The sequence below is a fragment of the Dermacentor albipictus genome, chromosome 4 (genome assembly GCF_038994185.2).
Source record: "Dermacentor albipictus isolate Rhodes 1998 colony chromosome 4, USDA_Dalb.pri_finalv2, whole genome shotgun sequence".
Taxonomy (NCBI): domain Eukaryota; kingdom Metazoa; phylum Arthropoda; class Arachnida; order Ixodida; family Ixodidae; genus Dermacentor; species Dermacentor albipictus.
Window position 1 is genome coordinate 126466931 of NC_091824.1, and position 72089 is coordinate 126539019.

The 72089-nt window shown below is 46.1% G+C and overlaps 1 protein-coding gene and 1 long non-coding RNA gene across 3 annotated transcripts; one reads left to right on the top strand and one right to left on the bottom strand.

The window, feature by feature from the left end:
- The first annotated feature begins 10337 nt into the window (after positions 1 to 10337).
- On the top strand, positions 10338 to 35588 carry LOC135899533 (acetylcholinesterase-like). Of its 2 annotated transcripts, none has more exons than XM_065428814.1 (6): positions 10338 to 10525; positions 12513 to 12700; positions 14815 to 15120; positions 20717 to 21765; positions 32575 to 32815; positions 35241 to 35588. In XM_065428814.1, the coding sequence occupies exons 1-6, from the start codon at positions 10447 to 10449 to the stop codon at positions 35448 to 35450; spliced, it is 2073 nt and encodes a 690-aa protein (XP_065284886.1). In that variant the 5' UTR covers positions 10338 to 10446; the 3' UTR covers positions 35451 to 35588. The 2 variants fall into 2 exon arrangements, with proteins under 2 accessions (XP_065284886.1, XP_065284887.1); XM_065428815.1 differs by having other exon boundaries at positions 35245 to 35588.
- Positions 13971 to 54039, bottom strand: LOC135899535 (uncharacterized). Its single transcript, XR_010563641.2, has 3 exons — positions 53549 to 54039; positions 32644 to 32800; positions 13971 to 14658 (listed from the first exon to the last, which is right to left on the bottom strand). It is a non-coding gene; the product is annotated as an uncharacterized lncRNA (long non-coding RNA).
- Between the last annotated feature and the right edge of the window lie 18050 nt (positions 54040 to 72089).

Consider the following 72089-nt stretch of genomic DNA (forward strand, 5'->3'; position numbering starts at 1 on the left):
TAACTCTGCAGAAGTTCTCGGTTTTGCTATTGTTGGCGCGGCTCAGTGGCTTGCCCGGCAGTTCTTTGTTGATGCGCGCCTTTCCTCGCAAAATTCAAGCCATGATAGCTGACGCACTATTAATTTGCCCTCTGTCACCTTTAGGAAGACCGGTTAGTGGTGGTGCCTTCTGCACCACCAATTGAGGGCAAAGCTGGCAGCGCATAGCCGAGCGGAGACAAAGGCCACGAAACAGGCCCACTCCGCGAAGAGGCAAGCGCCCCGGACATCCCTCCGTCGCGCGCGCAGAAGGGGACGCTCCCCCGCTACCCCGCGGCGATGACGGGGAGGACAGCCGGGGTGGAAAGCCAGCCGGGGGAACGAAACCCGCCACCCCCACCAAAGGGTGTCGGAATCGTCTTTTCCTATTTTTTTTAAACGGCCCGAAGAGCGCCGAAGGGACCGCAGAGTGACCCGTTGTAAATAATTGTAAATAGTTCTTCGACGGCCTCAGGGAGGCGGAGCGCCGGAACGTGGCTGGTATTGCACGGGCGCGGGCGCCGTAGCGTTGCTGGTATTGCAACGGGCGCGCGGGGCCGGATACAGCGTGTGTCGCTGTTGCCCCGGTTGGGTTCACTCTGCGGGGTCACAACGAGCTCGGCCGATGAAGATCGCGTGCCACCCGCTGAAACTGCAATGTAAAAGCTGTGTTCAAGGTGGTAACCCCCGGAGCCGGAGAAACGCGAATTAGCGCCACTCCGGCAAGTATCGCACGGTCATCACAGCGCCAAGGTTTTCGATAAAATCGATTCGCGCTGTGACTTGGCCCGGCGTGGAGCGACTCTTCGTCTATCGCCGAACCTTCCACGTCTGTTCATCACATAGACATCGCGTATTCGAAGTCAATCTTGATTGGTGTCGCGGATGAACAGTGTGCGTCCGTGGAAGGAATTTCCGCTAGCGTCGAGGTCGTATGTCATCGCGCTAGTGAAGACCACGTTTACTGTGTCCGGCTGAACTCAGACGGAGTAACCACCTATACTGAGATGAGGCATGCCTATGCGGATCCACAACTTTGGATCAGCCACCCTTTCCTCTTCAAAAAGCTCTCACCTATCCACTTCGCTGCAATCAGGCAGGTTGCTATCCTCCTTTTTCTGTCCTTTTTTTCCCTTTGTTCAGTGTTTCTTCGTTAGGCTACTTGTTTCTCTGCGTCTTACCTAGCCGTCTTCGTTTTGCTTTTGTGTATGTGTTTCCTTAGGTATGGTTCGTGTTGCTTTTATGTTAGTCATTTATTTGTATCTATGTGTTTTGCGTTTCGGGAATGTTTCGCGTCTGTTTTCGCTGGCGTGTTGCGTCAACGGGTGATGTCGACCTCCATCGAAGCCTGGCGACGGCGGGGCTGTGGATCGGGCTGTGCGGTCACGAAGATTGGCGCGGATCATGGCCGTACCATGGAGAGGACACCGCCACAAGCACCGGCACCAGAGGCCGTTGCCGGACGCTGTCAAAGGGGCTTGGTGTTTGGACTCCCCGGCTATTTATCGCGTAGACATTCTTTGTACGCCACTTGAACCCTTTATGTTATTCTCTTTTGCTTTTATTGATTGTTTAGGTCAACGTTTTGTCATTTTCCTTTGTCCGCGTTTGTGTCGGAATGTCATTATGTCTCTGAGAGTTTGTCTTTTGTTGTTGCTCTTGCCTTTTCTTCAGTGGATGCTTTTGTTTTGCATGTTCGCGTTAAAGCGTGGTTTCGTGTGGACTTTCTTTTGTGTTGGTGTTGTGTAGCTCAGCCGTACCTATTTGATTTGTTCTAGTAGCTTGCTTTTCTTCCTTTGATGTCTTTTTGTTTATGTTTTGGGGGGGCTGGTGATTTTGGGTTCGGAATGCCAATGGGTGGCTCCGGTGTTGGCAATGTAATTACTATTTCTTTGTTCTTTGTTTTCTTTTCTTCTTTGGCTGACATCGGAACCACCAGCCTTGCATTGGTAGGGAGCATTTAAGGAGGGAGGGATGTGGGGTTTCTTCTCTCGCGGCGTTTCTCAGGCTCTCGCGATGGTTGTGTGGAGGCCATCGCGTTGTGTTGCCGGGGGCTCCGTGTCCCTCTCCTCCTTGCCTGGACGGGGTGGCAGCGGGTCATAAAACACTGTCACTCTGCTGTCATCCCGCCCACGGGAAGGTCAACAGGCCTTCCCCATTGGCCAAGATTTTGGCGGGATTCGGGCCCGGCTTGCGTGCACTCCGGGTAAGCGCGCGCAAGACGGGTCCCGGGGAGACCACATCGGGGCGTCGGAAGGTGCGTACGTGTTTCCTCTCTGCCGGCGGCGGCCCCCTTTGTCCGCCGCCGGCCGATGGTTACTCCGGCTCGTCGGGGTCCCGGCCTCGGCGGGCGTGCGCGCACTCTTCCGTCGTCTCGATGTCCTGAGGCAGCGTCTGCCGATCGTGCCCCCATCTGTTCGTCTGTCGTTTCTCTCTGTTTCCCTTTTCTCTGCTTTGGGGTGCACGATGGCAGGCGCTGACCGAAGGATAGGCAAATTCTTACTGCTCGGGTTCTTTGTTCTCTCTCTCTGTCGCGGCGCGCCATTAGCGGCCACCGGCGACCATTCGGCCATGTTTTGTGTGATTCAGATTTATATTCGGACGTAATGCTAAAACATGTGTTTGTATTGAATCCCAGGTTAATAAATGTTCTTTGTTGTTTCCTGAGAGCTTTGCCTAGGGTCTCCCTTGCTGCGCGCGCGCGGTCTCGCCTTCCCCTAAGCTGTGGGGCCGGCGGGGCGCGTACGCGCGCAGCTGCGCGTCGGCACACGGAGCGGGCCGGAGCAGGCGCGGGCGCGCGGTGCCCTGCACGCATGGCGGCTCGGACTGCTCGAACCCGCGGTGGTGGTCCGGCGCGAGCGGAATCGGAGCGTGCGCGCCGTGAGCGTCGCGGACGAGAACACCACAATATATATATTGCAATAAAATTTGGGTAATAGCTCCGGAGATACGGGCATAGCTGACTGTAACTCTTAACAGTATGTAGGCCCGAATGTATCAAAATCCGCCTCAACTAAATTACAAGAATGTGCGCGTCTGAACGTTGGCAATAATTTTTTTGAAATGTAGGAGAAATTTTGGCTCTTACTTCTTTGATTGAGTGAACTAATCAATATATAGAAGGAACCTTATAATTATCATCCCTAAAAAACGAGAGCTACAATTTTAGAACATTGCACTGTCATTACTATCGGGAATATGTAAAGCTAATAATGCAAATAATGGCCCAAACGAGAAAATAATATCCCGTGGGACACACCACGGAATGGGCTGCACCTATATGGTCAATACTGCCATATCTGGAAGGTTATACAAGTATAAAAGGTTATAATAAACGTACCTAATAAGGCGTAATGTTCTGTCGTATTCCGAACCTTAGAAGTCATATGAAAAGCAAGAGATATAAGGAACGTAAAACATAGGGCGTCCGTCATATGTGGTTATATATGGTTAGATCTGGAACCTTGTGAATCCTATGAGGAGTGTGGAATAGAAGGAACACATTTTATAAGTGGTACATATGGCCATATATGGTGGAACAAGTTTAACGTGCTTGCTATATCTGGTCTTATATGCACCTTGATATCGTGATATATTACACTATGTATGGACTGATATGTTTATGTAAAGCGTTATATAAAACTGATATGGGCTACATATGACCCGTTTTAAAGGTTTCTATAAAGGAAAGAAAGTCGCTAAATTTTCACAAAACTTTCAAGCTTATTCAAATTGGGGATGATACCACCCAGTAAAGATTTAGTCACGTGAGGGGCTTGGAGCGAAATGGTACAAAAGCCAACATGAAGCAAGGGATCCACCGATATGTTACACATTTTTCGAAGGTCCACTTACAAGCAGGGAAAAAGCAGTCCATACACAAGCAGAGAAGGGAGAGATTTCATTTTACACTTATATATTCCCGAAGCAACGAATGCTTACCAGTAAAAATTAAATCCCAGTAATTGGAAAAATGCCTAGTTCTCCAATTCCTTGTGTGCGGCTCCTCCGTGTAGACTTGGGGGCATCTTCGACCACGGAGGTGGTGTTGCAGCTCATAATATACGCGACTGCATATGTTGCTGTCCCTTTTGGGAGTCATTTCAGGACACCGGTATTTTTATAGCAAAGAGCTTCTTTTTGCGTGCAAACAAATGACTGGCTAGTTTTCATGCAAAAGTAAGTATGTGTAATAAGGTGGGAGATTTTCGGAATATTCAATAATAATAATGGCTAATCTTAACCAGATACTCCCGAAGAATTTCAAATGCCTGTTTCTTTGTCCCAGCTTTAGAGCGTCACGGCACAACCACAACTGTAGAAACAGTTGTGGTTTATCGCAACAGCTCGCTTCTTCGTCGTGTTCATGGTAATACCAACATTTTTTAGTTTGGTGATTCTCAGAGTTTCATCTAATGCTGCAGCAAAAGCGTTCTCAAGGAAAAAAAAAAAACTTCTTTAAATGTGAAGAGCAGAAATATAAGTTATGCAGACAATGCTGTTTACTGGGGACGAAAATTAGGATCACATTCCGATGCATCTGTCCAAAGCTTTCATTTTTGTGAGTCGACCCTAGGCGATAAACATAGCGAAGTTTTCTGCACTTATAGTCGTCTGAAATGTGGTCGCTAGGGTTTGCTCCCCGTCTATAATATGTTTTATATTATTTCATTCTCTGGCACTGCGACAGCACTGGCGCCGTAAAGAACCGCTATCTGGTGAAAAAAAAAAGAAGAAAGGCCAAATGTTTTCCGTAATGCGCTCGAATGTTTCTGATAACCGATCGATTCTTTGGCAAGAATGCATGTGAGCAAAACTTAATTGCGTTGACTGTTTTACCAATAAGTGTAGTGCTGAAGGTCTCTTAGCATATGAATTATGTGTTAGAGTTTATGCCTGATCTTAACAAAGCAAGTGAACTCACGTACCGTAAATCCGGAATATTAGTCGAACTCTTTAAAAAAAAAACGGGGTAAAAAATTAACCACCATGTTATATACCGGTCTTTTTTACCGGTTTATGCCGGTTGCTTTGATACCTTTTGAATTAAAGTTGGGGACAGGGGGGGTGTCGACCTACATTCCTGTTCGACCTGTATATTCATTTTTTTTTTGCGGTGTTCGCTTCCTGCTAATTTATAGAGCTTGTTTACGGATGCTGTATTTCTCTTTATTTTATTTTTCGTGACCGAACGCGGAGGATAATTTGCTACGTGGCATACTGCAGCGCAAATCCTCTCTTGCCCTCCCTTTATGGAGAAACCCATAGCCATATGTGAACTCTGCAAATTACGAGTATAGTGACAACGTTTTGCTGCAACTGTGAGCTTTTTCAGGCTTCGCATCTGATGAGGAAGCAAAATAGAAGGTCTAATGAACAATATTAACAATGACAGGGAAATCGGTGAGCAATATGAGCATTTTTCCTCTGATATTCGATGTAGTGCTATATGCCGCAGGCAGCGGCACCCATGTGACCGCAAATACAAGCCGTTCAATGCGTAATATGGCTGTGACTACTGCGAACATTATTAGGCAAGGCTTTTTGAATAGCAATTGGTGAACGACCAACAGTAAGCTAGTATATGTGGACGCTATTACCAAAGTTCCTCAAATTGATTCAATGATCAACCAAACGGAAGCAGCTTGCTAGGTTCATACGTTAGAACCTGTTCTTTATGAAGGAGCTACGGGATATTCATATGCTGGCTTCATCTGCAGGACTTACGGTCGAATGCATTTTACGGTATCGCCTTGAAGCCAATGGTTCAAGCTATGGAAGCAAAAGAAATAATTTCCTTGTACAGCCATTGTGATGGCCTTTGCTCACAACATTCGCTTGAAGGTTTAAATTTGGCGCCACTCGATGCCACACTCTCGGAGCGCCATACTGTGGCGGTAATGCCAAACAGGGCTACGTACGAAAGGCATACGGCAAGCCTTCGAAACAACCAAACACCGAGCGCCAACATCCGGATTGTGGCGGCACCTCTCTGCGAAAATAGCAACCAGGCGTCAATCTTGTTTTCCGTATATCCGGTAGGATTCTCTGGGAAAAAGCATGATATGCTCCCCCTAAATAAAGCGAACGTGGTCTAGGGAGCTTTCATTCAACTAACGCGGTCTGATGAATTTCGAGTGGTCTTGAAATTATTGACAAAGGCGAGAGAGAAAGAGGATTTTATTTTAAAAAATGCGGAGAGGTTGGCCTCAGTTTCGCGTTTTAACCTGCTACTCTGCGCTTGGGAAGCGAAAAAGGGTGACTAAAGGGTAAAAGGGACTAAAGGGATAAGAAAAGAGCAGATTGGGTGAGGGAACAAACGCGAGTTAATGACATCTTAGTTGAAATCAAGAAAAAGAAATGGACATGGGCAGGACATGTAATGAGGAGGCAAGATAACCGATGGTCATTAAGGGTTACGGACTGGATCCCAAGGGAAGGGAAGCGTAGCAGGGGGCGGCAGAAAGTTAGGTGGGCGGATGAGATCAAGAAGTTTGCAGGGACGGCATGGCCACAATTAGTACATGACCGGGGTGGTTGGAGAAGCATGGGAGAGGCCTTTGCCCTGCAGTGGGCGCAACCAGGCTGATGATGATGATGATGATGATGATGAAAGGGTAATGAAGGTTGAAGATGACAGGAATAAAGTGTTGCGATGAAAGGTCATCGTCAACAGAGCAGCATAATTGACTTGCGGTCAGAATATTGGTAAAATATTTTTAATGTGTCCGGGAATTGATAATGTAACATAGGCTCAGATACACTATGTTATAAATCAAGGGCTCAGGGATGTATATTGACGAGGTGGAAAGGGTGGATGCTAGAGGTCTTATCACCCCTGGCATTAGTCAGGTAAAACGTTTTTTTGCTGCGCGTACGACGCTGAAGGCTGTAGGAGATTGTTCACACATTTAGCCACCTCTAGAGGACATTGCGGAAGCTATTTGTGCTAGTTTCCTTTTTTTATAAGAGATGGCGCCTCATGTCCAAAGGATAGAGATGGGGGCCCTGCAATCCTTTTAACATTGTTTTCGTCTGATCATACAAGTGCGGAGTGGACAAAACGAAATTTACTGGAATTCCTTCGTGCCACGGGACTGGGCTTATGGTTTTTGGAGGGCCGCTGTGCGGTGCACTACATACGCACCCTCTCCTTTCCATCTTCTCAAAATCATTTATCACTGCTCTTGATGTTCTTCCTTCTTCCTCCGTGCAATTTAGATGGCTAGAGCGCGCTTGCTCAGGCGGACCTCTCTTCCTTTCATATGAATAAAGTCGCTATCTCGGCCTCTGTCTTGTTTAGATAGTGTTTATATATTCTAATACGGCGCTTAGATCATGGACTATTAGAGCGAGAGTTGTGAGTCTAATTGTTGTGCAAGGAACACGAATTTCGAAAAGCACAAACAAGAAAAAAAGCAGAGAGGTTTATCATACGTCAGTGCTGCAGTGCAATGCACGTGCTAAAGAAAGACGCGAAGTAGTTGCTGCGGCACGTCAAACCATAAAATAAGTTCATAAGCAGCCAAGAAAAGCTTTGTATATGAAGCCACATAAAAACAACACCCAGATCCAATGCACATTTTGAAGCTATGTGAAGCGAAGTTTTCGTGAAGCGCTTAATTAAAAGCTATAAACCTGTGAAACCTTCGCAATGGGTTTTGTAGCACAGTGACCTTGTGCCTGCTCCGCAAATCAGAAAGAAGTGAAAACCCGCACCACGCGACCTGCGCGACCTACGCGACCCACGTGACCACATTCAGCAGTGTCCCGGATAGGCCCACATTTTATTGCGGTAGCAATTATATAGACACTCCCGGTGCATTTTTGCTGTCGTCGTCTCCGTCGGCGTCGCCGTGATGTTCCATATAAAGTTCAAGGGCGATAACATCGTTGCAGCTCGCCTTATGCCGTCTGTGCAGGTGAAAGCGTGCGAGCGTGGGCCGACGATGTTGGCTCAATCTCGCGCAAATGAGGGGCGCAGGAATGAGGGAAGGAAGCGTGCTGTCTTCGCCGCGCACAAGGCACCGGGGGATGAGGGGGGGGGGGGGCGGTCTACACCGGCAGCGTGGGCGCTATGGGCACATTCACACCGGCGACTTGAGGAGGTCGCGCGACCGTTTGCGACTCGCACTCAAAAAGCGACCGAAGGCGACTGATGTTCACACCGGCAAGCCCGGCTGAGCGCGACCCGCAAGTCGCAATCCCGGAGATTATCGTTCTCAGCGAGAACTCTCGGAATCTACGCGGAATTTGAATGCGACGCCGGAGGAGGCCGGATGTAGACACACGAAAGATCACTTCCGGTGCGCCGCTGATTGGTTTATCAGTTTTGCGACCACGGTCGCGCGACTGAAAAATCGCGCAGAGAGCGACTCGCCCAAAATGGTCGCTTTTCGAGAAAGGCGACCGTTTGCGACCATTTGCGACTGGTCGCAAAGCGACCAACTTGGTCGCGCGACCTCCTCAAGTCGCCGGTGTGAATGTGCCCTATCTTGAACACAATTCGCGACGGAGAGAGGATGTGTCGAGTGCTGATAGCTACGTGTGCGCTGTGTTCTCGCGGCTTAGTTCGCGTTGAAGCTACAGGCAACACGAAGGTCAATTCGCTCTCTGCTGCTGCCGCGCTTTCACACTCCAGCGATCTGACAGCGAGTGCGTGCAATCATGAAGTGGGATGTGTTCATGTTTGCCTGTGCGCGCCAGACATCATGCCTTTTAATTTAGTTGGTAAGCGAATGCTTAGAAATTTATACGGTCGATAAATATAGGATCCTCACTTCGTATACCTGTCCACTAATTTGCTATCGCAATCGATGCTTCACCTTTCGGATTAAACTGCGTCAGGCCATATCCGGGATGAGCCCTAATTGCTACTACAATATCCCAAGGACATGCCCCTTTACTCACCAAGAAGCCGACCTAGCAGACGCCGCATACCCCGGTAAAGAAGGCGTAGAAAAGTTCGCTTTCCCTAAGAAATTATGCACTTGAAGGTGCATATTCGTTCACTAAATTTAGTTAGATGAACTGGTGGAGGCGCTTCATTATTCATGTTGAGGGGATCACCGTCAGCCATGAGAAAAATCCGAAGTGGCAAGACAGTATCAAAATCACCTGGGATCATTGAACATGTTCAGACTACGATGATCGGCCCCGGAGAACGGACCCCTACAGTTGCCAGGACTTGGTTTGAGAATTGCGAGTTCCCTTTACCAGTATGGGACCTGCTTCGCAGAAGATCTTGAAAGAAAATAACAAGTGTTGTCCGCATAAATGTGACCTAGGTTCTACTGGAAGCTCGAGTGCATTTACCTGACGAAAACATCGCGGTCTCTTTACGGAACAAACGTCGAGCTCTATATGCCTGAGGAGAAGAAAGTTCATTCCCTCATGCAGGAACTATTCGCCGAAGTGATGTGCAATTCACTCAAGACGGTAGCACAATTTTTGTCATACACTCTTAGACAAAGGTACATCCTTTGGGGTGTATATCTGCCACACAACAATAATCGTCGTCTGCCTTGCTTGCGCTTCCTTTCTTGAAACCACCGCGCACACTACTTTCCTGTCGGGAATGCTATTTCATGCTAATAACGCGCATGACGTTCATTACTGGGAAGTACCGATCTCGCAGCGTTAAAGAAATGCGGACAAGACAGATGACTATTATTGTTGTGTGGCGAGATACAAACCAAAGGGTATACATTTGTTTAAGAGTGTAGGTGACGATTGTGGAGAAGACGCTGCAAGCGCGCGCGAACCATACGATCGACGTTTGATGCTTGACTGCCCAAAAGTTCGAACCCTCTGCTCCAACGATATGCGAAGGGAGATTCTAAGACCAGTTGCGCACTAGGAACTACGAAAGATGTTCTCAGCCTCGCAGAAACCGGATTCCTTGATTTCGGACGTCATCGGCCGAAAACTCCAGCAGCCTGCAGAAGTTTCAGATCTGTAGCCTGTGCAACGCGTTATTCCAATAAGAGGTCGGTGTACTTTAGAGGTAGCTACGGTCCGACATTATATGGTATGGTTTTACGTAAAAATTTATTTGCAATGTGGAGAAAAAAGGTGTGCTTAAGCGGACTGCTTTGGTGGCCAGCATACTTAATTTATGTAAGCCCGTTGAGTGGTATTTGCATTGGGAAGAAGTACCAGCTTCGCTGTATTAAAATATAGCCCTTATGGAGGGAAAGGAACTTAAAGTGTAGGTGATGTTTTGTGAACATTGATCTTTTTTTCATGTTTCCTTTTGCACTTTTGTGGTGAACCACCACTGTCGGTATATGCACGCAACGCGTGATGAAGAAGGACGAAGTGTGTACGCTTCAGCACGCCCTGCCGAACGCATTCGCATTTTGTTCTCGTCATTCTTACCAGCTTAGTTTCATTCGTGGCATCTTGGGCTGAGCTTTCCAAGAGGCAATGGAGAGCTCTAGCGATTCCGACCACCGGGCAATCATCACTTCCGGTGCAGCTCCTCGCAAGACCTACAACATTGTCGGTGAGTACAGAGATGTGGTCCTATGGATCCGTTCGCAGTCTCATTTGAAAACAGATACACCCGATGTCTTAGTGAAAATGGAAGGCTTGCGCGCTTTCGATTATGCAGAATGCATTGTCTGCGTGGCATAAAATGCTATAGAAATTACGTCTGCCCTCGTTGTAGTCAGCGTCGGCCGCTTTTTAAATCTGACAACTGAATTCGACCTGCTAGGTATACGGATTCCTGATGGAACGATAAAACTTCACCTAGGCGACAAAGGAGAACGTGTTTCGCAGTACGAGACTTCAATGTTGAGACACCTATGTATAAGCACGAAAGATTCCCAATCTTTAAACATTGCATATAGTTATACCGTAACAGCTTGTACATACATAGCACAATTTCGTGCAGCCAAAAACATGCAGTGAAACAGTGGCAGTACATGAGTCAAGAGAATGCGTTACTTCATGAGCTATGATTTGTATACACGAAACTGAAGAAATCGCTTTTCTCGGCGTCCACTACACTGGTGTTGAGGTTTAGTTGTCGCATATAAAAGAAATGGCCCTATACCGATGCCTCTAGAGAGTATAATTTTCTTTGAAGGCCATCATTGTTTGACAGAATTTATGAAAATCTCAAAATTTCACATTCTCGAAGAATCAAGTTTAGAGCTGTATCTGAGAGAAAAGAAAATAATTCGCGCAGAACCTCTTCTGGGAAGTGTTCAAGCATGTGTAAGTATTCTGCCACTGGCTGATCTCCACGTCGCCCGGTGTCATTATCATTGTTGTGAAACATGACCCGCCCAGTATAAACTACAGCGCTTCTGCGACATGAACTGCTGCGGACGGCGGCGCAAGGTAAATTTGAAGCAAGCAAACTATTGCCGGGGGTGGCGCCATGTGCGCTGATGACGTTCCGATCACTATAAGCCGTAATCGCTCCTTGGCGCCTTATCCAACCGCGTCGAACCATTACCAACTAGGATCAAACGTACTCCGGCGGCAGCTGCGTATATATGACGCGGCCGCTCGGGTCCCATCTTGAAAGCGGTCTGCGATGGGTATAGGGGGCTCCGAGTACTGATAGCTTCGTGTGCGCTGTGTTCTCGCCGCTCAGTTCGCGTTGAAACAAGAAGCAACACGACGGTTATTCGCTCGCCGCTGCGGGCCCTAATTTGAAAGCGATCGTCTTACGTGACGGACGGATGGAAGTGCTTCCTCATTTGGTTGGCATTTTATTGCTTGCGCATTTAAATATGAATACAATTACGTAAGCTGCACCAGCTGGCACTTGTAAAAGAGATAAAGTTACACTTAAGGAGGCAATTTCACCTAAGTTGCAAACATATATCTCATTAGTACTCTTTGGATGCTCTAAGCAGAATCAGCTATGCGGGACAGGTGCTATCTACTTTGGGTGTATAGTTACGCAGTTTAAGCCGGGTGCCTCAGTTTTTAAAGCTTTACCGGTTTATGACATTTTTTTTACATTCGAGGCAATGAATGTATAGTCTGGTTTTTACATTTGGTTGAATCAAGATTTCTCGTCTAAATGCAACACATTTGCTGAACGGTTCGACGGTTGTGTATTGAGAGCGTTGCTGCGTTTGACATGTTTACTCACGTACGAAATAGCTTGGCTGCCGCTAGCGAGTGTGTTTTTGCAAGGCACTTGCTGTTCGGGTGTCGCGATGTTATTGTAATAGCGTTTGTTCTATTTCCTTACAGCGGACATTTTGCATATGAACAATCTTTCTTTTTTTTACTGTCTCCGTCTCGTTGGTGAAAGTAGAGGGTTGTTCACGCCACGACCGTCCAAGAACACGTGAAATCTAGTGCCTTGTCCTGACCTATAGCTATTGGCAAGGGCTACTGTAACTATAAACAATGCTACTGCGTTTCACATTGACTGTTTTTGTCTTGATGCGCGCATACTTTGCTAATACAGGGGGCAAGGACTACATTTTAGTAATCAAACGTGATCCGAATCTACATTGCAGCAGCAACGACGGCTCTGGTTGTCTTCGGCTTCCTTGCGTACGCACTCACTCAAATCATGGTGAAGCTGAGCGCGAACAAGCACAGAAACCTGAACATCTACTACGCGTCTGGGCTTGTGCACGGCGGCACGCTCCTCAGCGTCATGGACCGGGGCGTGGTGCAGTACCTAAACCTGCGCTATGCCCAGGTAACGTGCGTGTAAGCGCCGCTCGCTAAGCGTGGGCTGCACTCCTCAGCCACACTTTGTTGCGCAGCGAGCATCAATTAAAGAAGTCGTGCAGAATGACACGTTGGTACGGAACGTGCGCGAACGTACAGAATATCGATTGCTATGTGTTGACAGCTTGTCGCCAATAACCACAAACGGTAAATTATCCCTCTAATCGTTAGCTAAACGAGCGCTTTTAGATTTTGCCTCCATCAGAATGCGATCGCTACGATGAGGTACCTAACACACGGCCTCGTGTCCATCACGAGAATGCCATCGTCACTGCATCACAGTGCGAGTCCTTCAGGAAAACAATCTAAAAGGTGTGTTCAGACCACCGGTATACTATTTAAGTTTCGTTCATTTGAGTTCCCTTCAATACCAGCAGTCTTCAAGGGCACTGCGTTTATTGCATGAGCTCTGACGTGCCACAAGAACTTATTTGTAACAATACTTGTATAAAGGCCAGTTTTATCTGGTCGCAAAAGAAGGTGAGCTTCCTTATGGGGAAAATTCGACACTTTTAGGGTATCCAGGCACAAAGTTCTCTAGCTTAAGAGCAACTTTAGAACAATGTCTCTATACCTTGTGTTCCATTATACAAGAGGTGCAATTATGAATATTATGAGGGAAGTACTCGTACGGACCATCAAAAGATTATTTTGTGCATCAAAACGCCAAGGCTACTGAATTACGCTGTACCACGCTTCCTAATTAAAGTTATCGCTGTGAAACGAAAGAAACAGATAATCACTATAGTAAGAAATACTGCAAGAAAATAAAAGCTTACACAAGCGCTAGGGATTGTCAACTGTATCAAACTGTATCGACGTAACGTGATCCAAAGAACATTAGCGCAGCGAAAAGTTGGCCGAGTTTCTTCCGCGATTAACTGCAGCTTTTATTATTTGATTATTGTAGCTTGGTAGGTCTGTTGGTGCATGTGGAGTGTCACTGGATTCAGCGAAAAACAAATTGAAAGAGTGAGGTGAGGCAGGCAGTACGGGAGCAGTTTACTGATAAATGTTCGCACTTGCGACTTCTTTCGTTTCGCACTTTTTCGTATCCATGACTGTTCTGCGCTCTTTTCTTGGATCAAAGTCACACTCTTGTAGGAGGACGATGGTGACAGTCGCAATCAGGCGGCCAGGCTTGTGCAGTCTGCCTGGAAATTGGGCTTTACACGCTTGCTGTAACTGGTATGAGCTGCGCGGATTGTTGCACGGGTGTACCGATTCTACAAGTCACATACTGGTTAATAAGCGCTATTTTAATAGTACGTATAGGGTCACTGCAATATTAATCACGCAGTAATCACAGGCTCCCTCACAAAATCTAAGAAAACGGAACATGGAAGATGCTGATGACATCGAAGCGCAGGCAGACAAATTAGACCTATAGACAGAACTGCTTGCATTGTCTTGTATTCCACATCCGTCCTTTAGCTATACTATAACATGAGTTGTGGCCTAAACAGCAAACATTACTAGCGTAATGAACGACAGCTTACAGCTATATCTGAAAAGTGTACAGCCATGGCGTTTTACCGGCACTAACATACTGGTCAGAAACTTTGAGTTTTTCAAAGGAACTCAGAAGTTAAAGACCATACAACGGGCGATTGAACGAAACATCAGAGGCGTAACGTTGAAAGCCAGGAAGACAGAGGTTGGGATCAGAGAGCAAACCGGAATGGGGTAGCTGATATCCTAGTGGGCAATGAGAGAAAGAGATCGAGCTTGGCCGGTCATATAGGGCGTAGGGAAGATAACCGGCGGTCGGTTAGAGATGCACAGTGCGTACCAAGGGAAAGCAAGCGTAGTCAATGAAGGCAGACAATACGGTGGTGTAATGAAATTAGGAAATCTGCAGGCACAAGTTGGGGTCAGCTGGAGCAAGATGGCTGCAATTGGAGAACGCTGGGAGGGCACATCATCCTGCAATAGACGTAATAATAACAATAATAAGAAGAATAACGATAGCAATGATCACGATGACGAGGGAACACTCTGATTGTACCGCGCAGTCACACAAGAGAGCTGTTTGTTTTTCGCTGCATCCCACTTAGTTCGCAGTGGTATTGCTCATCGTAGGTACCGCAGCGCTTCGGCCTGGCTGAGCCGTACGAGGCCAAAGTGACCGGTGACGAGATGCAGGACCACCCGCAGCCCTGCGCCCGTGGCGCGTACAATGCGTTCCCGTCGCACCCGTTTCCTTTGTCGGAGCAGTTCGAGGACTGCCTCTTCCTCAACGTTTGGACTCCGCTCAGGGGAAAAGGCGAAGAGGACACCTCGCCGAAGCCCGTTGTGGTCGTTCTCGTGGGCGGCAACTTTATGTCCGGCGGAAGCGGCGACTACGATTTGTTCGACGGATCGGTCATGGCCTCCCTTTGGAATCAGGTAGAGGCCTCATTTGCTTTATACCAATGAGCAGAATTATGTGCCCCTCTATGACCGCCTATCGGAACTCCTCCATCGTCGCTCGTGCCTCGGGAGAGGTCATTTCTTCTTTTTTTGGTATTGTACTCACCTCGCTCTGTTTACTAAAGTGCAGACGTAAACGAGCGTCGTGATAAAAGAGCTTAAGGGATATTGTCATAAGATCCCTTCCACTTTTATTGTGCCCAGGTACTTGCTGAAAGTTGCACAGAGCTCCCAGAATATTTTCTCGAAATATAGAAACATCGGATATGACAGCATAAGCATGTAACGTGGCCGAGCCTGTTTTCTGGCGCATATATATATATATATATATATATATATATATATATATATATATATATATATATATATATATATATATATATATATATATATATATATATGTATATATTTATGTGTGTGTGTGTGTGTGTGTGTGTGTGTGTGTGTGTGTGTGCTTGAGTGCGTGCGTGTGAATGCCCTATGTTTGCTTGCTAGCATTGTATATCAACACTATTATTTAAAGACACCTTATTCAGCGTATGAAATGGTTCTTGGTATTTTAAGCGTGACGCATATACCATATCCCAATCCTAATAAGAAGTCATAAGGAAACAGCGATAACAAAATCCCTGTGCTCCTTACGAACACAATTGCCCAGCCCGATGTATTTATTGAGGAATGTTGAAAATATAACAGATGTGGCAGCATACATCGTTGTTGGTGCCAAAAAGAAAAAAACAGGTGTGGTGTGCATTTCAAATACTTTCTTGATGCATGTCTCCGATGCTATCATCTCAGATTTTGAGTATGTAAAAAAGTCGCATGTATATACTGGAAGGACTGCGAAAATTCGGTGGGTGTACCCTCAGGATGCGAAGCGTTACAATACCTACAATTTTTATTTCTTACAAAATTAGCGCTGTGGGCCTTATTTACCAACCCTTATTTATCTATTTTAACTTGACTTGCACCTGTTGCTTCGGTTCAACAGGAATGTGTTTTTCCCTCGCTATTATTTCATCTTCCTTCTGCTCAGTATAGAGGAAATCAGAATCTGAGATTGGGGCCTATCCACCTGTCAATGCAATCGGTATACCCCTATGAAAATGGCCATTGCCTTTATGTTTCCTTTATGTTTCCTTCTTGTGTCCTATGTGACCTTTATGTTTCCTTGTCCTTTGTGTGACCTCCAGGATGTGAACTTTGTGTGTACTACGTGTTTACTCATCCTAACGTATACCTCGAGGAAGTTACCTTTATTATGCCTCTAGGATGTGTCCTTTATGTTTACGGCAGGATGTTAACTGGATGTGCACTATGTGTTACCTGAGTGTACACTTGAGTGCACATGTAGGTAACATAGAGTGCACATAACAACTGTCTTTACATATAATATAGGCAGATCTATCTGTACTGTGTGACAGGCATTGATATACTCAGCAGAGTCATTGTAAGTACTAAATCTTGACTTATGCTTTCATTTGGTCCAAGAAAACAACCCTTATTATAATTCTTGTAGGATGTGTCCTTTGTGTTTACGGCAGGATGTTACCTAGGTGTGCACTTCAGTACACACGTAGGTAACATAGAGCATATAGTGGGCGAGTTGGTTACGATTCATCGTACCTTTAGCAACAGCGCAAAAGCAACGCGGAAACAAGGAACACTCCGAAGAAACAGCGCCGTCTTGTTGTGTTTCTTTCTTTTGTCCGTGTCGCTTTCGCGCTGACCACAAGTACGAGTAACTGCTGTGTCGATATTAGCACGCGTAGAAGCAGGGCAGCGCGGATCCCGTAAATGCTTGCTTGGGCGTACAACTGAACAATTTATAATTGTGAGTTGGCTAAGTATGAAAGTTGTGTGCGGAGTATGGCCGTATTTGATTACGCGAGCATGCAAGCAGTACGCCTGTTTCACTTTGGCCGAAGTTCCGCTGCCGCTGCAAGCCAGCTATCGCCACATTTTGTCGCCTTCATTCCTTACGCTACGAGCAAATATGGTGCCACCTATGCAAGATAAAGCCTGACATTCTCAAAAACACGCCACTGGGCACCATAAGAAGCGTGTATATGTGTGGCAATTCCGAATTTCTGATCGGTAGGCGTCACAGCTCTCGCGGCTGCCCGCACACCGTGCGCCATCCCAAGCGACGGAACAGCACATGATGCGCGCTGATTGGCTCGTGTCCGCCGACAAACCACAGGACAAGCGTTCGCGCATAGTTCGTCTAAAATCTCTGCATATACTTTAAAAAAACAAGGCAGCGCACCAAGACACTTTAAAATCAATAATTTGTGTTTAAATACCAGCCTTCCTTCCAGCAACGACGTTTTTAAATCTCGAAGGCCGTGCTTTTCCAAAATGCACGCCCTAAAGAAAAATGTAGATCTCGGAGGCAAAATTCACATTTTAACCGCAGTGCGGCGCTGCCGCAGTGTAACGGTTGACGGTGAGCTGGGTCACGTTGTTTTGCTGTGAGCGGTGAGAGTGTTCGTTACACAGTAATTTAATCATATTTTCGAAGTGCCTAAACAAACTGTGATCCGTACCGTGTGCATTAACCATCAGGAAACCTCTGGACTCGTGTAACGCCATTAGTTCGCCTTATGTTTCGTGTGATACGCCAGTGTCTTGTGTAGCGCCCGTCCGAGCGGCCTTTGTTCTCGCCTCTCCGCGTTCGCTCGTCGAATACCTGATACTGTGGCTTCGAATTATGGTGCGTGAAAGAATTTGTTGACAGTTGTGCTTTCGTGCTCTGGTGTTCATCGGCGATTCAACAGTGTTCGCGCTGGAAAGAGTGTCGTCGCGTGGTGCCTGCGAGACGAAGAAGCCGTTTGCTGACCACATTGAAGGTAAGCAGATCTGACGCTTGCGCGCATTCTCGCAGCTTTTGGTTCATGTAGTAAGCTTTGTGGAACGACAACAGAACACTTTCTGAGCGTACGTTGACCATGTTGCTGTGCACATTTAGCAAAGCGTTTCACGAGGGGAGTTTCCGTGAAATGTATCATTTCTTACCGCTTACTTGCTTTATGGAGTGATGTGCTACCACCGCCGATTGTTGGGACTTATTGGGCAAATATTTACGTAAACGCTGAAAGTTACTGTTTTCTCGGTAGTTTACCGGCAAGAAATTCTTCCGTAGATATGAATTTCCGCAAGTTACGTTTGTAATGCATGTCGATGTGTCACGGGCATCGCGAGTTGGCACGCGACTGCGATGTTTGACACTTGAACAGGTATTAGCTTGTGTGAAGATTACTTTATTGATAGTGTTCAGATTGAAGTCCAGCTTCGCGAGAACTTGTCTGCATTGTTTGTGTTCTTCGACGTGCTCGTGTATTTGTCTTCTATATTGTAGGGCAAATGTAGACCGACATTACAACAGCGAAATTTCTTTTTAATCGAGGCATCTCAATCAGACGCTCGTTTTCATTAATATTTTCATCCGAAGAACGGGATGTGAGTTCCTGCGATTGTTAAAGACAGTGGTTTGTAGCACTGCCTAATAAGGGATGCGATTTTCTTGCGATGCTTTGCGCTCGATGTTTGCCACTCTTATAACCCACCTTTCACGGCTGGCTGTTATAGTTAATAACGATAGCGGAATGTCGGTCAGATCAATGAGCAAAGGAGTAGCATCGGAAAAGGGATCGCTACAAAATCGCGGTCTAGGTTTTAGACCCTTCGTAATCGATTGTTCATTTGATTTACTAGATCTTTAAGTTTTGGTGATAATTTCCCATGTAGTCTGATGTTTGCGGCTGGTTTTATTCCCGCCTGAATTCTACCATATAACAGTGTAACCACTTGAGATATAACTACGAGACATCTGTACAAGCAGGCACACAAAGATTTGTTGGCCAGTTGCCTACTCCTATAGGTCATGTACTTCTTAGCAGCTGCTGCAGAAATGTTTAAAAAAATTTGTGAGCAATTTAATACCTGAGTGGACTGGCAGCTCATTCTCTTTCATACAATTAGTTAAAAGCTTCTGTGTTGCCCTGATGTTTTTATGATCTGTTTTTGACTTCTCCACGTTTCTTCGCTGTGTGCATACAGGCCAGGCTGTTCTTGCTTAAATGAATATTTTTGAATAAGTGAAAAAGATTGGCTTTTGTTTTGTTTTTCAGGTGCCTTGTGAGCTCTCACCCAAGCAACACATTCCAGAGGTCTGCTGTGAGCAGACGTGGCAAACTGAAGTAACATTCAGATAGTCCAATAAACTGTTCGTAGTTTCAGACAAACTTTTGCAAAGTATAGTGAAAACTTTCTTTTAAAAGTGCAAGCACTGATCCAACCTGATCTTTCCATCCAAACATTACATATTATATTAGTCACAAAGACATAACTAGAACAGCAGCACTGCAGTGAGGAACGTACAGTGGTTCTCCAAGTGTTATACTGAAATAATCTATGAAGGCTAATTAGTTTGCAATTTTAGAACAAATTGTCATGAATTTCTGTGCCATAACAGAGTTTCAATCCATGCGCTGCATCATGTAGGGAACAGTAACCTTACAATAAAAACCAATGCAAAACTTTTTAACTCAGAAAAAATTTATAAATATAAAATGTGTACACGGAACTCTTCATCTATGCATGTCTACGTAAAATACAGGATTTAGTCACTGCGGCCACATAAAGGATGCATAAAGGTAGGACACACGAAGGAAACATAAAAGCAGTGGCCAAATTTCAACATGGAGGAAACATAAAGTACGGTAACATAAGGGATACATAAAGGGAGGACACACGAAGGAAACATAAAAGCAGTGGCCAAATTTCAACATGGAGGAAACATAAAGTACGGTAACATAAGGGATACATAAAGGGAGGACACACGAAGGAAACATAAAAGCAGTGGCCAAATTTCAACATGGAGGAAACATAAAGGATATTTCCTCATGTGAACTGCGGGAAACATACAGTAAACATAAAGGACATAACCATTTTCATAAGGGTAGGTAATCCACGTCAGAGCAATGTTGCTGTCAGACAGACGCTCGTCGTCTCATGACCAAGAATCATCCCTTTTAATGTGCCGTCGGGAGATATATACACAGCCAGAATGGTCACATGACTTGTGTGAGAACAGGTTAAAGGAAATGAAAGCATAGCGCTTATCTCAGCGCGTGTCTGTGGCTCAGGCACACACAGTGCGTATCAGGATGACGACACAGTTGTCATGATATCTGTTTCTATTGATAAAAGCACGATTTGTTTCTGCTGATGAAAGCACGAATTTGTTCTAGCATACGCGCATTCGCATAAAGACGATCTGCAGCAGCATCGCCAATACTGTTACCCCTTTCTGGCAATGGCATCTTATCAACCCTTTGGTTATAAGAGTGTGAATGAGGGAACAAAACTAGAGGCGTAGAGAAATCAGGTGAATTTGATGAAACAGATAAATCGGATAAATGATCTTATTGCGCTTTAGATAGCGTGGCAGTACGGAGGCATCGAGCACTGGTTGAATTACAGCATCCTATTACAACGAAGCAAACAAGAGATTGCCGCTATATATCACGATAACGCGCTTAAAAAATGATTTATTTCGTAAATGCAGGTGATTGTTATTCCGAACTATCGCGTCGGCATGCTCGGTTTCTACACGATGCCTGGCGATAACACCACCCGAGGCGCTGGCATCGCCGACCAGGTCCTGGTGCTCGACTGGGTGCGCACGCACATCTCGTCGTACGGCGGCGACCCGAAGAAGGTCACTCTCCTGGGCCACGAGGCCGGCGCGACCGCAGTGGGCCTGCACCTCCTGTCCCCGACCAGCTCGGCGCTCTTCAACCGTGCAATACTGCTGAGCGGCTCGCCGTACCGTCCCATGCCCAAGCATGCCGACAGCATCATACGCGACATTTCTCACGAGCTTCTCTGCAGCGACGAAGTTGAGGCGCCCGGATCCGACGAGCACATCACCAGCTGTCTAAAGATGAAGTCGGTGCAAAGCCTGCTCGAGCACCAGCGATCGGCCACGCTTGGCGGTGCTGTGGCAGCGTTCAACCCTTCGCTCAGCGGAACTGTAGTTGACATGTACCGGAGATCCCCGCAGGTTGAATACGGCGAAGCGGGTAGCGCTCTCTTCGAGAGCGGCAAGGACGTTCTAGTCGGCACAACAGACAATGAGGGCAGTGCGTACACCAGCGCCCTGCTCAGCTTCTTCGGTGTCGAGCATGAGACCGACATCGACAGAGGGACGGCATCGCACATCCTGGAGGCCTACCTGAGGCACCACAACATCAGAATCGACGAGCGAACTCTGGAGACGTTCCTGCAGCGCAATGACACCAGCAGCACTGTCGGTGCCCTCGCGCGCGCTATTGGCGACTTTACGGTGCACTGCCCGGTGAAGCGATTCGTAGAGAGCTACACGCGAAGCGGACAGCGGCGGCCAGGCGGCCCCAACGTCTACGCGTACTATTTCCGGCACGTTCCAAACTTCCGCTGGTGGCCGCACTGGATGGGCTCGCCCCAAATGCTCGACTGGCTCTACCTGTCGGGAAATCTGCAGAGTCTGCGTTCGGAGAAGATAAACATCGCGGACACGGAAATTCTCCTCTCCAAGAATCTCGCCAGCTTGTTGTCCTGCTTCGCATTGACAGGGTAAGGTGATGTATAGCTTAGCCATTTTCAACCACTCACAACAGTTCTCTCCACATCACATGAATTTAAGTTAAGAAGTCAAGAGACCTAGTAAAACAAGCACCCCCGAAAAAGCAGCGTGAGTGCTAATACCAGAACAAGCCATTCAGCGCAGTTCAAGAATCAGTCTTGACTTCCAGCTTCTCTTGACCTTAATAAGAGAGACTCTAAATAGAAACACAAAACCAATTTATACTTCATAAAGTATTCTTTCAGCACACAATTTTTGTCAATTTCTCGGTAACGTGTTGATTTGCTCGAACAGGAAATGAAGGCGAACACCCCCTCCCCCCACCCTTTTTGTGTTTCTTCTTTAATTTCGCGCAAACTCCGCAGCAGCGGTGTTTCATTGTGACGCCAGGTTTGTCGAGTTATTTTAGCGTGCTTATAGTCATGGTGGCGCAGTTAATGTTCTCGAAACTTGCGAAGTTCATTCTCTCCTTATATTAGGTACAATGCTGCCGCACCTTCAAAGATAAAAATTAAACTGGTGCCGAACCCACAGCGTTATGATTCATGACCTCACGGCGAGTTGGTGCGAAACCTTCAAGGTGACGTCTCCACCGGTCATTCCACCGTGCTTGTTTTCTCGTTTACTAAGCCATTTATTTATCATGGCATGTCTGGTATTTGTGATATTGTAGAAGGGTGTTTTGCTAACGCAGCTCTTATTATTTTTCTGTTTAGTGTCCCTCTAAAAAAGTTTGCTCAACGCAGACTTCAACGCTCCGGTTGACAGCTGTATATGTTTTAAACAATGAAGTAAAACTGCCCAAACACTTGTCGCAAGCGTTTATTCAACGCTATTTTTCTGTAAGCGATGACGCTAAAACCTATTAGATTCCATCTTATGCTTTTAGTTAGAGCTACTTAATCATGAGATTAAACACTGTCGAACGCGCAAGAAATTCACCACGCTGAAATATGTAACAATGGCGAAATATATCATAATATTTTACAAGTTTACAATGATAAATTCCACAAGCGCAAAACACCTGAGAAAATTAGACACTTCACAAGTGACTAAGAAAAAATGACAAGGATACAAGCCGGTCGCCCTTACCGGTCGCTATATATATATATAACTACTGGTTATGCTACACGTCATCGACACTCACAGACAATAACACCGTTAATTACTAAAAAGAATTGCTTCAAATTTTTCTTTTTCACCAGAACTATTGTTGAATGGAATAATCTTACTGATGACGTTGTAACTCAATGCTCATTGCCATTATTTGAATCGCACCTATGTTTATGTAGCGAGTGATTTACTGTGTTATTCAGTAACTGCTTGCATTTGTACAGTCTGTTTCACACTTAGGGGAAAACTCGGAGCGCGTGGCATCGGCGATGCGGCGAGCGCTGGAGTCGCGCGGCGGAAGCAGCTCGCGCAGGCGCAGACGCTCTAGGGGCGGAGTCGTGATCTGCGTCGTCTGCTACGGCGGCGCGCGCTGGCCGCATTGTCGGGAAGAGTGCTACGGTCAGAGGCAGTGCGCGTATTCCATTGTTACTGCGGGAACTGAGCCGATATTACTTATTAAGCGTTGTGCAACGCCAAACTCTGAGCTTTCATTGGCCACATTCGAGTTCTACGAACTTCTTTTGACGACATGCTTCTTTCGTTCTTTCGAAAGGCCGGGGTACTTAGTGCGTGCACGTATGTTTCTTCGCTGTGTGTGTTACCGTAACACGCAGCTACAAGAAAGGGACACCGAACTGTGCGCGCAACGTGCTCGGTCTTTATTTGACGCGAAAGGAAAACAGAACACTCAATATAATGACTATGCGAGTCGAACACGATGAAACAAACGGATAAGGATAAAATAATCCTTTAGGTTAAGACATTGAGCTGGAAGTGTTTCTTGTCGACAATAGTTCTTTACACAAGACAGGCTCTGTCAGCCGACGAGGAAATGCACGCGGCACGCTCCGAACATCACCTAGTATCTCGTCATGTCCCCAGCGGCAGCGATGACAGCGCTTATTTTGGAGGACAGTGATGTGTAATGTGACTCCGTAAGTGATGTGTCCATTCGGAGCACGTCCCACTCGCTCACGATGGTGGACCAGAGCCTGTCCTTGGACAACCCATGCAGAGGATGGCGCGCCAGCGATAATTTCAATAAGCCCCAGACATGTTCAATGATGTTGAGGTCCGGGGATTGGGGCGGCCACTCCAGGACAGTGACGCCGCGCTCATGCAGCAGTTCTTGGACAACACGAGCAGTCTGCATTGGCGACCTATCGTGTTGGAATATATAGTCGCCTTCTGGGAACGGGCTGTCAAGAACGTGGGGAATGAGTACATCGTCTATGATTGCCCCGTACCTTTCAGCGGTGAACTTGCCTTCTAAGCGTATCAGTGGGCCAAGACCATCTTTAGTAATGCAAGCCCACACGCTCACACTTGTGCGCCCGCTCGCAGCGACCCGTTGCAGGTACCGCAGCATAAAGCCGGGACAAGAAAAGAAAGCGTCTATTGATTACGGGTATTTTAGATTAGATAATGAACTTGTCTAATAATCTGGACCAACCACACAGAAGTTCATGTTTACAGCATGCATTGCGACCACTGGCTCGAATCACAAGCGCATGCACTGAGTGCGATGGTGAAACTTCAATACTTACCGCAATAAGTTGTTCACTCGAGGTGCAGAGGCCTACTTTATCAAGCAAATATATTAGCCTATTATAGTTGCACTTTTTACATAAGTGGAGAAATATCTTAACACTGAATTATTCGTCTTCCCAAAGCAAATAAAATTAGTCTGGATCCGCATGCGAGGTAAACAAACTTAAATATTATGAACTACTGTCTTACTTGTATGGTTTAGTAACAATTGCTTCCAGAAGATAACTTACCGTGTCTTGGCGGGGCGCCAAATTCGGTCTCGCTGGTCGCCAGCGGTCGTAAACGTGGATTCATCACTGAATACAACGTTTTTCCATTGCGACACGGTCCACCCTTCATGTTCTTGTGCAAAATGGAGCCGCTTTACTCTATTTGTGGCCCTAAGTAATGGCTTTTGCGCGGCTGATCTGCTCCTCAGGCCGGCTTCATTGAGCCGCCGCCTCACGGTAGACCGCGAAGCCTTCAGCTGCAAGCTTTGTCGTAGCTCTTGAAGTGAAGCGTGGGGGGCGTCAACAGCAGCCGCAACAATAGACAAATCCTCCTCGTCCGTTGTGGCCCTTGGGGACGTCCCCGAGGGGCATCCTTGATGCGCCCTTCTTTCTTGTAGGCCTGCAAAATCCTATTGACAGCTTTAAGAGACCGTCCTGTCATCTCTGCTATCTTCTTTTGAGTATAGTTCCTAGAACACAGTTCAATAATCTTCAGTCTTTCTTTCTCTGGTACAAGGGCCATGAGAACAAGGCTAACGATTTAGCACCGTTCTGGTCAGATGAAAAAGCTGGAATGAATTAAGACGGACAAGCGCCAGCTTTATTCAGATCAGTCTTGTATCATGTAAACCTTCCTGTGTCTGTAGAGAGCCGCACCGTTCTTCGATCACCAATGACGCTGCATGACGCTGCATTTCCTTTTCAAGGTCATTTACTTTTTTTATCTTCAGAAGTTTAAAGAGCGCCAAATCACCACAAAGTCGATCATCGTCATCGAGTCGGACGTGCTGCGAATGAACGCGTGACTTACCGATTCAATTTGCAACTCACTGCCCTCCAGAATGAGCGCTGTCATCGCTGCCGCTGGAGACATGACGAGATACTAGGTGATGTTCGGAGCGTGCCGCGTGCATTTCCTCGTCGGCTGACAGAGCCTGTCTTGTGTAAAGAACTATTGTCGACAAGAAACACTTCCAGCTCAATGCCTTAACCTAAAGGATTATTTTATCCTTATCCGTTTGTTTCATCGTGGTCGACTCGCATAGTCATTATATTGAGTGTTCTGTTTTCCTTTCGCGTCAAATAAAGACCGAGCACGGTGCGCGCACAGTTCGGTGTCCCTTTCTTGTAGCTGCGCGTTACGGTAACACACGCAGCGAAGAAATATACGTGCACGCACTAAGTACCCCGGCCTTTCGAAGGAACGAAAGAAGCATGTCGTCAAAAGAAGTTCGTAGAACCCGAATGTGGCCAATGAAAGCTCAGAGTATGGCGTTGCACAAAGCTTAATAAGGAATATCGGCTCAGTTCCCGCAGTAACAATGAAATACACAATGGAGTACACTGCCTCTGACCGTAGCACTCTTCCCGACAATGCGGCCAGCGCGCGCCGCCGTAGCAGACGACGCAGATCACGACTCCGCCCCTAGAGCGTCTGCGCCTGCGCGAGCTGCTTCCGCCGCGCGACTCCAGCGCTCGCCGCATCGCCGATGCCACGCGCTCCGAGTTTTCCCCTAAGTGTGAAACAGACTGTACATCGCGAGTGACCTATGTTATGTATCGCTGTATAGTTACTTGGATGTTTTTCACTTTGTATGCACCCTGGTAAGGTCCTGGTAACAGGGCCGCAGTATCAACAAATAAAATAATATATATATATATATATATATATATATATATATATATATATATATATATATGTCCTGGGACTGCGACCAACCAAACAGGTAGCCATGCCAGGGACAGTAGGCACAAGAAGTTTCGCCTTAATGAACTGTCAGACATGCACGACTTTGCATACTCCCAACTCAATTTTCAGTAAAGCTGGTGATGCGAACATAACCCTCTCGACCCTCTTGAACAACGAATGATTTCAAGCAAATGTTTTCTATCATCTGCAGAGACCTTAGAGCTTCTAAATTTCTCCAACCGCGCAGGGTGCAATGCAGCTGCTCCTAAAAGTTCAAAGCACACTCTCTCGTAACTAAAGCTCTACCATTTTCGAACTAACACACGCACCCAAACGCGCACGCACATGCAAATCAGTTGAGGCTGATAGAGTATTTTATTGAGAACTGTTTAATTATGCGGTAAAAGGTTGATTATCTGAAGGGAAAACAAAGCCTAGCGTCCATTTTAGAGCGCAGCTCTTTGGCGTCCGTTCCTGGGTTTCGCGTCGTCGTCGGCGTTGTCGTCGGCCTCGTAACCAGCTCCGCCCCCCTTTCATCCCCCCAGCGCTAGCAGCGACCGACTGATACCGCTGGATGCCGCTGACGCCGCTGGAGAGTCAAGATAACGTGACTGCATAGAACACCGTCGCCGCCATGCAGAAAGAGGAGGAAAGGGTCCCCCCCCCCCCTGTTCTTGTGTGGCGGATAGGGTGCTCTTCAGTTGCCGACGCGCCGGTTATTTCACGTAGGCCCCGGCACGTCGACGAATACGTGACCACCTTCCCACGGCGAGACCTGGTTCTTAGCGCTGCGGAAGCGAGGGTATCATATTGTTTGTGTCGGCATCGGCGGCGTTGTCCCTGAAACCAACTCCGCAGCTGGGGTTGACTCACTATCGGCGTCAGCGGCATCAGTCAGTCGCTGCTATCTCTTCCCTCCTCCCTTTATCGTGTTGTCCGCTTGCTGCGCGCGCTTCTGCCCCCATCGTTTGCCGCTGGGTGTACACGCCGCCCCCCTCCCCCCTCTTCCTGCGAGTCTCCGGTTGTCAAAGCGCCGGCTCGAACTTAATTCCTTTCTTCGCTCCTCCTCCAATGCAACCCCTGTGCGGTGGCAATCAGAGAGCCAGATCGGTGGCGGCGGATCTGTATATGTGCACCGCCCGAGCCGAAATTGCCGCTGCCGTTCGCCCTGTGCGGTGGCAATCAGAGAGCCAGATCGGTGGCAGCGGATCTGTATATGTGCACCGCCCGAGCCGAAATTGCCGCTGCCGTTCGCCCTGTGCCGTGGCAATGAGAGAGCCAGATCGGTGGCGGCGGATCTGTATATGTGCACCGCCCGAGCCGAAATTGCCGCTGCCGTTCACCCTGTGCGGTGGCAATCAGAGAGCCAGATCGGTGGCGGCGGATCTGTATATGTGCACCGCCCGAGCCGAAATTGCCGCTGCCGTTCGCCCTGTGCGGTGGCAATCAGAGAGCCAGATCGGTGGCGGCGGATCTGTATATGTGCACCGCCCGAGCCGAAATTGCCGCTGCCGTTCGCCCTGTGCGGTGGCAATCAGAAAGCCAGATCGGTGGCGGCGGATCTGTATATGTGCACCGCCCCAGCCGAAATTGCCGCTGCCGTTCGCCCTGTGCGGTGGCAATCAGAGAGCCAGATCGGTGGCGGCGGATCTGTATATGTGCACCGCCCGAGCCGAAATTGCCGCTGCCGTTCGCCCTGTGCCGTGGCAATCAGAGAGCCAGATTGGTGGCGGCGGATCTGTATATGTGCACCGCCCGAGCCGAAATTGCCGCTGCCGTTCGCCCTGTGCCGTGGCAATCAGAGAGCCAGATCGGTGGCGGCGGATCTGTATATGTGCACCGCCCGAGCCGAAATTGCCGCGGCCGTTCGCCCTGTGCCGTGGCAATCAGAGAGCCAGATCGGTGGCGGCGGATCTGTATATGTGCACCGCCCGAGCCGAAATTGCCGCTGCCGTTCGCCCTGTGCGGTGGCAATCAGAGAGCCAGATCGGTGGCGGCGGATCTGTATATGTGCACCGCCCGAGCCGAAATTGCCGCTGCCGTTCGCCCTGTGCCGTGGCAATCAGAGAGCCAGATCGGTGGCGGCGGATCTGTATATGTGCACCGCCCGAGCCGAAATTGCCGCTGCCGTTCGCCCTGTGCCGTGGCAATCAGAGAGCCAGATCGGTGGCGGCGGATCTGTATATGTGCACCGCCCGAGCCGAAATTGCCGCTGCCGTTCGCCCTGTGCCGTGGCAATCAGAGAGCCAGATCGGTGGCGGCGGATCTGTATATGTGCACCGCCCGAGCCGAAATTGCCGCTGCCGTTCGCCCTGTGCCGTGGCAATCAGAGAGCCAGATCGGTGGCGGCGGATCTGTATATGTGCACCGCCCGAGCCGAAATTGCCGCTGCCGTTCGCCCTGTGCCGTGGCAATCAGAGAGCCAGATCGGTGGCGGCGGATCTGTATATGTGCACCGCCCGAGCCGAAATTGCCGCTGCCGTTCGCCCTGTGCCGTGGCAATCAGAGAGCCAGATCGGTGGCGGCGGATCTGTATATGTGCACCGCCCGAGCCGAAATTGCCGCTGCCGTTCGCCCTGTGCGGTGGCAATCAGAGAGCCAGATCGGTGGCGGCGGATCTGTATATGTGCACCGCCCGAGCCGAAATTGCCGCTGCCGTTCGCCCTGTGCCGTGGCAATCAGAGAGCCAGATCGGTGGCGGCGGATCTGTATATGTGCACCGCCCGAGCCGAAATTGCCGCTGCCGTTCGCCCTGTGCCGTGGCAATCAGAGAGCCAGATCGGTGGCGGCGGATCTGTATATGTGCACCGCCCGAGCCGAAATTGCCGCTGCCGTTCGCCCTGTGCCGTGGCAATCAGAGAGCCAGATCGGTGGCGGCGGATCTGTATATGTGCACCGCCCGAGCCGAAATTGCCGCTGCCGTTCGCCCTGTGCCGTGGCAATCAGAGAGCCAGATCGGTGGCGGCGGATCTGTATATGTGCACCGCCCGAGCCGAAATTGCCGCTGCCGTTCGCCCTGTGCCGTGGCAATCAGAGAGCCAGATCGGTGGCGGCGGATCTGTATATGTGCACCGCCCGAGCCGAAATTGCCGCTGCCGTTCGCCCTGTGCCGTGGCAATCAGAGAGCCAGATCGGTGGCGGCGGATCTGTATATGTGCACCGCCCGAGCCGAAATTGCCGCTGCCGTTCGCCCTGTGCCGTGGCAATCAGAGAGCCAGATCGGTGGCGGCGGATCTGTATATGTGCACCGCCCGAGCCGAAATTGCCGCTGCCGTTCGCCCTGTGCCGTGGCAATCAGAGAGCCAGATCGGTGGCGGCGGATCTGTATATGTGCACCGCCCGAGCCGAAATTGCCGCTGCCGTTCGCCCTGTGCCGTGGCAATCAGAGAGCCAGATCGGTGGCGGCGGATCTGTATATGTGCACCGCCCGAGCCGAAATTGCCGCTGCCGTTCGCCCTGTGCCGTGGCAATCAGAGAGCCAGATCGGTGGCGGCGGATCTGTATATGTGCACCGCCCGAGCCGAAATTGCCGCTGCCGTTCGCCCTGTGCCGTGGCAATCAGAGAGCCAGATCGGTGGCGGCGGATCTGTATATGTGCACCGCCCGAGCCGAAATTGCCGCTGCCGTTCGCCCTGTGCCGTGGCAATCAGAGAGCCAGATCGGTGGCGGCGGATCTGTATATGTGCACCGCCCGAGCCGAAATTGCCGCTGCCGTTCGCCGGTCGGTAAGCTTCCTTCATGACTGTCAAGAACTGTTAGTGGAGTCTTTGTTAAAGGAATACGTGTGAAAAAAAAAATTCTGTGATAGCGCATACATGTGTTGCTCGATTTCTTTGCCTCAATCTATCGAAAAGGTGAAACAGCTTATTTGCTGCGCTCAAATTTCGCATTAGGAAGTAACGTAATCGTCGGTAATTTTTTTGAATTTCTCGTCACAACCTCAGCGCTGGAACGTCGGCGCATGGAAGAAAGAAGTATTTTCTGATATTTTTATTGTTGTGGCGAAGCACAGGCTCTTGAAGCTCCCTAAGCTCAGTTGTGGACTCTTTTGAATAATATGTGGCCGATGTTTACCGATAACCAAATAACTCGGTTTGAATAGCCACCGTCAATATAGGTGACGTCACGGCGAACCGGTGCCAAGTGTCATCGCCACCCACCTTTAATTTTGAGTTTGTTCTTGCATAAAAACATCTCAGTATAAGGGCGGTTATTTTGGTATTGTGGAAGCGAACTTTACTAATGAAGCTGAAGCTATTTTTCTCTCGTTGTCGACTTACGACAAGTGTTAATTCAAAAGTCCTTTTTATGACACGCGTGCAAAGTTACAGCTCAAGATACGCACACAATTTCTTGCTCTCACAATTTGAAGGCTATATTGCTACTTGAAAAGACGCGTTAACGACTCTCGTAACTTTCTGCTGAAGATGAATATCTTCGAGTGCAGTAGTTGTTCGATGAGTGCAATTTCACCTGCAGGTTCGTTCAACGAATGCACACATTATTTCTTCAAGTTTATCGTGACACGAGGAATGTCTCTTCTGTTGCGAGAGTTTTAATCGCTTGCGGCCTAGTCTGCGATTTTTCGACTTTCTGAAATATCGGTTTCACCAAGAAAGTGCTAATACGAAAGTTGTAGATAACATTTCAACATGGACGACTGAACTGTTTGCAACTAAGTTCCATTGATGTAGCTTCTTGTACTTGGCCTTAAGAGGAAGCTTTAGCTCGAGTGCTCCTATCCAAATACATGTAAAAGGAGAATTCGTTTTTCTCGGCAACCACTGCACCAAATTTGACGAGGTTTGTTGCATTTAAAAGAGAAATTTAAAATCTAGTTACTGTTGGTTTCGAAGTTTTGAGTTAGGTCGTCAACTTTTTATTAAAAATTGGCAAAAATCAAAACTTTTCAAAAAACGAAACTATCAAGTTTACAACTTCGTAACTCAACCACTGAAAACGATAATACAGTTCTGTGAATTGCATCGAATAGTACATCTAAAGCGGACAAATTTGATGTGTTACACATGAATATAAAAAAGTTTAATCATAGGGAAATACAACTTTTGCAAAACCGTTGTAACCAACGTAACAAATTCACGTAAGATGTAAAATGACATATTGAATTTGTCCGCTTTGAATGATCTAATGGAAGCCGTTTACAGAACCGGAATATCAGTTCTTGATGCAGAGCTATGAATTTGTAAACTTCGTGCTTCTATTTTTTTCAAACGGTCTAATATTTGAAAATCGTTTTAAGAAAATTCAAGCCCTAAACCGAAATTCCGCTTCCAACAGTCACTAGAATTTAACTTTCTCTTTCAAATGCAAGAAATTTCATCAAAATCGGTCCAGGGGTTATCTCATAAAAATGTTTTTGCGTTTTATATGTATTTGAATAGGCCGCGTCGGAGTTGGGCCCGAGCTAAAGCTTCCTCTTAAAGAAAGCCCGCGAAGTACAAATTCAAGCGTGTGATAGCGGCACATTTCAGCGCTCCCAGACGACCGATCAAGAAAAAAAAGTCCTCCGGTCTCCGCAGCGCTGCCCGGGAAGAGCTTGGCGTTCCCGGTGGCCGCCAGACACGCGTCAGCGACTCTTGCTAATCAGATGTGATCGCTAAAAAATAGAACATGACAATGGCATTTTTCGTCCCGATTAAACAGTTCTGCGGTCAAGATTTACTCAAGCCCGAGATCTTCCTTTTTGTTGTTGTTTTTCTGCTCCCTTGTGCATTCGGGCTTCATTGCACAAGTGGAGTGAACGATGCGTTTATGCCACGTCACTTCGAAGCGCGACACAACACCGTCGCCGCTCGAAATGTGCGCCCGTTACCCGCGAGGTCGTCCGGGGGCAGCTGAATCAGTGGCGCCCTCATGCGGTTATTGTATTTCGTGGGCTTTCTTTAAGGGTAAGTACAAAAGCTCCTTCAATGGTACTTATATGCAAGCACTTCATTCGTCTATATTTAAATGCGATCTACAACTGTCTATTTGACAGTTTCGTACTGCAGCCAATATTTAATAAGTCCGGCAAATACTTTCTGCTAATTCACTGACTTAAGAAAACGAAAAAAAAATACCGCTGACTAGGCCATGCGATTATCAACACCCCTGACTGAGTCTCAGCCCCCTAGCACACCCTGTCCTTTTAGAGCTCAGTACTTAGGCGCCCATTTCTTGGTTGAGTGTCGGCGTCCCTCGGCGTAACCGCATGAACGCGCTCGCGTTCTTCGCAGTAATCCACAGAAATGCTCCCATTCGCCGTCTGCCCACTGGATGAAGACGACCAACAGCAACGTACGCACCTTGGTTGTGGAAAATGCCACCACACTGGTGATGCGGGACGGTTTGCCGTTCGGCGAAGCCTGCCAAAAGTGGGACGCGGTTCATGCGAATCACTCTGCTGCTGCCACGAGGACTAGGGATTCCGTGGAACACGTCCTGAATGCCACCCGGATACAGCTGCAGCGAATGCAGGTAGACGCAGCGTCAAGGTTATTTACTAAGCATTTTCCCTAAGGTGGTATTCATACCGGGGATAGACAAAGGTCGCGCGATCGACCCCTACATGGCAACAATCGAATGACTCGCCGCGTCCGATATTACCGCCGGCAAGCGTGACATGCTCTTCGCCCCACCGAAATTTTGCGCGATAGCTACCGCTCAAGCCTGCACGCACCGCCATGACAACGTTAAATATCCGCCGCCGTATTCCACCATGCCGCTTCTACACCGATGATTGGCTCAGCAGCTTTGTGGCTCCATTTGCGGAGTTCAAAAATTCAGAAGCGAGAGACTGACTGACCTGGAACTGCCGCTTTTCGGTCGAAGCAACCTTTGCGTCAATTGAAGTGCGCTTGATTGACACGGACAAGAAAGACGATAGGACGTGCTGTCGACAGGAGACGACAGGACGTCAGACGACAATACGACAGGAAGTGTAGTGCATGTCTAGTCGTCTTCCTTGTTCGTGTCAATCCAGCGCTATGACTTAAATTGATGTAACAAACCAACTAGCCCAAAAATCTGCATGCCTCGACTTTTACGACCAACTTGATCGCGCGACCTATGTAAACCGGAGTTTTGAATGCCACCCAAAAAGGACAATTGATCGCAGATTAATACAACCTTAGTGTGATTGTGTTTCTGTTTTTTTTGCGCGCGTGACTTTATGGAGCTTTGCAAACATAAGCAGTTGTTTTACTAACACCTGAGAACATCAGGTGAATTGCTGCCGTCTTGAGCTTTATTTGACAGTCCTTGACAACGTTGTGAGTCTGGCACGGTTGCTATAGAGCGATGAGAACAAGAAAACACAATGCTACTCCTGTTAGGCAGGCTCAACTGTATTTCGTAATGAAAGATACGAGTTCAGTCTTTGCCAAAACAGGACGACTATGTGTGCAAGATGTATCCTGCCAAAAATATGACTCTTGTTTTCAAGCTTCTCAGCCGGTAATGCCACGCCTGGTCCCGTATTTGAAGTCTTCCCCTTCGATCGTCCACAGTTTAATATTGCAATAGCAATTATAAGGGCGCTCGAGGTGCATTCGCATCGTAGTCGCCGTCATGCTGACCCACTAACGAAGGTGAATGCGTCGCTCGTGCGCTATGTATGAGGGGGTCATCCAGTCACGCCGAGTGCGTTTTGCTGCAAAAAAACGACGAAGTGAAGGGGGCGCAACATCATCTCTCCGCGGAATCGTGTCGGTGTCGGAACCACATTGAGCATTCCACCTTCATCCGCTATCTTTATCGTTGCCGGCACGCATATACTTAAGCGCACCAGTGTTTCTGCTGAGCTGCTTTGTGTATGCACTGCTCTGAGCGTAACGGACAGTGAATCTCAAGCTAAGGATGTCTAATATTTCACTTGGTGCCGGGTTGTTTGAGAGTGTGACCGCGAGGCCGAGTGGAATGATTTCCCGGGCCACCATTGTTTAAGGTCACGTGATCTGTGTAGTTTTGGAGGTGCGGCACCATGGTGAAAGGAGTGGCTGTAGAGAATGCTCGCTTTTGGACAAACACGTATGTACTCGGCTGCGGGAATCCCTTCGCACGCTAGCGTTGTGATCGCAAAAGCCCACGATCGACCGGCGAGCCCTCTTTATGTGCGTCTTCAGTGGGGTTACACCAAGCGCATTGTTGCAACTTATACTACCGATAAAGCGACGCCGACCAACGTCTAATATTATAATACCTTGCCGTCATTGTCAATGGTTCGCCCTTTGAATGAAGCAATGACGTTTTTCTTGCGTAAGCTCCTACTGAAGGGGGCAATTCCGTTTGGCAAGTGCTTGTCCTAAGCGCCCAAACAACTACGTAATTTGGTTAGGTCATATATTTTCAGTCATTTCCATGGCCTCTGTCTTGGTTTCTGGCACGTTTAGGGAACCAAGGTGCATGGTCCAAATTTCCGGAGTCCCCCGCTACGGCGTGCCTCATAATCAGAGCGTAGTTTTGGCATGTCAAGCCTCAGAATTTAATTTTTTTTCTTGGTTTCTGACTGAATTAAGCACATATGGTTGAATTACATTGGTCTGTTTTTTTAATATATTCCTTTTTTCAGCAGCCACCATCGTGGTGCGCCCGCACGTCGTTCCCACCATCTCTAGCGTAACATGTTTCGAAATTAAGGCTTCCGTCGCACTCTAGGGCCTCATTTTTATTTGGGGTTTACTTGGAAAGGATGGTAGAGCTGAAAACTATGAACTATTGTCCGAACTTCAACTTGACGTCATGACGGGTTTCCTTAGCGTTAGGTCAAGTTAGCTTTTAGTGGTGGAGGCAAATAACAGTCGGCAAAAACGTGTTGCAATAACGTGTTGGGCAGTAACGTACTGCCTGTGCTCGCTGTTGTGTATTAAACTTGCTTATCTTACATTTGTGGTCTTTTTCCCAGCCAGAGGGCAAAGACGGGGCGAGCAATCAGACCCGCCGAGGAGGGATTCAGCCGCTGGCAATCACTCGCCTTTCCGTCAGCCGACACCGAGTCCCTACGTGGGCGAAGTACCTCGCCGGCTTTATCAGGGAAAACTATTTGGAACGCTTGAACTGGACCAATATTGACACGAGTGCCAGGGACAGTGCTTCTGATGGAGGCGCCGCGTAGGAATTTCGCCAAAGAAAAATAACTTTGAAACGATGCGATTGACGAGAGGCTGTTTTCTTGTTTCTTGACTCCGCGACCAACAAAATGCGTGCGATTTCTACTGTACTGTTGTTGATTGAAGTTTTCTTAACGCCCCGAGTTGTGTTGTTTAGAAAGAAAAGAAATTGGTGTCTCAAAACGAGATTTGAGAAAACTGACTGCCAGTATTGACGAGGCTTTCAGTCCTAAACATATACCAGGACAGCGAGGGGCGCAATCGCTGTAGAAGCCTCTGGAGATCGCGCCGTCTTCCCTACACTTCCTTAGCCTGTCCCTAAATCCCTGCAAGCGACTTATCGCACCGAGGCTCCACTGCAAGCCATTCTTTGTGTACAGCAGCAGAACATGTTGTGCGTCTTTCCATTGCAGCTGTTGAGTGGGGCAAGAAAAAACTGAGCAGAAGGCTCCTTTCTTCTTTTTCTGTTTTTATGGATAAGTACAATATTGGTTGCCCCGATAAGTACGCTGTGCACCGGTAGCAATTGGAAGAGTTTACATTAAGGATTACTACGCGCTCGGTTACTGCAGCAGCAATCTGAAGCCTCCATGGGCTTAATGTCGGGTACGAGACGCAATCTCACAGCTTAAAAAGAAAATTTTGGGTTGGAGCTCTCTGATTGGTTTTGACCACCTGGTGCTTTTAATCGCGCACAAGCGCATAGTTTGCACTGTGTTTTTCTGCTCCGGCAAAGGAACGTCGCCGACTGCTGCTGAGGGTAATCATACCGACAATATTTTGTTCACCAGCAGAACGACATAGCAATTCGAGTATCTCAGCGGGGTATAGTTGTAGCCAGCACGATTTGATGCATCTTTTGAGATAACATACTTCCAGAACATGCGCAGCCAAGCGTTACACATATGCAACATGTCCCCGCGCTGACACTGCGGAATTGGTTTTTATTGTTATGCGTTTACTTACATAAAGCATGAGAGCTCGTAATGATTTGATTGCTATGTCAAGAATCAACATTACCGGCGGACAACTGAAATCCGACATAATGCAGTGTCGTGGTGGCGGTAGTTGTAGTCGGCACATTGTGGCTCGAGAGTGATTGGCCAGACACAGCAAGATGAAAATTGCATACAAGAGCCTTTGTGCGCGCACACGTTCACAGCATTCCTAAAATTCCATAAGAGGTATAGTGCAGATCTCTTGCAGCGCTTCTGTGGGATGCGCAGGCAGATTCTAAACGGGCACAGGGCTGGTACTAAACCACCATAAACGAGATCATGAAGGCCACATCCAATCGAATGGATCTAAGAATGAATCAAAGGTAAACTCACGAAAAAGGCATTCGAGCAATCAAAAAGGTGCTATCAAATGTTGTCGTTTTTCTTGTTTATATTTACACTGCGTGTGATGCTATACTATAGGAGCATTAACAACAAAGTCGCAAGCTGGGCCAGTTGGTGCATGATTGAATATGAATAACAGCTAGAAACACAACGTAAACAGGAAGACGATGGGATGAATGTGGACTAACGGAATTGTTATTGCATAGTATAAAAAATAACATCTGATAGTCATCCGGCGCATGGGCAAGAACCACGGGAAAAAACCAGCGCAAGAACCTAATCTTGGAAAAGTTACCCGATATGCTATTTAAAAGAATCCGCAATATTTTTTCACTGTACCTAAGCACGTTTCGTTCACCCACAAAAGGGAAGTTTTCAAAGTTTGTTACATCATTATACAGGGAAACGCGTGTGTCAGCGCAAGGTACTAAAACCTCCATCAAAAAAAGAATTACGATTCCTCAATGGTAACATATCGGGTGATTTCTTTCTAGATCAGCTTCTTGCGTTAGTTTCTGTGCTGGTTTTCGCGCAAGTGCTGGAGGTCTACCGGAGGTTTACCATTTGATGTACTCTGCAATAAAAACTCAGTTGATAGCTCAGCTTCGTCCCGTGGACTTCCTACTCTTGTATACGTTTTGTTTTGAGCTGGTTATTCAACTTCAATATGAGTAATATACTATATATGTAGTACGGGTGAAGCAAGGAGAAGACTCCACTTTACTAAACGTTTACCTGTGAAGCCTTCTCCATGCTTTAGGCCAAGCAACGTTCGAACCAAGTCGAGTAGCCCATATACCGGCATTCTCATCATGGCACATAAACGTGCTCGCACAGGCTGTTGGGCCATATTTCCCTCTTGGTTGTACTGTAGGAAACTCTCGCTATATTTTGTTCACCGAACCCAGCCTCTTTGTCAGCGGGATCACTTCAGTAAAGTTTAAGAGACTCCCGCAGCTTCCACGGGAACACCACGGGAACACCACGTGACGTGTGCTACTGTCAGTGTTTTGTGTGCTACTATCAGTGTTTTGTGTGCTATGGTCAGCGTTTCGTCACCGCTTTTAGCAGCTCCGGCAATTACACAGCTGGCGACTCGGAAGGTGCCGAGTGTTTTCCACGAGCGTCAACGACGAGTAAACAGTACGCAAGCGGAAGGAATACAGGCGAGAGAGAGAGAGAGAAAGAGAGAAGGAAAGGAGGCGTAAGGTTGGTAATGACACTTTGTCCGAATGTAAAGAAAACAGTACACTTGGTGCTTACGAAAAGTGCCCTTACATGCAAGCTTTCCGAGACCAAGAGCAGTGCCGGAATTTTTTACTCGCTGCGGTCGCTTAGTGTCCAAGTCGCTGAGCTGTAGAGCACGAGGTCGCGAGATCAAATTCCGGCCGTGGAAAACCTCGAATTTAATTAAATTAGTTATTGCCCGATGAACACATCTCGTCGAGTGGGATGTGTTCTTGTTAGCTTGTGCGCGCGTCACACCATGCTTGTTCAGTATCCCTATATTTACAAGTTGGTACGGTCGATAAAACTGCTAACCTTACTTCGTATATAGCTGTCCACTAATTTTCTATCGCAATCGATGCTTAGCACTTCGGACGAAATTGCGACTTTGTTCTGTGGTGGTGTACATATTGAGAGAAAGGAACAGCTTTTGTGGTTTTGTGGAGTATTGGAGCAATGACTATCATTTATTGCATACTCAACCTTGTTCAGTGACCTAACTAAAGGAATCCCAGAAGATAACGAAATACAAAAATAAAATAAAGGAAAATATTGGACATAAAAATGGATATACTGAACTGCCTAACTAAATATTATAAACGTGCACCCTATAATAATAATTGTGCATCACTCATCATGTCTTGTTGCAGTATTGCAGAAGGTACAGTTGTTTTTTTGGTCACGTGATCAGATTGTGCCGTATCACAATGCAAAAGGAACAGTGTTTTTGTGGTACTTGGACTCTATTCTATTCTTGAACATTAAGGCTCGTCATTTGTTCAGAGACCAAAGGTTGAATTTCCGTATAGGCCATATATGCGTACTCTCGTTTGATAACAACGAATAATCATTAGATACTCTCGTAACTTGCGTGCCGTTTCATGTCGGGTGGAATTCATTTTCACGTGCGTACGTGTCACATCTCGTTGAGACAGCAATTTTTCACTGCGCATACTGCTGTAGACAATAAATAGACAAACGCAGGTGCCGCTGTGCTTCACTAAAATTCGCATTCATAATTCTACCTGTTTTCAGCGCAGAAAAGTTTTCAGGCCGTGCAGAGATGTTGATTATATATGTTCTGTTATCCGTTGGTTCAAAAAGCACGCATGAAGAAGTGAAAACGAAATTCAGACAGTATAGCGAAATAATAGTAGAAAAGTAAGAGTACTTCAGAGAAGATTAACACTTCACAAGCAGGAAAAACAGAGAAAAGAAGATAAAAAACGCACGGTTGTAATTTTGAGAGCAGATACCATTAGAAAATGAATGTGCACGTCAATCGTTGTATTTTCATTTATTTTATTCAACTCTGACTTGGCGTAGTTTGCATGCGCAAAAGAAGATGAAAAAAAAAAACGCTTACGATATTGTTCGCTCGGGTAAGTGTGACACTACTGTGTTGTGATATTTCTCAATTCATAAGCAATGCGTACAGCTGCATACTGCGCACCGGCACTGGACTTCCTTAACGGAAACTTGCGACCGACGGAATGTACCCGTTTGAGAATATGTTACTTCAGGCTTTGTATGATTTTCCATTCGCTGGTAAATAGACTGCTCATAGCTTTCATGCATTTGACGCAAAAACTGTGGAGCTTTAAAAGGCTGCTAGAGAAAGGTACCCTTATGACATAGTTGACACGTCACTGCAGTGAAGATAGAGAACTGACAAGGGAAAGGCAGGGAGACCTGCCAGGTCGGCACAGGTTGGCTACCCTGTTCTTCGAAAACGGAAAAGGAGATTGAAAATGAGACATTCGAAAAAAGCACTGAGACAGTGAAGTCTAGCGGAGACCATGCTTCTACAGCCACGTTACGTTAAACTACGTTATAGAGCAGCTTATCGGACTAGTAGCATGTGGAAAGCAAAGCGGCATGTTTCACAATGTGAGTAAGCATATGGGCTTTCAATGAAGATGCGTATTAAGCGCCCTGAGGTTAAAACCACCGTATTGCTGAGCTTACCATTTATTATTATTATTTGTTGTAAAATATCAAAGGTGCCTAACGTCGCCATCGTTTGAGTTTTTTTGCAGCCACTCCTCTAGGAAGGGACGAACTGTGCACCGTAATTTCTGCATTAGGTTCAGATCTCTTTTCCGAGAGAGGTGATTTAGCTATCATCAGTTGCAGAAGTTAATATAAATAACTCCTGGCGGGGCGCTTCATTAGATGTCAGACTTCCACAACTTGGCCAACTCAAAGCCAAATCACTGTAAAAGCAAAATGCCATGTCGCCACGACGAGGAATAAGTCGGAACGACATCCGTGGGCTCACGCCTATGATATGCATAGTTCTCAATTCACTAGCAATTCTTAACAGCACTTGCTACCACAAAGCGAACTATTCCTACCAAAATTATTAGATCTCGGTTTTGCAATATTATTCGGAAGTATGCCAGCCAAGCCGACTCATCATGATTGACAAGGTCTACCTCCCAGCCAACTCGCATTTCCATATTCAAATACAAGTAAACGCAGAAATGCTCCAGGTAGACAACCACGGAAGCGATTTGAATAAAATTTGTTGCACGTAACAGAAACAGCTTATTTCTACCAGCTGTAGAAAGAAGAACCTATATCTAGGATTATATATATGTCTCGAACAGTTTCTGATAAATGGTAAGATAAACATGAAACACAAGATAACTATGCCTATTAAAGAGACATCAAGGCTTATAGAACCAACGTCAGAAGCAAGGCCAGCTGCCAATCGGAGCATGTCCCACTCGCCTGTCATTTGGCGTCCACTGTCGCCACGTGCGGGCTTCTTTCTGCTTAAAATGTCTCCCACTGTCCGTTCCCGACTGCGATATTGATGTGCGTGCGTTCATCATGGCAACGTTTTGCGTGCTTGACTGCACCAGTGGTTGCAGGACGTATGAAATACCATCACCACTTCTTTTTGGGTTCCGTACGATCCAGACGTTCATGTGGAGTGGTATCGCGTGGTTTCTCGCCTTGGTAGGAAACTTCCAATATTTTTGAAAGGGTGACGTCCTAAATACGTAGTTCCACATGATAGATCGCAAAAAGGTGGAAATAGGCAGAGGAGACAGGAGTGACGTTAAAGGATGCGTCCCTAAGGTATTTCCAACTTGCCTAGTCACCTTTCCGAGCCACCTTGAATGAAGAGGAATTGGCCAGATATAAATGGGGCACTTCTAAAGACATCGTCCGCAATGGTCGTCATGGTCATACATGGTTATCGTCGTCGTCATGGTCATAAGCAAAGTGTGCGAAGAATGCGGCTCAAATTTGTAAATGCATTCAATCCCTTCGATAAGTAGTATTCCATATGTCTGAAATTCCAAAGGACTGAGGTTTCCTTGCGCAGCTTATTCTGGGGAAAGTTGTTGAAGTAGATAATACTAGAGGCTTGGTGCCTCTTCTTAATTTTGTGCTTAGGGAGGAAAAATAAGCGCCGTATCAGTAGTAAGTATGTGCATTGGGTCAGACATTAAATAAACTGCGATATACGTACATCCTTGAACTCTCGTGAGATTAATACAATTGCGAAAAGTTTCATCAATTTACTACATACGTCTGATTCGACAGCAGCTCAAATATAAACACATAGGTGGAAAATAAGATATACTCTGTTTGTCCTCGCATTAAGAAGCAGCGACGCATGCAGGATAGATGCAGTGTGTAAGACTGCATTCTATATGGATTGATTTCTGCGCATTTCTAGATACATTTCAGGTTAATATCGGTTCCCGATACATTGCGCCAGTTCATTGATGGTCCAAATATTGACGGCCATTCTTTATCTGTTTTAGAATACTTGTTTAAAAACTTGACTATGCATCATCGATCCATCTGGGGCCCATATATTAACACGCTGGTTCTTAACCTCGAAGACATTCAAAATCGCACTGCTCCCTTCATCTTATGAAACAATTTTCGCACTGCTAATGTTAGTCGAGTAAAAGCAAATCTTTACCTGTCTACCATCTATCGCGCCGCACAAGCTCACGTCTTTGTTTTTATCATAAAATTTACGACTTTAACCCAAGCCTCTGTGATTGTCTCGTTTTTCTTCCACAGTACATATCATTTCGCAATGACCATCAATTCAAGGCCGACGTACCCAACGCTCACACCAACATAAAATTTAATATCTTCGTTACAAAATCTAGCAGTGACTGGAACCACCTTCAAGCCTCCATCGCCTTCTTAAGCGCTCTTGGTGCCTTTAAAACTACTGTTTCTGATTATGTTGTGTAAGGTTGTTTCGTACGTTTGTAGCATGTATTATGTACACTTGGCTGTTCGTTTGTGTGTTTGTGTGCTTTGGTAGCCGCACTATTCTCTCTAATGCTGCGGCCTTACGCGTAAATAAATGAAATTAAATTGTGAAAAATCCCCGAGACTGCAAACAACTACATTGAGAGCAGCGATGCACGCGGAAACAAAAGTTGTTGCCGATTTACTTACTCAGTAACTTGCGCTACAATCTAGAGCATGTAAACGATGTTATTGGAGTAAACTACAGAGTCTGTGAGAGTTCCACGCAGAAGCTTCTTGTTAAAATGTTAGGACTTTGAAATCAGATATCGTCATTTACGGTACTCGCTGCGGAAAGTCATCGCTTTAGTTACGCCTCCTTGCCACGACGTGTAGCTAAATCGCTAAACATTTCTCAAGATTATGTTGCGACTGTAGCGCAGTGAAAAATCTCTATAACATGACAGTCCGCAAAATAAACAATACCATATTTTCTCAAAGGCTGCTTGCAACAGAGCTGACGCTGCCAGTGTCGCTCATTTTGCGTCACCTGCTAACCGAATTCCTGCAGCATAACAAGCGTCTTTTAGTCGGAAGTCTTCCATTGCCTGCATGAGAGTTGAAGTGGAGGTGGCCAGTTGAGCAACTGAGCTTGATATACACTGCCACAGGAATTGCTCTCCTTTAAACAGCATACCGCACCCAAAAGGGACAAATGTGATATATAAATGTGCAGTTCACCTGAAATTGTAACTTGTTCCCGCGAGTATTCCAGAGGTCGCACTCACAAGTTAGTGTTATAATTATGAATGGCCTATATTACATCAACTTTGACCGCTTCAGACGTCTCAATAAATAAATTTACAGAGGTAATAGGTTTTCTTTTTTTATTGCTGAGCGAGAGTTGGAAACTTGATTTATCAGTTTTATCTATTTTGTTTTAATTTTGGAATTTCGATGTATTGTTCAAACAAAATAGATAACGTAAACAAATTATCCACTTGTTGGCATCAGCAGAGTTTAATGTTTGCATTTAAAAATGTCAAATATGTCTTTATAATTTGCGTGGCAGTTACAGGAAAAAGAAATATCTAATGCCAGGTATCTAGATAGGAGCCCCCGGAGTAGCGCTTCTTGTTAACCTTAATACGAATTGGGAACCGTGGGTCGAGGAATGCATGAAAGATATTAAATGCGTCACGACAGATGCTTTCTTTTTGTATTATTTATAGCACATATGGACACTTTATATTTTCTTAAGTTAGTGAAATTTCTGGCTCACATGCTTCCAGCATCATTCATCTACCTGGCAGAGACTGCTGTCGCTATCTCTTCCTCATTTTAAGCATTTTATCGGGCACTCCAATGGAGCTTGCCTCCTTACAAAAACAGCCATTGCGGCCAAAAACAGCATTGCGGCCAACCGTCGTTTCCTTTCGATCTCCATCTTCATTCAGAGTAAAAAACACGGATGACAGTCTTTATTACGCCGATGGCGACATCTAGAGTGAGCAGAAACAAGCAAACAGTTGGTAACTTACAGCCAATGAAATCTGCTCGGGCCGCCGCAACATCTTGGAGGCCATGCTCAGCCAATACAGCCACTCTAAGCCTAAACGCCGAGAATCTGTGTATGTCTTTTGGAAACGGTGCCCGCTCATCACGAATACTTTGCTGTCGAAGCTTCTAGACACAAATTTAAACCAAATAAAAGCCTCAGTTTGAAAGTTGCGGGTGATACCGTGGATGACGACGACTTGACAGGTTCGAGGCGGACGGCAGTTGCTTCGGGCGGTGCTGCCATCTTTATTTTTCCGGCGCCGTCGTTAGCCCACTCCGTCCGTCGTCTGGGCCGCTATTTTCTAGCGATGCCTTATGCCTTATTCTATGCTATTCTTATCATCCACCACACATGGCCGCCTGATCCTTGATCCACATTGATAATGTGGGCAGACGGTCGCTCTGACCACTGGCCAAGCGCGAAAAGCCTCAAAAGGAATAGAATCGGAAAAGGCATCGCTACAAAATACCGGCCCTGGATGCGCTTCGCATCCGGACGGGTGGCGGAATAAGCGTCCGCGAAACAGATTTTCGCGAAGCAGTCCGTCATGTGGATCCACTATAGCCACTAAGCAATCACAGCTGGTAATGACATTGTAGTAGAATGGTCTGAGTGCTGCAAGTTCTCAGAATAACTTACAGCCTTTGGAAATGCTCAATAAGTTGATCTCAATTGTATAGGCTGATTGTTTGCAGCGGCAGCTGAGTAGTCGATAACTATTTGGGGGCTGTTTGCATGAACGGACTGCGAAGCTACATCACAGTTCCTTTGGTAAAAAATAGAAGTTGTCAAATCACTTGAGCAATATGTATATTAAAGCGAAAGCTTTAATTGCCGCGAACTTGCGCTTTCGCAGTGGCGGTGCTCCGACGAGGCACATGACGTCAAAAAGCGCGCCCCACCACGGATATTTCTCTCTCTCTCTCGCTCCCTAGTCACTACTGCGCATGCGCCATAGTAGCACCGAGCTACAGGTGTTCCGCCACTGCGCAGCGCCGCGCCTTTCATCCGCCACCATTTGGTATGACGTCACATCGGGTTCCTCGTCGTTGCGCACGGCTCCGCTCGCTTCGCCAGCTGCGTCGCATGCCTGATAACATGACGGAAGATTCAAAAGGAGAGCTCGCGTGCGCCGCAACCAGTTGAGGCGGCAGTATGGACGGCGACAATTCTTATAAACAGGAGGAGGCCTGGAATTGACATCGGAACGAGATGAAGAGGAAACGAATTGCCCAGGGAACAGACGAACAGCGCGCCGAACGACTGGCTAAATGCCGCAACATAGCTACACCACCAGACTAACCTGGACTTTCAATCAAGATTAACCAAGGCTAACCGTGCTATGCCTTAGCTTTCGCTACGTTATTAAGGATGGCGTGCCACACATGTGAGTAATTTGTTATCACCTTTAACGGCTTGTGCCTGCCGTGGCTAAGAATAGAATTAAGCTTCAAGCCTGCTGAGCAGAAGCATGACATATCTAAGCAAGAGAGATAATTTTTAACCACGGTGGGGGTCTGGAGAATAAGCAGCTAAATTTCCTCAGGGCATGCGAAGGTGACTACAAGTAAGTAAACTTTTGTGCTGCGCGAATAACTTGATGTACGCCCCTTACTCTGTTTTACTGCTTTGCTCTGGGCATTCTGTGATTGAGTGAGCGGCAGGTATAATAGCTTCTTCTGAGCGAACATCATTTGCAGGCTCATGAATAAATTTTACTTCCATTCATTCACCGCTACGTTCCTCTGTTGCGGTACCGACTGCGTGCCATTATGACTTGATTAATGAAGCGTTCCTGCGAAATATCATGCTTAAAATTTCAAACCAAAGCGAGCCCTGCGAAGTATCAAAACGGTCGAGCGTAAGCGCAGTCGTGTCTTCCAGCCGGCCCAGCTCGGCAGACTAAATAAGCAAACGGTTCGTCGGTGTTTACAGAGCTCTGAACCTAGAAACATGTTTACGTAACGCATCGTTTACATCGTACGTCAGCTGTTACGCATTCCTTTTTCAAACGCGTCTGCGAGCCCCTGGATTCCTGCGCGGTTGCTAATATTGCCGAACTTCTCGGGCTGTCGGAAATAATGCGTACAACAGCCCACCTTCCGCGTTTGTGTTTGTGAGACCAGGAGCTCAGCGAAAGCAAATTTCTCTTACGTTTACGGCAGGCAGACCCACGCGGCTTCTTTATTATATCTTTTTTGCCCCCTTACCAAAACCCTAAGCTGTTGAAGAGAAGTTCGAAGTGTTTGTCGACTGAAGGCGGCTACTCTGCCTAGCTCGTTTCATTTGCCACGCTCGCTGGTGGAGCCGATTCTTGTTGCAGCGCCTCCTCTGGCCTCCTATGGAGGGACAAGTGTTCTTAGCGCCAGAACAGTAGTTGGTAGTTTATGAAACCGTTATGTCACCCACTTTCCTTTCACCTTTCCTATTCTAGTCATCCTGCGCATGATAGCTTGGTGCTATACAAGAAAATAAAGTTTCTGAGGTTCGGTCTTTCCTATGTACTCTTTGGTACCACTTTCGTTGCAACATGTCCACTCTGCTTTAGTACTAGAGTAATAATAACGAGAACTCGCTCTGTCGACAAAGAAAGTTCAGATGTGTCGACATACACCTGTTAACAGACACTTGAGATTACACAAGGAGGTTAGAATCCGTATTTTGGGCCCATTTTATGAGCCGGGCCCCATTTGCAGACACAACATTTTCTGTCTGTGCCATCCTTGCCACGTGTCGTGCAAACTGAGAGGCAATAGAGGAAGGACACTATGCCCGGTTTGATTCCCGAGTAATAGACAGCACTGTGACTTTGATAAGCTTATAAATTGTTTGGACAAGCGCGCTGCTTCAGACAACTCTGAGCTGCGCTGCAATTACAGTTGCCAATGCCCGAGGTACTTGCCAAACTTGTCAGCAGATGGATTATTATCCGTGTGAACTGCGCAGGCGACAATTTCAGTCATGAAATACTACAGTTAACGAAAAAAACGTCATTGCCTTTGGGGGAAAGAATTCCACATGTGCTACGATAGACTTTTAAGTGCAGGATACCAGGCCCCGATAACATAATGGCTTCAATGTTTGCACCCCTTGCGCCTCTCTTTTCTTAGGCTTTGTGAAGTAGTGTTCTTAACTGACACCTATTTATTTTTCGTTGGCTAGTAATTTATGCAATGTGATACGTCTAAGCAGGAACTACTTCCGCGCAGTTTTATGATCAAATACTGAAAAACGTTTATGAAAGTCAAGGTCGTTCCAATCTTATAAAATATCGTTTTCAAATGCCAGCTTGGGTGTGTAGCGGCTCAGTATCACTGATGGGCATATTGAAAGTATTCATAGGCAGAAGAAGGGGTGGTTCCTAGTTTTAAGCAAGGTAAGCTCCTTGCGAGGCGTGTCACTTCACCGTCGACGAAATAACCGAGCATTCTTCAGCAGAAAAAAAATAGGCCTGCCAGCATCCGCAAGCGACGGTTATAATATAAAATGCGCTTGGGCCGTATTATAAAAACGCCCAATAACATTAATAAAACACAGTAAATAAACATGCGTAATCACTAGGCTATACCATCATAAACATCTCAACGGAACGTTATATTAGGCATGCAGCATGGAATCCACAAGATTTCTTAAAAAGCTCGGAACTGCATTCTTTGTGGTTGCCAATTGTGCCAACTGTGATAAGGAGCGCAGTGACGGTGAAATACACTCGGACAATAGGTACATACAAAGGAAAGCGAGCTATTTTTAGTTCTCTGTTAACCCGCATCGTTAATCTTTTTAATGGCAAATTGAATTACTGCATATCGATTTTTTTAATCTTTCGTGAGGACTGTGCTTAACACATTTTAACAACTGGCTATCCCTTGAATTCCTATCACCGAGTGTGATCGCAAGTGCGGAGGCTTTATTTTCTGGAAGCGTCTGTCACCTTGGGAGCGGCCCGCAGCGCGCTGAGTCGCGTACCTCAGGACCTTATTAAAGTTTTTCATCCATCCATCCATCCATGTCACCTTCAAACCACCTCTAAACTGGAGATCAAAGAGGTCTATCATGGCTTGAAGGCTTCTCTACTTCGGATTTTTTCGCCCTTCGGTATTCTTGAAACGGAACACTTTTCGGGGCTCTGCTATGTTTGCTCACATGCCATTTCGAGTCAGTCTCATAATGCTTAGAAATGGCGTCTTGGAAGCAACATTTATTTACTTTTCTACTCGCGAGCAGATAAGGACGGTGCGACAAACCGTGCACTCATGAAGAATGCCGCAAGGAGTTGCAAACGTTAAGAGGTTTTAGGCGGAAAAGCTGGAGTGCTTCAGTTCAGTTGCTTATATTTCTGCGTAAATTTTTTTTTGTTCAAACATTTTTGGGATACGATTGAGAATCTGCCCCGAAGGAAATCGCGGCATGTATACACACTTTCCTTCCCTCACCTGTGAAGTACGTGAGAAACTTGCAAGTCGCGGGAGTGCTTTCAGTCGATAAAAGCATCTGGAGGATGGTGTGTTGCGAGCTCTTTGAAGCACTAGAAATGCGAATAAAAATGGAGTGAAGCTACGAATACGCATCACTTGGATGCTTTCTTCTTTCTGCATGTCGGCAAGGAATATCGGAAACAGGTAAAGAATTTAGGTATTTGCAGTGCATACGAAAAACTCTAGACAAACCACACCAAAAAGTCTTGTTTGATTAACCTTTATGCCTTTCCTCCTCTCCTTCCATCTCTCTCTCAACACGTGCACTCAAGAAACGCATTTTGTGGCGTGAAACATTTTTCAATTTGGCAAGCATGGGAGGTCGCTTGCTAAATTCGCATGTACCGAAAACTTGTAACACTAATATTGCTTGTATATTTTGCAACAGTATTACTCACGCTCCTTAATTTGACGTCGTTGAGTAGGAGAAGGAAGGCATTATGTGTCACGTGAGCAGATAACACGATTGCCGTATTGTCGTACTTCGCAAGACGCAATTGGTTCTAAATTTAACCTTGCGCATGTCGTTCAGAGAGGTGTAACCCGGCCGTACATTATTCATTCCGAGCGGGAGTGGTCACGTGTGAGAGCTCATTCGGTCATAGTAGGCATAATCCATGAAACTCAAACCTCCACTCATCAGGAGTCTTAAGGCTTGCAAGTGCGCAGTTTGTTGTGTTAAATCCCATGCTTTCTTGGCCATGGCCCCCCTGAATTCTGCACGTAGGGTCCAGAAATGGCCTGAAAGGAATCAGTGAGCGGGACAGAAGGATACCCAAGCCCTTTAACCATGGTTGAACGTGTTCGTCTCTATAGGGAGCGCAAACGCAGGAGAGCGAATCATCTACCCGTGCGGCTGGCTCGAGCGGAGCAGGAGAGCCTCGGGCGCCACCAGTATATAGGGGGTCATCTGCTTACCTTAGTGCCCCCGAATATCTTCGCAAAGCAAACGCGCTTACTCCGAATAGGAAGTGTTATTGATTGTAAAATAGGTTCATGACGCCCGTACTAACTGCACCGTCAGTCAAGTATGTAGACTAGCCGCCGTGGTGTCTTACCGGCTGTGGTGTGGCGCTGCTAAGCGCAAGGTCGTGGGCTTGAATCTCGGCCGCTGCGGCCGCATTCCCATGGGGGCGCACGGCAAGAACGGCCGTCTCCCATGAATTGGGGGCACGGTAAAGATACCCTGGTGGTCAAATCTATTCCATAGCCCCCCACTACGGCGTGCCTCATAATCACACCGTGTCTTTGGTACTTAAAGCCCCAGAATTAAATTCAAGCAAGTAAACTTTGTAATGCGTGAAATGTTGTAAATTATGTACTTGTAATTGTGCATTTGGTGATTTAGCGGCGTGACTATCACCTCGAAAATAGGCGAAGAAGATGGGGATGATGGGCTGAATAATCCTATAATGATGATATCATCAAACAGGATTCCGCTGTGGCGTCTTTTCGTTATCTTTATTCCTTTTGTGGTAGGGGAGACATCCTGAGTCATTAAGTAAGACCATAAAGAATGTTAGGCAAAATAAATAAATTGTTAGTCTCAACGCGCTTAAAGTTCAGTAAGGGATGCCATAGTAGACAATTATTTTGACCGACTGTTTTTTTTTTTTCAATTTGCACCAAAAGCACGATGCATTACATTTCTGCGCTCCGGTCCCATCGGAATGTGGCCATTGTGGCGAGGGCCGAACCCGCGACCTCAGAAACTCAACGCCACAGTCACTGAGCCACCGCGGTGGGTAGCGAAGGAAGTCAGAAAGTGCTATGCACAAATGACAGTAGGAATTAAGGTCAAGTCAAAGAACAGCAAAGAGAAAAAAAAAAGATTTTCTAGAACACGTAAAATGCCAAATCTCTCGGACTCGCAACAGTGGTGGCTCAATGGCTACGACGTTATATTGCTGTGTATAGTGTAAAATGTGTTCAACTGTCGTCTTTCAGGAATCGAAAAATACAAAAATGAAAACCGTAACGACACTGATCTCCCCATGCATAAAACCCCCTGCGCTACATGGGAACTGTGATGGCCGAATTTCGGAACCTCGGGTGCTATTCTAGACCGTCCAATTTGCCCATATTGTAGAATTTACAATCTTGCCAGCTGTTACTCACTCAGGAGGCTGCTACGACGTCTCTGACATCGCTCGAAATGCCGCCATTGCATAATTTGACAAAATGGTGGGATTTTCACAATGCACAGAACGGCAACCCTCGTCTCATGTAGCGCTTTCTGCGTCTTGCCATTCTTAGACACCTTATCAAAATTCTTGGCCTGACGTTTACGCATCTTCATCCTATGTAATGACCAGACTCACACCAATCCACGATACTGATGTAGACCACGAAACTGGTGATCGACCGCGGCAAGCCGGCGAGCGGTGATAAGGGACATCCGTACACTCTTAAACAAATGTGCACCCTTTGGGTCATATCTTGCCACGCAACAATAATCACCGTCTGTTTTGCTTGCGTTTCCTTTTTTTTTTTGAAGACGCTGCGCTTGCTCCTGGCGAGAATGCTCGGTCATGCTGATAACGCGCATACCGTTGGTGACTTGGAAGCACCGGGCTCGCAGCGTTAAAGAACGGAAATGCAAGACAGATTACTATTATTGTTGTGTGGCAAGTTACGGCCCAAAGGGTGTCATTTCGTTTAAGAGTGTATAGTCTGCGCCAACAGGCTATCTTTGCAATACCTTCCAGAGAGGCAAATCTGCTCTGCCCAGCCACGAACATGAACTTCCGTATAACCCCCTAACTTGATATGTTACAATGAAAAAAGTTCGACAGCTTGTTACACTCCTGTAACACACGAAGGCGAAAACCTGCTGTGCACGTGGCAATGCATTAAGTGATACGATCGGAGGGGCCATACTTTTCGCAAGACATAACGAGCCGCAGTGCGAAGTAAACGTATGGCGCTGTAGGTCGAGCTCCTCAACGACACATGCGAGCACTTAATGCACTACCTAAAGGTTCTTTCTTTCTTAGTCTTTTCGTTCTTTCCTTCGTTCTTTCGTTCCTCCTTTCGTTATTTCTTTCTTCCCTTCGTTCTTTTTTTTAGTTTCTTCATTCATAGTCATACATTTCATCTTTGCAGTCTTACGGGGGTATGAACAATTTCTGATGATATTTTTGGTTCACTGTACTAGATGTGGCTTTTTTCGGGTATGAGCCATTGCAACGAGCCACTTTGGGCTTCCGCCTTATAAATCTGCATCTACTTAACGATATTCACCCTCTGGGCACAATGTCACTCTGCCCCCGTTGACAGGAACCCTCTGTACCAGCCCTTATGGTGAAAATTAGGGTGGGAAAAGTTCTCGCAATGCAGACGCAAAAGGGGAAACATCATATGGAGATATACAGAGGAGCAGTGTCCCCGTTGCTAGGCAACAGGTGGATGGTCAGAGAACAGGCAAAGCGCGCCCTTCTGAAACGTACTGTAATGACCGCCTGCAGTCCAGCCGTTCCGTGTCGCTAGTTCAAACGCGCAAGTAAAGAATAAATAAACAGAAGAAGAAAGAAATGAACGTGATTTTTACCTTCTTTCGAAATAAATTTATTTAATTTAACAATTTGTCAACCTGAAAAATTAGGAACAGTCATGTGTGTTTTATATCACTTGAACACCATTCAATCACCCCGGAAGCCTCCAGGAGCACTCACTAAACCCGAAGGTAAACTGTGTTGTGCAGTGCGAAGCCAGACAGGGAAAACAGGAAAACACGAGGACAAGCGCTTACTGGCAAATGAGATTTTATTGTATAAAATGGAAAACCTACTAGCCCAAACCATCACCCTTCCGAAGCTAACCCTGGCTTTTCAAACACCTGGCAGGGCATGCCATTCCTCCCTTTGCGCCTACCTATTTGCTGTCACGTTTTCTTTTGGCCGCTTTATCGAGATCACACGTTTTGACCAAAAACCACAAGAATATCGCAAGTGTGTTTTCCTACCAATTTAATTGCTTTGAGTCTGCTGCGCACATTAAGTTTGCGTGATGGATCTCTAGCTAAGATTCATAGCTAGTGCAAGATATTCGAACTTACGTGACCAATCGAAGGTACTGGCACACACACCTATTGTGGTAAGTGTGCATACCATTCGTATATTGATTCATTGATTTGCATATAATGGGAGAAAGCGCACACTGTGCAATTTTGTTGCTTTGTTTTTCTATATTGACTCTTAAGGCACGCTTACGAAACTGTTTTATCGCAGGAACGCTCTTGACATCACCTAATATTATCATTCTTTCTTCATTTAACAATGAATTGCTTGCCGAAATAAGTCACCGAAATAAGTCAATTACAAAAATTTACTGATATAAGTCACACTCACGCATCAACAAACGGCAGTGAACTGCTGCAAGTATATTAGTGGCAAGCTCTATAATAACTTGAACTACCCGAGTTTTCCGAACGCACTCCACAGTAATCAAACTATAGACATAAACTCTTTGCATGGTAAGCTCACATTGTCCCTCAGCAGACTTCGAGTGCTTGCAGAGCAGGTCATGGTCTCTATGGTGCACACCAAGCGGCCAGACCAACCAGAGCAATCGTCAATACGACCTGCCCTCTTTGATGCATCTATTTATGCCAACTGGACTCCACCGAAGGGAGGCCACTCTGCTTTATCGCTTGTGGCTAGGGGTGGCCTTCACGAAATCTTACTCATTTCGCATTGGAATGGCCGACAACGCTCTCTGCAATGCCTGTCTTCGCGAGGAGACGACGGAACACATTCTGTGTGACTGTCCTGAATAGAATATTCAGCGACAGTCCCTTGTGTCCTTTCTAGCGCACCTTGACAATAGACCATTGTTAGTTGCAATTATTTCCACATATCGCCAACAGAAGACATCGCAGCTGAAGGCGACGAAGGGACTACTTCGGTTTATGAAAGAGAAGGACTTGGACAAGCGGCTGTGACAGTGATGTCACGTACCGCGCAAGAGAGACGGACTGTAACTGACGATGTGTGTGCTGTGTTATGTGCTCTCTCTCCTCCCCGTCTTTCATCCCCCCCTCCCGGTCGTATGTGCAGGGTAGCAAACCGGTTAAGCTAAACTGGTTAACCTCCCTGCCTTTCCTTCTCCACTTTTTCCTTCCTTCCTTTCTTGGAGAAATTTATACGTGCGCAAGGTAACTGCGTAGGATAAACGTTTGCTGTCGTGCAGAGTTCTTTAGGTCAGCTGTGAAAATGACGCAACAAACGAAACATTATTGCTAATGACTGAGTTTTCTCACTTACCTGTTGATGCTGCCCCACGCTGCTCCAGCATCGCACGGCTTCTTAGAGCTTCGGCGTGAACGTAGACTTCTTTCTTCACTGAATTGCAGCTCCATAATAAATGCTCCTGTGTACGGAATGTAGTTTTGAAAAGTTTGGTTGGAGTGCACGAGCGGACTACACACCCTAGGCCACCGTTCGATTGTCACGGCTTGAGAGCGTCCATCGGAGTTTGCGTGGACACACACATATGCTCGCTGCACCGGCTTTAAAGGCACTGATCTAGTCCGGCGTTTCCAGCGTGCCGCGTAGCACCCGGCGAAGTTGGATACATTACGTCGCGGCGACGCCAGGATCGTCGAAAATTTCTCTATTGCATAGTTCGGCGCGGGAACATGACCCACAGCACCACTGCGACCAGCTCTTGCAGCCGCGTATGCGCACAAGTGCGCCGTGACTGAGCGCTTTTGCGTTTGGCGAATGCGTAGCCTCGGCGCAATCTCTTCAGCGCCGCCGAACTGTAGGCCAGAATAGTGCCGGCTGGCGCGGTGCAATCTGGCATATAGCGGCTCCGGCGAGAGATAAGACATAGAGAAAGAAATTCAACAAGAGGGGACACTCTTCAAAAACTGGCAACAGGAAACACGTCACGCCTAGTTTCAACAACAACCGTTAGTTGACGCGGGCATCAGAAAAAAAGAATGTGAAATAAACTTCCAGACAACGTTCTTTTTTTTTATTCCTTCCCTCTAAAAGTGAAAAAGTTTTGCGTGTAAATGAACTTATACTTTGCAACTTTTTGTTGCGTTGCCTAGCAACAAGCTAGTGGCACGCCAGACGCGCGTGCATACGTCATGCGCCAGACAAGCCGCAGGAGTGAGCGAGGATGGTTGTACGTGCGAAGCTCGCGTGCTCGGCGACCCGTCTGTTTTGGATATATCCCATTTTATTGGGCTCCCGGCCTTCTCTATGCTTCTCTTGCGTGTGGTCTGCATTTCGACATGGCACCACTGCACTACTGGACTACGGCAAGGTGAGAAATTGTGTTTGACAGTGTGCGGCTCATTTTAATCACATTTAGGCTTAGTTCGAGTGGCGCAGTTCGCGAAAAACAGCACCACCGTCCTGGCGCAGTTAATTTGAGTTAATGCCTCGTCCTGGCAGATGTTTGCGACGCTTTCTATGAGCCCCAACATTACTGTAACTCATTTCGGTAGTTTTTGGGCACGCTTGCCGCGCCCGGCTTATTGACGCAGTAAGCGAAAACCGGCTCGGCCGTGTGACGCATTTGCGCGCGTACATGCGTGTACTACGTCGTAGCGCCTAAGACAGACAAGTTTTCGCACATTCTGTGGCCCCCAACATTATTGTAACTAACGTCGTTATATTTGGGGTAGTTTAGAAGCACGGTTGCCACGCCCGGCTTATTGACGCAGTTAGCGAAAAGCAGCGCGGCTGTGTGCCGCAATTAGTTTCGCGTGTACTGAATCTTACTGGTAGAAGTTCGTCACGCATTCTCTGACCCGAAAAAGTATTGTAATTTATTTGGTAACTTTTTGGGATACCTTGAGGCTTGCTCGCCGCGCCTGGGGTTGTGAAGCTGTTAGCAAAAAAGCAAGCCGGCCATAGTGAGTTACTTTTGCGTGTACTGAATTTTAGTGGGACAGGTTTGTGACGCATTTTACAGCCCTGCAACAACATATATCTTATTTCGGTACTCACACTTCTCGAAAACGCGACGAGCGATTGCCGAGAGTGATAACACGGGAGTGTTGCATGCGCCGGCAGGACGCGTAAAAGATAACACGGAGGAGCTCAAGAACATGACATTTATTCATTCTGAGCGACTGAAAACAGGCTTTGCACCCACGAGTCTCACTTGAGTGCGATTAGAAGGCATTCTGCGAGCGTTAACATGGTCTGGCTGAGCCTGTGTTGTAGACACCTTTGTGTACTTGGCGTACCATCGTGTCGACTTAGGCCAAGTTGTTTTGGAAACGCGCAGTCACCCGTGTATTTGCGCACTTAAAGTGCAGGAAATAATGCCCCGGAAAGGAGGGGTGCTTGAAAGTCGGATGTCCAGATTTTATGGCATTGTTTGGGAGGCGTCTTTGCTGCGAAATGTACCTACATGTGAATTTATCTGTAATGCCGCTCATTCACCACTTACGCACGTTTCGCCTCTACACTCAATACTCTTGTTAGGTCAATATACCAAAACGATACATGCTTGTAATTTACTTTCAGCTGATGGAATCCGGTGGAGCATCGTACGGCAACGACTGCTGCTTACCTGGGGCCAAAACTTTGGATGAATGCAGAAGCCCGGAACGAGCATTTATATAGAGCAAAATAAACATTTCATCATTTAAGAAGACGTCTTTCATTTTCTTTATGAAATTGCAGCCGACAGATTCGGCGCAGTCTTGTAAAGGTCAATCGCAATCATTTCTACCTAATAATGAAACGATTCCACGCCAAGGCCACGCGAGGTTCAGCAGAAGCGAAAAAAAAAATATGAATGCCGCGCCGAGCAGCGGAGCCGGCGCGACCTGTACCAACTGGTGTTCAAAACGCGCGCGCCCAAAACCGAAACCGGAAGGAGTCAACAACATCCGCTTGGTGCGCTACAGTCAATTCGGCCGCTGGGCTCTATGGGAGTGTCCGCTCTTGTTGAAATTTCTTTCTCTATGGATAAGACATGCTCTGTTCCCGCAGTGGCCACGCCACCGCACGTGGAACACCGCCAGTGACGCTGGCTGCGCGGTGACGCTAGTCTGTTGAGCGTCCGCTTTGCACTGGCGTAGCGTAACTGCGCACGCGCGGTACGCGCGTTCGCGTTACGCCGGACTATATTCGTGCCTTAACGTTCCACGTATTTTGATGGGAAAGTTATTGATCCTACTGCTTGCCTGTCGCCCACCGGTCGCACTTTCGCTGGCGCTGAGCACGGCCATGGAACCGGTGCTGGTGACACGCTGCCTGGTACGTCATGCTGCGTTTCTGCTTTAAGGATCTCCCGCCGCGAAATTCATGTGTGGTCATGACCATGTTCTTCGAAAGCCTTGTGAGTTGAACTGCCAGAATTTTGGGTTTTGGCTGATTTTTCCTTGCGCACGTTTCCCGTAAACGAGCCTTAGAGGATTTTGTTCATTGTAGAGTTTCAAGTAGTAGGGAGCTGTGGGAGGCTGCCATGCGCAGCTACAAACCCGAACTTCAGGAAGCTATCCTGGGGTGGGCTGAGGTGGTAGAGGAATCCTACCGCGAGTAGGATAACCTCCCTCGCCTTCTTCCCGCTGCCCCTTTCCCTTGAATACGGGATAAATAAGGTCTCTCTCTCCCTCTCTCTCTTTCTCTTTCTCTCTCTATGCACGGGCGGACAATTTCTGGCAGCCTCGGCCACTTTGGCCGGTATTTCAGTTTCCTGTATGGAAAGGCACTTTTTGTGAAGCTAGATGTATTAGGGATGTCAAATTGGATCAACGTAATACAGTGTTTGTGTATTGGCAATAATTGAACGCAATAAAGACAAGAATCCCCGAAGGAAACGTTTATTCATATCAAAAACAGTGGCGGCAATGCGGATGTCGAAAGCCCAGGAATCTGATTCTTAGCGCTTACGTATAACGGCATTTAATGACCAGTCTCCTCGCGCATAGAAGTGCACCATGACGTGGGAAATACGTGACATTATCAGCGCTTAGTTTCAGAATGCAGCATATATATATATATATATATATATATATATATATATATATATATATATATATATATATATATATATATATATATATATATATATATTCTTGCATATCACAGACCCTTCACGTCTTTTCAAAGAAGTATAACGGTAAATTTCAGAGGCACCTTTCGTGCGGGACCCCTTAAACTTCTCTATTGCGAGAACTTATTCATTCTTCTTACTTATGGGGCAAACTAAACAACGTCTGGCTGTTACGTACTCACAACATGTTTTTTATCATCCCTAACAAAAAAGAAATTGCACGGGCGAGAAATCGTGCACCGAACTAGAACCAGAGCAAGAAGCTAGATTAAGCTAGATTGTCTCATCCAAGTCGGCTATCTGCTGTTTTACGAGCGATTGGTCGGCGTGCCATAAGTAATGATGTTGAATCTTGGTACCGAAAACGTCGTGGACATAAGGAATTAGAGCAATCTTTTTCTCTTACTGTTCCGCATGATTAGTTGATTCTTCATGGCGACCTGAAAGGCACGAATGCGCGAAATCAGGAATTAAAGCTTGTTGTCCATAATATCCGATGGCTGCCTCGAAGCGAAGTGGTGGGAAAAGAAGCAAATAGGCCAAAGAAAAAGAAAGTATGCAAAAGCAGTTGCTACAAAGAAACGAACGAATAGGTTGTACGGGACAACAGTTGCATCACCGTGGCAAGTTGAGTCTGATTAATAAATACAGAGACTACACCGCGCAATACTCTGGAGACTGAGCCGTGCAAACAGAAAACGGCGCAGTCCTCTGGGGCGGGAGTTGCAAATATTTATAGTAATGAGGTTAGCGCATCTAAACAGGTTAGGATTGTGCGTGGCTACATATTTCCAAGGAAGCATTATCCCTATAAACAGGGAAACCCTGAAGGGGTTGTTAAGACCCAAGCAAGGACATGTCGGAGTAGATAGGAACTATAGGAAAGAACGGTGGCAACTTCTATATGATGGCGTGGACGGCGGTTGAATCATTTTTGCTGCGTGCGGAGGGGCAACCAACAGAGATAAAGGTGTGGGAATGTGCGCATTCTCGGCCGGGAGTGTCGTTTGGCAACAACTGGTTGGCAGCGTTGATGTACTAGACTGCGTGTACACGTCTACGTAGCGGCCCAGGCGTAAACGCACTTTGTGGAGACGCGACACTGAATCCCGGTCCGTCTTGTCGTCGTTCCCCGAGGGCCGCTCACACACTGCCGTACCTTGCACCTCAAATAGAAGCAACAAAACACGTTGCTGGACCAGCGCGTTCTGCTTCCGCGCCCACGAACTGGTCTTGGTGATAGCTGCTGCGCCACGCTTTCTCCCAGCTGTACACGTCATGTACGGCTCCGTTTGCATGAGTGGAAAAACAGAGCTGCCCGAGGGATGGAGAGATGAGCTGCGCCATCAGAATGTGTGCGAGCGCGCATCGTTAAAAGTGGGCGAAAGTTTGTTTCGGATGCAGACCGTAAGGCTTACCGGAGTTGGCGGTAAGTTTGCTCTTGCGTGGGGTGCATCATTTTTTGCGTAGCGTCCACTAATGGCGCTCGCAAGAGCAGTAGTAATGGTTCTTCCACTAGCTTACGAGTATGTTGAAAACGGAAGCTTGGGTGGCGTCCTTACTTGTGACCATGAAAGCAAATAAATAAATAAATAAATAAATAAATAAATAAAACGCGCTCTTTCCCGTTAGCTGTATACTTGTCCGTAAAATAAATGCATTACTGCTTTCATGGAAATCAGCCGTTACATGCACTACAGGGATTTTAGACTAAATCTGTCGCAGTGACATGTCACTTTGTTGCGATTTCTATTTTTGCCTATTTCAAGCACTTTCAATCCCTCCATCCATCCATCGTTCCATCCATCCGTCGTCCTTACAGAGACCCAAGTTGTTAACTAGCTTGGGCCACTAGTTATGCACGGATGCATTACAGCAGTAATGCTCTCGTACTCGCTTCATCGTCGTCATTTCAGATTCGTCATCTTGTTCTCGTCGTACCGCTGTCACGCTCTCATCGTCATGCCACCGTCATACGCTCGTGGTCGTCTCATCGTCCTCATGCCGTCGTCATCACACTGTCTTCATTATGCGATTGTCATAATTTGGCAACCTTCATGCACTAGTGATCACACCGTCACCGTCATATCTCACTTGTCGTTCCGTCGGCGCCAATAAAATTATCGGGTTTTGCGTGCCAAAACCACTGTCTCATTATGAGGCACGCCGTAGTGGAAGACTCCGGAAATTTCGACCACCTGGGGTTCTTTAACGTGCACCTAAATCTAAGCACACGGGTGTTTTCGCCCCCATCGAAATGCGGCCGCCGTGGCCGGGATCCGATCCCGCGACCTCGTGCTCAGCAGCCCAACACCATAGCCACTGAGCAACCACGGCGTGTACATCGGCGTCATGCCGTCATGATTATGGCCGACCCTGGAAAGCGAGTGTCAGCAAAGTCGGCTAGTCGCCGAGGCTGCATGTGTTGCATATGGCCAAAGCAATGGAAATCTCGGAATGACCACTACACATTCTCAATCTAAGCATTTTCAGCAACACGGTGTGTCGCTACATTAATTGTATGCTAATCGCATTAACGTTGACAAACATAGCGAGATGGGTGCTGCCGGATTTTATTTTCTCGGAGCAGGAGTCATGATATTGTTCAAATTCTTGTGCAGCACAAATTTATAGCTATGTATGACTCATTAAACATCACAGCTTCGAATCTGACACCTGCAGTATCGTTGCGGATGAGTATACATTGCGGATGAGGCTACATTGATTTTCTTGAACTCATCGCAGTATCTTTAAGATACATTCTTTGGCGAATTACTGCCACTGTTACATATCGAGTATGTTTATTTTTAAGGTGTGTTTCTAGCCGCTATCGTCTTCCAAAGATAGCGAAGTCTAAAAATGGTATAAGGTTGATAATGATGACTCATAATGTTGATCACGACTGTATAGTATATTCTCAAAGCCGCGTTGATGATGACTATCATGACGATGATTGATGACGACGTTAATGACGAAGATTGTTCTTATTATTATGATGATATGATGGCAATGAGCATAACTGATGAAAAAATTGATGTCGATCAAGCGCTGTGGCTGAAAAAAAATTCCTTAGATAAAATGTTGATTAAATTTGACAAAAAGGTAAACATTTGATAAAATTGATAAAGATGTATTTTATTTTTATATCTGGCTACCACACTACAACCGTTCTGGAGAATGTCCATTTCTATCCTCTACATTACGTACGGATTGCTTTCACCTGGTAATCAAGGTTAGGACCTCCGTAGTTGTCTGTTTTGTTGGAATGAACTGCAAGAAAGACGAGAAGCTTCAACTAAAACCTAATAGTAACTGAACGCAAACGGTTGCCGTGAAATTGCCTTTGTTTCTCGTCTCCACGAAGGCAAAAAAAAAAGTAATGTATAGTGGTGACATCGTTGAGATAAGCCAGAAATTCGAAGTTATCACAATGTTTCTGATTAAGTAATCAGAGGTGCCGTATGAAAAAAAATAAATAATATACATTGACAAAATAAAATAAGGAGCTGGCCTATTTAAATAGCGTTTAATTTAAACATGCGGCTACCATCAAGAAAGGCAATGGTCTGGGATGAAAACAGAAGCCCTTTTCAATTAGATCAGTTTACGAAATATTTCTTAAGACCTTCAAGTGTTAATGCATTCATGGGACCAGTAAACTATTGGCTTGTGCCAGAAATAATGAAAATAAATATGTATTCTTCTAAAGACTAAGAAAGAGGTCGAAAGCAAATCACACAAGTGTGTTTGATGCAGGTTGCTTTTTTTGCGGTGGATTTATGAACTGCATTATAATCCGGAGAGAACATTGATCAAATGAACAGTCACATACATGTAGGCCTGTAGGCCTATATATTCACTGCAGGTGCATTAAAATATAAAAAAAATACGATAACACTGCCATAGACGCACTTTCGGCAATAATTATAACTACTGGTAATTACCTTGCCATACAGGAGGAGGTAATTTCTCACGTCACACCGCCTAGACCAACTGTTACGATAGGCGGAATTCTTTCTGTTACACTGTGTATAGTGTAACGGTATCGCCATCAGCCGCGCCGCCGACTAAGAAGACTGTCGCGCAAACTGCCACAGTGAGCTTGTGTTGAGGCAACAACAACTACAGCGACATTCGACCATCGCTCTGTGGCCTTGTCGCACCCCTTGCCGCTCCACACGTCTTCGCATCTGCGCCCATTAATAAATGTAGCCACTGTTGTCCTCACGACGACCACAGCATTCGTAAAACGCGCAGATGTTGAAGAAGCTGCACAATAGCAATCTGTTTTTCGGATAGCTTATGCAGCAAGGAAACATACGTGTCGATGGTTTACTTCAGAAGGGACAGTATAGCTACCAAACAACAGTGCTGTCTTCATGGAAAGTGCACAATGGATGACAAACCAAATGACATTTAACGTAACAGTGTGAGGTGGGCCACTTCTTGGCAGAATTATTTTCTCCGCTTTGTCGTAGTAGTAATATAGGCACTGCTATAATGTTTAGCAATGAGGTCTGATGTTGTTGGAATATTGCTGCCTTAAGATTCTTTTTATGCGAAGCATATTACGAGAGCTCAACCCAGCTCCTCAGGCGCGGCGGTGTCGCCTTCAATACCACGTGACACCGTGACGTCACGACAGAGGAGAAGTGGCTTTGGCTCAACTCTTGAGAGATGGGCTGGGTGGGAATCGAACCAGGGTCTCCGGAGTGTGAGACGGAGACGCTACCACTGAACCACGAGTACGATGCTTCAAAGCGGTACAAAAGCGCCTCTAGTGAATGCGGTGTTGCCTTAGAAACAAGCTGTTTCTAAGGCTCAGGCGTGCGTCGCTTGCTCAGGTGCACATTTCGTTGCCGCGCCGAACGCTGCGTTGCTCGACGCTCACCGCGTCCAATGCGGGGCGCGTTGTCGCTGCGCCGTGGCTCATTGTCTTACACCCCTTGGCGGGTCGACGGGAACGCTGTCGCGTTCCACTCTTGAAGGCGAAGCAGAGTAACGCATGAGTTGTTTCTTCGTCTAGCCGAACCAAATATAGCCAAGCAACAGCAGTTCACCAGGCTAAACAGTGGTTCAACAACTAAAATAAAGGCTAATATGCTTCGCATTCTGGGCTTAACCTTACCTAAGCCACAGCCATTTTTTTTTGTCTCAGTGAGACATGGAAAGTGTTTTCAATGAAATAGACTTGCGAAACCTACTACACTGCCTTACAATTGGGTTAATTCTTCCCCGAATGACATGGCTTGGCTGGATCCAAAATCCCTGCACGACAGTTGAACTGCTTTGGCCGGCTCTAATGCCATATATTCAATTATTCAGTAGCTAGCCATTAACGCGTGTCGCCGTTATCCACGGTAAACATTAGGAAACGGAATACGTGGGATGGCCGGTGATCCCTCTTCCCTAATGGCTCGTCCAGGAACGCAGGCGGGCTGTTTCAGTGGCTGTACTTTACCGGTAATCAGAGCGTTGTGTTACGTAGCCTCTGTAGTGCTAACCTTACAGTAGCATTAGAATTCCATGCCTGCGTGAGTTCGGCTGTCTGCATTATTCTTGATCAACTTATTCTTATCATAAACATTTCGTACGACGACATATTCCGCTGGTGTTCGAGAGAGAGGAAAAGCCATCATGTTTCATACGCGAACGAGAAAACTGCGACCGAATGGCTACGTCTCAAGTGTGTCGCTTTGTTAAGATAAGTCCATGATTTCAAAAGAATACAATCGTATGAACACGTACTTCCTTTGTAACAGCGACTAGTAAAATTGAAAACCGAAAACGGTCATCGCAGTCCTTCATTTCGAACTGTAATATTAATGGGCCGAAATTGTGCGTAATCCCTGTGGTATGCGGCCTCACTAAAAATTGAATTCGCCATATGCAAACGACATGCACAGGACTGCCATAACATCAGCAGCAGATTTCACTTTTGAAGTTTTTCAGTGGGTGTATATATACTGAAACGCCGGGACGGGTAATGTTTTTGCATAACGATGTCCATATATTGTCCTTGTAAGGTGTAAGTAAATATTTTAGCGTCAGGTATGTACGTTTTAAGATTCAGGCTGCACGCGATCGTAAATGTCTTGTGTGGTTAACCTTTCCCAAGGTATACAGGACCAATTCATGAGAGTGTTTTCATCTCGCCCAATAAGTTAAGCATACCTTTCTGCCATAAATAAATATCCAAGCAGGACAGAGATTCACAGGAAGATGTAGCTGAAGTAATGAGAGAGAGAGAGAGCGAGAGAGAGAGAAATGTTTAATAAATGTCCTTGCTGGGGTCAAAGGGTGCCGGGGCCGAGAGACAAGCCCCAAAGGAGCTCCCTTTCCTCAGGCGACGGCGTTGGCAAGTCGGATTCAATAGTTGACGCATTTCTTGTTCGGCCAGTGTTGTTGAGCACTGCAAAAGACATTATTTTGCATGATTTGATGGTATAGAGCGTACGTTTGGTTTGAGGAAGGTATAAGACAAGAATATTAACGCCCCATTTTAAATTCAGTGGCCTATCTTTCTACAGTTATGAAAACCATCATATATTGAGACACCATTTCAAAATGTATAGTCACTCCCAGAGCCATTCAATGCTTTTAATAGTGTCGAAATGTGCGTAAGACAATCGGAAACAATGCAACACTAGCAATGCGGTGGTGGAAATATATTTAACATTGCCATAAGAGCCGACGTAGAAAGCCCTGATGGCTTGCAGCCGTTAAAGATAATTTCAAACAGCTCCGTAAATTTTGTTGTGAATGACACCAAAGGTCTCTGTACTTCAGTCACACACAAATGCCATGATCTTTTGCAACTCCGGGGCTGAGAAGGCTTGCAAAAGGCACTTTTTACCACTAGCAACAAAGTGCCAAATTTAGCCACACGTAGAGAAACACTACTAGACCTGTCTAATAATTGAATGCTGCGAAGGACGCGTACAAGCCGGAATGGGTCGTTGTACATCCTTTCCAATTACGATAGAGCAAAACATCGGATTTTATTGATATCTCTGCACAATCTCTGCACAAAGAAATGTTATAATCCACTACGCAGCCGGTATGAGCACAATTCACGTAGTCAGTAGGTCTGCCGAACTCAATTCGCTGCCATCTGTGGTTTTCAACTCATTCCTCTTGTGATGCACAGCCTGTAGGACCCATTTGAAATTCATGAAGCCCGCAGAAGCGGAGTGCCGGCGCGGGTTAGCTTTAGGAAAACACAACCGGAAGCTTGACTCTCCGGAGTTTTCATCCCGTCCGTTCAAGCCGTTTCTGTCGAAGATTCCATCTGGATGTTTTCCTGATATCCCTTGGGAGCGGAACATTGGTGTTCGGTACTCTCTATACACTAGTCGCATAGTGTATGCAGCTGCACTGCAGTACGTGCACACACGTCCTGTGATAAATTCGAGAATGGGAGTGAGTGTGTACTACCCTCCTTTTTTGTGTTATTTCCAAGAGATTAGAAAAAGAATAAGAGACGTTCCAGCTAATTATTGGCAATAAGCACAGAAAAACACATATACAAAGCAGATGTTTCAGAAAACCAGATCGAAGGAGACGAGGTGGCCATAGAACGACGTTTGTCCCAACTTGACACCCACATTTCAAGCTCATTCACAATGGGCAGAACCACTCCATTTCGTTACCACAGAGCTTGCAGTGCTGTTAAATCTGGGGTACTTTACCACGTCTTACGCACCCCATTTATTATCTTGAAAGAGAACAAACTGCTCAGCAAATAAAAAAGTAAGTGTTGTGAGTACCACCATGACCCGATAATAATGTAAAGGCTTTCAGGCCCCAGTCAGTGAACTCAATCAATACTAACACTCAACTTGTGGATATCTTGTCCTGAGAGGACAAACGTAGGCGTAATTTAGGTCGAAGGTATTTTGGTCTGTTTTGCTTCAACATAGTTTTTACCAGTGCTCAGTTTGTCCGCGGGAAGTCGAAAAAGAACAGCAACGCTCAAATGATAAAAAATAGATATGAAGGAAATCCCAATAGCCCATCATCATGGATGGACAAACTGTCTTAACTTTGTTATTTGAAATCAAACGGTAAAACCTGCACACCGTTTGCGTTTAATGACCGATAGATTTGTTATTATCCGAGTTTTGCCCTGGATCGAACAAATAAACGTTTCTTATTTGTTTTTCTGAAAAGTAGCAATATTGGTAGGGAAGGCAACGAAAGGAAGGAACGGCCAGTCGCTGAACCAGCAGCTCTTTCAGTTTCTTTAGACGCCATAACTGCAGTAGCAGTAGTGCTGTTATTCATAGCAAGATTTATCGACAACAAAATTGAAATAACTGTATAGTACAGCTCACACACGGAGCAGTTAAAATGTTTCACCCCTTGTCACGTGCTCTTCGCATGACGAGCGAGTCGGGTTACGCCAGGCAGTAGCGATATTCGATTCGTCGCATGTAGGGATATGAGACCGAAATCGTCGTAGAACACAAAAGTGCAAGGACCCATGAGAAATGTTTCTTTTCGTGGTTCGCCTTGTGGCACTGTTGACATATGGGTTATGAAATCCGCGATTTCCTAAAAAGTGCATATATAAAAAGCAAGACTAAATGGCACAATGCTGCCAGTGGCCATAGTAATGTGACAAAAATACGACTATATAGACAATCGCAAGACATTGTATGTGCGCACAGTCGCTCTGGAGATTACTAGGAAGGAACGTGGAAGCCAGTGGGAAGTATCAGCAATTTATGCAGGAGCGGATAGTCGTCGCGTTACGAAACGTTATACTCCCAGAGGACGTGGGCCTTGCCAACACTCGCACGGGCAGAAATAATATATAAATGAGACGAAAACGAAATTGACACAAAGCCATTTTACGACCTCGTGGCTAAGGGGTAAGTGGAGAATGCTGCAGTTATGATCGCCGACGCTGAGGCACAGAAATTACGTCGTAATTTCCGAGCGGGGACGTCCACGAAAAGGAGTGCCTACGCTGGACGTCATTACAAGTGGAAGCTATTTCAAACTTATTTTTAGGCGTCGGCTCGAGTGTGTAATGTGAATGTTTGCGCGTCAGATATGAGATGAGGTATCCGTTTTCGCTCTCAACCTCGAGCTCGCCAAATCACTTGAAGGTATCGCCAAGTCATCCAGGCCTGCCGTACAGCAACTGAGGCAGCCCTATCGACAGTGCTAAGCCAGAGTGTGAGACACTCGGGATTCCAATGGATTCCCGGTGCAGCGCTTGAATTCTGGTCAGCGTTACCTGCTAAATACACTCCTTAACAATTTATACAAACCTTGACACCCAGGTTTAGGAAATTTGAATATTTCTGTTATTCTACTTTTCGTCACCAGTATCTTGAGAGTATCAATATCTGCATTTACAACAATATGAATTCATAAAAGTAAGTGTGCAGACTACAAATGTCTACCAATTTATTATGCAAAAGGAATCACTAGAACATTGAGCGCATATTGTCTCTTTGTTACCTACAGTACTGTTATATGTCTTCATCCTGTTGATAGCAATGGGTAGAAACAAGTACTTAGTCCTAGAAAACGTATATTTCACGGCGATTCATCAACTTTTGTATCTAGGCAACTGCGCACTGTTTCATGTTCTATGATTTAGATGAAATCACCAGACGCACACATAGTAAAGCAAGTACCACCATATCTTTGGTTGTTTATTTCGCACGTGTAGACGGAGCGAAATAAATGTCACAGATGTGAGTATGCATTCGTGTTGAACCATTTCAAGACTCCTTTTTTTTTGCGTTAGCTTGACTCTCGGGCCGCGAATGTTCGCTCTGGAGCTGTTATTTATAAACAACATATGATGACCGAATTCGGCGACGGTTTTTCTGGCCCCGTCTCAACCACTCCGTCCGGCGCTATGTTGCCGCGTGTGAGTCGTGTCAACGTCGAACAGAACAGCTTTGAATCCTGCTGGCCTGCTGCAGCTTTTGGACATACCGATTATTGACAAGGTTTTGTGCCCAAACAATCGTCAACCACCCTGTGCTAAGCCTCAAGCTGAGGCAATGTCTACACTGGGGCGTTTGCTCTATCTGGCAATAGAATTGTCTTTTGTTGTTTTGAACAATTTCGTATAAACGTTTTTTTTTTTTGCGAAGTACGTAAAACTACAATCCGCTCCTATGCTTTGCCAACGCTTACGCCTGACTCCACTTGAAAAACACTGGGGAAATCGCAGAGAACCTGTGACTACGGAGTTGGCTCAGCGACAGGGTTTAAAATAACAAGGACAGGCCGGCAAGCGGCCGATTGAACGCGCTCTGATGGAGTGGTGAAATATGAGGTCACGAAAGAGCCACCTCAAACATCATAAATAAAAACGAACCCCGACGGCTAAAATTTAAAAGAGAAGAAGGGGGTAAATACGAAAATGCTGAGAACTAATGAGTGCACATGATGCTGACTGAAGCATTTTTTTTATAAGAAAACATTTACTGTTTTGCATACTCTGCATACTCTAAACATCTCTCTGGCTTTTTATTCACTGGACGTGGTACTGCTACCAGTGTTGCCACGCGGTTCCACCACAAGCCAACGTCAACTGCGATTTTAAACATGATGCTCCACACTTCGTACGCCTTTCGCCAAGATAACAAGGAGGACAACGGTAGCGCCAACACTTACAACACCAAATTGATTACATTCCACTCACCTTCAGGTGGAGTCTCTCTAGTTGACAACATAAAAAAGAAATCAGAAATAAAGCTCCTTAGATTTCCTGAGTTATTCTCAACACCTGAAGCGTGGCGAGCAGAAAAATGCTGCTGACCACCAATGACAACTCGACCTTTCACGTCCACCTCCAGTTGTTATTTCCGAGGCTTGATTGGCGTTGACAGCAGGTGAAGGTGAAGGAGGCGTCTTGTGTGACCGAATGAATTGACATGTCCAAGCCCGGTTCGCTCAGCTGTCATAATGACAAGTCTTGTCCTGTCTGAAGCCGAGACATTCTGTTCCAAGCAGTGAATAGCGTCGTTGTTACTTGGCTGCGATTTCAATTGTGCTGTGTACGCGAGAAAGGGTGCCTACTTCGTCGCCGGACCCGCTGTTGAAGAAAGCTCAAAGTGCAACTCTGACGAGGAAAATGTGTCCTTTCAAGCACGTTTCCTATTTTGACCTAATTTTCGGACTTTCGTGGTTTAAAGGCGCAGTAATTTCACTTTTCATCCTGCGAATGTCTATTTATTTATTTATTTATTTATTTATTTATTTATTTATTTATTTATTTATTTATTTATTTGGTACCCACAGCCCCTATTCAGGCATTGCAGTGGGGATGCCGAAGAAAAATCAAGCATAAGAATTTGCAGGTCTGCATAAATTCGTGTATGTGATAAACATACATTTTTATACGCCCACACAAAAGTACACAGCAATGTTGCACGCAGCCACGTCGGACCCAGGCACGTTGTAGATGTGACGTCGCATGTGAAAGTAAAGTACATAAAGAACAATGATGACAAAGATTCATAATGAAAAGGTAAAGAACACAGCGAATATTAAAATGTAAAACAAACCAATACGCGGGGGTGAAGATACAATACAACAACGTGAAAAAGAGGCACTAAAAGAAAAGAATGTCTTTTGCAACTGGGATTTCTTACAGGTCATGGTGATTGCTCGACGTACACGCAATATTTATCAAGCATTAGGGATCAAGAGATTCTATCGTTGTTATTGCAGAAAAGAACTTGTTAGGACAAAAAATTTGTCAGAGCAAGAGCCTATGCATAATACATTACATGCCTCGAGCGGCCATTCGCGCGGCAATATTGTGTCTATTCGCGGGATTCTTTCACGCTCGGAAAAACACTTGTATTAAAGCACGTATTGAGCAACAAAAAGATGTATCGGAAATGTTTCATGTTGTCCTACAATTTTGTCATTCACACTTTTAACCTAATCATAATATTCGAGAAATTGATAAATAATTATGACTAATTATTTAATTAGGCGCAATGCAAAGATACTTTGACTATCTCCAAGCTACGGTAAACAACATTACTTTTTGGTTCTATCCAGCTACGTGGTATTTGCATATTTTTAAGGTTTGGCTAATCTTACGTGGGACACCTTGTATATGCATTATGATTTGTGGGATAACCAGCTATGGCTCGTAACGTCAGCCAAACTGCCTCGACGAATATTTTATTCTGCAAAAAGTGCTTGTTAGTGGCCACCCGCTTTCGATCCCAACATCTGGGCTGTGGCAGTTCGCTGGTGTCTTTTAATATGAACTGTTCTAACGAAGGATTCCTTTGCGAATGCCCCCTTTCGCACTCCAACATAATAATATTGAAATCGACGAAAAAAAAAAAAAACGTGTCCTCTCGAAGATGCCACCACAAATGATGTTGTACCAGTTATCTGCAGCAGTTACAAAATTCTCACAAATTCAAGGCGCAAGGCTATTGCCAAAGACATTTCTTATTAATTAACCTTTTCTATTTTAAGGTGCAGGTAAACTATATGTCCCGCTTTTGGGTATGAGCAATTTGTTATAGGCGCTTTTTACACTTTGACACTCCTAATGCTACCGCATTTAAATATGTTTGCGCAGAGCACGAAAGTGTCAACTGGAGATGCTTTCCTCTCTACGCATTCTCTAGTAGTGACAATACCACCTTTAACTCTTATCTATTGTAAAATTGTGCTTCGGAGCAGAGTTTCTATCCGGAATTTCTTACTTGCATTGTCCTTTTTTATCTGTATTCGCTTGCGGCCTTGAAGAACGCTCATTGGTGTAAGAAAAAAAAATGATAAGAGAGAGTGTTAGTCAGGAATGCAAGTATATTCTCTAAATGCGAATTGCGAATGTATCTCTCAAAATAAAGATCACTTACAATGTGTATGTGCGAAAAACATCCCCCACCCACACACACACACATGCGCAAATGTAAATTTTACCTATATGCCCGGACAACTAAACTCTTCACAATTTCAAGAATATAGGTAAAGTATTTGTTTACCTGCAATTTCACGTGGTTGCAGAAAAAGGCAAATTTGATAAATGATGTTTACATTTTTATAGTGGGTAAAGCAATGAGAGTGCAGAAGAAAGAAACGACCCAATGCCGGCGAGTTCGATTGTAATATATAGCTTTCGAATGGCACGTGTATTTTACCTGTATGAAAGAAAGCTCGACAGGAAAATTTGAGTTTGGGACCCTCTAGTTCTGTTACTCTACCTTATTATGTTATTTTGGTAATGCCGGACAAAATGGTAAACTCTGTCAAAGGGCGCTCTTATACAACACATTGCGTTCCAGCAAGAGTCAGGCTGCAGTGAGAAAGGAAAGCAAGAATTGTGCAGGATTGTCAACGTTATCTCTGGGGAAGGAGCATCAACAGGGAGGGATCTGGTTACGAGCTGTGTGTTCGTAGGAGAGAGCGCATTCTATTAGTCTATAGTGCTTCTCTGTCAGTGAAGGGAGGCAGGATATACCGACGGGCGAAGCCACACGCGTTCCGGGCCTTCGAAGCCACACGCCAGACGGTAATATAATGACTGCGAGCAGGTTGTTTCATTCCGTATGTCACAATATCTATTAGCGATGGCAGCTCCCTCTGCGCCAACACCAGCAGGTGAGCAGACGCTTGTTCAAGCGACATTCATTCTTCCATAGCAAGAGGAGAATGCTGATAACGTCAGAGCAATGAAGAAAATTTGAGTAAAAGAAAACAGCACGCCACGAGAAAACAATGGCGTAGAATGTTGACAATTCAGGGTGTTGGAACGCAACGTTTATCGTTCTGATCTTATTTTCGTTCCCCTGAATAAAAAGTTCCGTTCCGGTTCGGCTCCCGAACAAAAAAAAAGTTACCTTTAACGGTTCATAACGTTTTTGGTTGGCATGCAGAAATTTTTGAAGCAAATTAATGATGAAAAACATAGGATTACTTTTTCTCAGTACGTGAATTATAAGTTCTGAGATAATTCTCAGTGCCTTGAGTCATGGCGTTGAGCATGATCGTACACAAGCCGCGAGCATACTCGTCATCGAGTCTCCTCGCCGACATGCGGGGCCGCTTTTTCGATAAAAACAACTTAAACAAACATAAACTAATGATAAAACTTCAATAAAGAAAGCGCTATATACCCGTAGAAAACGAAACGATAAGCTTTCTGTGCGCAAGCCCCGGGCTTTACTAGGACGTCGATTTGCTAGTGCATCCAGCGACCGGCTTAGATTGGTATAAAGCTATATCAGCGGGCTATCGCTCGCACTATCCCTGCCTGATGTACGAGCTAAGGCTCACGTTGCCTGACGTCATTGTTTCGGATGGCCGACTACTTTCTCTTGAACCAAAATTGATGTACAATGTGTCAGTTTCACTCGGAAACAAAATAATAAATAACGTCTTGGTTATGTTGCCGTTCACGTGAAAAAATTTTCTTTTCTTCGTTTCTTATTTTTGTTTTCATCCCATTCCAACACGCTGTCAGAATATAACGAAAGTGAGCTACTATGTTGTGAGCTACTACTTTGTGAGCTACAAAGTGAGCTACTACTCCAAGGAAACTTGTCAGTTTATGACCTCTGATACGTTTTGATGTGGCCACGGTATGACCTAAGCCTATACGTGCCCTACAGGTGGCGGGTTGTTCGAAGCGCATCTTTATGAAAAGTTACGTTGCACGCGCATAAAGGGTACACATATGTCTCTCGTAAAAAGGTTACTACGAGGAGGCGTCGTTCAGATGCATTCAACATTCAGTAATAAAACTAGAATTACGAGTATAGCTAGTGCTTC

Coding starts and splice junctions, on each gene's coding strand:
- LOC135899533 (XM_065428814.1), top strand. CDS start 10,447: ATGGAGAGCTCTAGCGATTCCGACCACCGGGCAATCATCACTTCCGGT. Junction 12,701..14,814: donor TAAACCTGCGCTATGCCCAG/GTAACGTGCGTG, acceptor TGCTCATCGTAG/GTACCGCAGCGCTTCGGCCT. Junction 21,766..32,574: donor TCCTGCTTCGCATTGACAGG/GTAAGGTGATGT, acceptor CGTTCTTCGCAG/TAATCCACAGAAATGCTCCC.